At 46.8% G+C, this 71,470-nt stretch overlaps 1 protein-coding gene across 8 annotated transcripts; it reads left to right on the forward strand.

The window, feature by feature from the left end:
• The first annotated feature begins 7,203 nt into the window (after window positions 1-7,203).
• CMKLR1 (chemerin chemokine-like receptor 1) lies at window positions 7,204-57,020 on the forward strand. Of its 8 annotated transcripts, XM_039861819.1 has the most exons (5): window positions 7,204-7,479; window positions 20,461-20,584; window positions 46,040-46,249; window positions 53,380-53,455; window positions 54,094-57,020. In XM_039861819.1, the coding sequence occupies exons 4-5, from the start codon at window positions 53,453-53,455 to the stop codon at window positions 55,207-55,209; spliced, it is 1,119 nt and encodes a 372-aa protein (XP_039717753.1). In that variant the 5' UTR covers window positions 7,204-7,479; window positions 20,461-20,584; window positions 46,040-46,249; window positions 53,380-53,452; the 3' UTR covers window positions 55,210-57,020. The 8 variants fall into 8 exon arrangements, with proteins under 8 accessions (XP_039717753.1, XP_039717755.1, XP_039717758.1 ...); XM_039861821.1 differs by lacking the exons at window positions 20,461-20,584; window positions 46,040-46,249 and adding an exon at window positions 11,300-11,378; XM_039861824.1 differs by lacking the exon at window positions 46,040-46,249.
• The last annotated feature ends 14,450 nt before the right edge of the window (window positions 57,021-71,470 follow it).

Below are 71,470 nucleotides of genomic sequence, written 5' to 3' on the forward strand. Positions count from 1 at the left end.
GCTAAAAAAAAAAAAAGAGAGAGAGAGAGAGAAAAAAAAAGGCTAGAGATTGGTGGCTGTAGGGGACAAAGGCAGATCTGATCACCTGAAGAATCTGAGTCCAGTGATCTTGGAGGTCGTGGGTTTTTCCAACAGTGAAGGGAAAAGAAGCCATGTCTGTGGTTGTAGATTTGTGGGTAGAGCAGGAGGAGGAAGTGGGCAGTGGGAGGGGAAACAAGGCGGAGGAAGAAGTGGCCCAGATGGTGAATTCGAGTCTAGCTACTAGGACCTAGTCAGCAAGCATGCAGCATGTGCCAGGCGCTGCTCTAAGAACTGCAAGTACTGACTCCTTTAATTCTCACAATACTCTGCCAGGCAGGTGCTATTACTAGCCCCATGTTAGACAGGAGGAAACAGGCTCAGAGAGGTGAAGTCACTTTCTCATGGTCACACAGCCAGGGAGGATGCAAATCTGGGTACCTGGTTCTGAAATGTGGCTTTACTTCCTCTCTGTTAATAGCACAGTTAGAATAGGGGCTTTATTGAATGATGGAGGGTGGGGGAAGATGGACTTCTAAAAAAAAAAAAACCGCACAGAATTATGGCAACACCATGTTTTAAGTGCTTGCTCTGAGCTCCATGCCATACACGTTGTACGCATCATCTCAGAGAATCCTCCCAACCAGCCCTGCGAGATTGAAAGTACCACTTCCACTTTACAGAAAGGGCAAGGGAAGTGCAGAGAGGGCAAGTGACTTACTCAAGGTTACACAGCAAGAAAGTGTCAGGCCTTGGATTTAAACCCATATCTTTTTGATCTCGAAAGGCTGTGTTCTTGACCACTAGGCTGAACTGCTGTAATGTGCAGTGGCTTTGGTTCTTCTGATCTATTTCTAGAAACTCATAGTAACAGCTGGCTCTAGAGAGGGAGGTGTGGACGTTGGGGTGAGCTCAAGTCATCAAACAGTTCCAGTATAGGTCAGGTCCTGTGGCAAGAACTAGGGACAAAAGCAGTCCAGGGGTGGAGAAATACGTGTATATGGCAGAATGAAAAAGCAGTGTGATTTGAGGAAGGATGGAGGTATTGGCAAAGTACAGACCTGCCCAGCAGAGAGGATGATTAACTTTCCCAGATAGGTAAAAAGAAGGGGCAACCCTGGAAGGCTGACTGAGGGAGAGGACATCTGGGCTCAGTTTTGAAAGATGAGCAAGTTACAAGTCGGCTGGGCCCAGGGTGTTCTTTTCTGGCAGAAGGGGCAGCTCAGACAAAGTTGCTGAGATTTGAAATTGCATGATGGGGTCAGAGTAGAAGGAGGGCAAGGGGTGGGTGAGGGCAAAGGCACAAAAACCTGTGTGTGTGTGCGTGCGTGTGTGCGTGCACGTGTGCGTGCGTGTGTGCGTGCGTATGTATATGTAGCAGGGATGGAGAAGTCCTCTGAGAATTGGAAGAAAGGCTGCTCAGGACTTGCTGTGTGGCTTTAAGCCACTGCTAATCTTCTCTGGGCCTCTGTCCCATCCCCTGGAAAATGGAAGCTTTCCTAGACCCAAGCTACATGCAGCCAGGCATCACTGGAGAGCCGGGCAAGAGCTGACTCAGGCTCCAAGCTGAGTTCCTCCCATCCCCATCCTGGAAAAATGAGCCAGCATAACCATGCAGGGCATTCCCAACCCCTTCCAGGCATCTAGGGTGGTCTCCCCACCCCAAAGGCGAACTGTCTCTTCCAGTAGGAGGAGATAGGTGGGTGGGGTTCAGGGCTCACTGGGGAGCAGGGGGCCTTATCCACCTCTACCAGGAAAGCCCCTTCCCTGGCCTCAGAGTTGAGCCTTTCTCATTCTTGGTCCCACCCAGGCCCCACACAGTGCTGTTAACCCCCTTCCTAGCCTGCATGAAAGCCCAGGGACCTGGTGCTTGCAGATTTGTACAGAATGGACCGGGCTGCCAGCCTCTCACCTCTTTCTTTTCAGTTTCCAAAAGTCATCTTCTCACTTCTGTGCTCCTTTCCTCCCCAAGAGCTGTAGGGATCCTCCTCCAGCCTCCGACTCTGAGCCTGGTCTGTGCAGCAGCAGAATTAACTCTTGCTGTTACTTGAACACATACTACAGAGACACAAATCAAGTTTCCAATAAAAGTTTTGGCTGAGATGTTACAAACCTCTAATGGCGCTTGGCCCAGTGCTTCGTTCTTCTATCCTGACAACTTTTCAGTCCTCTCAGTGGTTGAGAACCAGAACTTGGCTGTCAGGAAGAGATTTTTGGGGCCTCGGCCCAGCTGAGCTGAGGAGGTTGCTGACTCTGGTCATCCATCTATTCATGCGACAAATATTTATTGAGCAGCTACTACGTGCCTAGCCCCGGACCCTGCCCCCGAGGAGGTTACTTGTGGAGGGAGAGATGAATGGAGTATTCACAACACAAGTGATCACTGCATTAAATTTGAGGTTAGTGCTGCAGCAAAGGATGAGCGAGAATGAACAATGGGGGTGCTGACCTGTCTTGGGGTCTGGAGAAAGTGACATGCAGGTCTGGCTCTCCAAGCTCTCTTTTCAGATTTACATCCTTTTAGTTTTTTCCTTCCTAGGTTGGCAGGAGCTGAGTGACGGGAGAATTTTGATCAACCAGAGTGAAGATATTGTACTGGGGAGCCATGGAATGTTGTTGAGCAGTGGAGAGACATCGAACAAAATGGAGCAGCAGGAAGGCAGCACTAGCAGTGTCCCTGGGAAGATTAGAGGGGATGTAAGACCTTAAATGCCTAATAGAAGAGGGGGAAATCCAACATTTATTGAGTTCTGTGTGCCAGATTCTGTTCTAAGCATGTCGTATGTATCAACTCATTTCATTTTCTCAACAATGGTCTGAGGTAGGTATTTTATTACTCCCATGTGCAGGGGAGAAAGCCGAGACTCAGAGAGGTTAGGAAATTGCACAAGGTCACACAGCTAGCAAGTGGAGGACCCTTGGATTACATTGGGACCACCTAGATTATCTAGGATAATCTCCGTGTCTCAAGATCTATAATTTAATCACATCTATAACTTAACCTCATGAGCATTGACTGAACCAAATGACTTGCCCATGGCCACACAGCCAGTCATTGGCTGTAATGGAGCTCTCATTCCAGCGTGGCTTGTCCAGGCCTTAAAAAAAGTCCAAAATAGGCACGTTTTGGACTTACAGAAAATCTTTGAATCACAGAAAGCATCTTTAAAGGCTTCCTATGGTTTGAGAGCTTCTCTGTTTAACCTAGTTTAGCAACTGATGGTCAGGGAAATAGAGAAAAACCTTCAGCTTTAACTAGAGTGTTAGGCGCTCATGATGAGAACTAAGATAATCTACACCAGGGCCATGTAAAACCTGGGACAGGATGGGGCAGAGCCAGAACCAGCCCCCAGCCTCCTAGGCCAATGGAAGTAACTTTTGTTGGAGGACAAAGTGAGAGGAGGATGGTAAAGCCCCTCCCCCAGGTCCAGGGCAGGCATTGCTAATCAATCATTGTGCTCTTTCCAGCCAGGCCTGGATGTAGCCTCTGAGTCCCTGTAACACAGAGCTCCAGGATTCCAGAACCAATCGAATGGAGCTGAACATCAAGATGAAGCTTGATCCACCATCTTGGAATTACACAGTGTTTCCAAAGGAATAAACAGAGGCTCCTTCACATGCCCTGAAGGACCAGTAGCCCTGTATCAGGACTCAGATATCAGAATCCTATTAAAAAACAAACAAACAACAACCCTCAACTTTTCGCTTCAAGGAAGAAAAAGCCAAACTCCTCAGCCATGTTCAGCATGATGGCCAAAGACCTGTGGCTTCTGATTATCTCCAGGGCAGTCCGACGCTGCCTGTTTCTCACTGGGGGCTAGGTGGGGCTCTGTGCTTGACTTCCCCAACCTCGGGTATTCAGAGGCCCAGTTGGCTAGGAGCCTGGTGTTCTCACTCTGCCAGATGTGACTCACTCTGCCAGATGTGGCTCCCAGCCGATAAAGCCTGAACCTCATTACAGCCTCCCATTGACTCAGGAGGTGAGAGGCCTCCAGGAGGCCTGCAAGTAGCACGGGGAAGAGGCAATTTCCATAAATCCACCCAGAGGCTAAACTCACCTGGCTCCACTTCCAGGATCTTGTAGTGTGTCTGATCTTCCTTGAAGGCTGCCTCCTCTCACTCTTTTCTCTCCTCTCTCCACCGTCTACACCACTCCTTCATTCATAGCAGATGAGACAGGCTCAGAGAGGTGAAAGGACTTGCTGCAGTCACACAGCTCACAGTGGTAGAGAGACGGGGATTCAATCAGATCAGGTCTGTTTGATCCCAAAGCCTCTCTTCTTAACCGCTATTCTGTAGATTGACAAGGTAACTTGTTCTGGGATCCAAATGTATTCCTAATAGAAATGCCTATACCAGTGATTTTCAAACTTGAGCGAGCTCCAGAAACCCCCAGCAGCTTGTTAACCTGCAGCTGGCTGGGCCCCGCCCCCAGAGGGTCCCATTCTGCAGTCTGTAGTGGAGGTCTGAAGGTTTGCGTTTCTAACAAGCTCCGGGGCAAGTCTGCTGCTGGCTGGACTCAAATCTGTGCTTTGAGACCACTGCTCTCTATTAATAAAGAAACTTTAGTTGGTAATGTACAGCAGTGGTCCCCAAACTTTTGTCACCAGGGACCGGTGCTCCTATGAGAATCTCATGCCTGATGATCTGAGGTGGAGCTGAGGCGGTGACGCTAGTGCGGGGGAGCAGCTGCAAATACAGATGAAGCTTCACTTGCTCACCTGCTGCTTACTAACTACTGTGCAGCCCAGTTCTTACAGTCCACGGACCGGTACTGGTCTGTGGCCTAAAGGTTGGAGACCCCTGATGTATAGGATCCCCATCACATTGTGGAAAAGTCCTCTCCTTGGACCAGGAGACTTTGGGGCTGCTGCTCTCCTGTTAACTTCAGGGTGACCTTCGGTGTGTTCCTTCTCTGGATCCAATGTTCCCATCTCTACAGTAAGGTGTGGATGAGATGTTCTTAGTCCCCTGGGCCAGTCTGGCAGAGGAGGGAGGAGAGGGATTTAGAGTCTGGCTGGGTCTGATTTCTGACTCTAGGGAATTGTGTGACCTTAGGCAAGTGACTTAACCTCTCTGTGCTTCCAGTTATCTTGGAAATGACAGATTAGATTAGACAATTTGAAAGTGTAAATCTCACTGAATTAAGAGTTGAGGTTGGTGGGCAGAGACAGGTGAGATGCTAAGTCTGGTCAGATGGTACAGGATATGTTCCCCGACTTGCCCAAGACTTTAAGGCCCAAAGAAATGCAGGTAAATCTCCTTCCCTTCCCCTCTCCCACTCCCTTCTTACCCATCCTCTCTCTCCTCTTTCCCATCTTTGCTCTCTCTCTCCTACCCTCTCTCTCCTCCTTGCCCCTCTTCCCTTCCTTCTTTTTTCCTTTTCATACAAGTTATTTCCTGCAGCCTTAACTTTGGAATCAGACCTGAGTTCAGTCAGATCTGTGGACGTGATCTGGATACCCTTGGCTAAATGACTTCCTCTCTGTGGCCCCAACACCTTCATCTGTAAAATAGGCATGTGACCCTCCCGATCCCTGCCTAGCATTGTTGGAGGTTCACGTAACTTATTCCATGGAAAGCACCAGGTCTGGGGGCCAAGCACATGTATGTGTGTGTGTTGGGGTCACTTCTGTTAGTTCTTTAGTGTGGAGGTGAAGGGCTAGAGTCTGGAACCAGACAGCTGAGTTGAAGTCCCAGCTCTCCCACCAACCAGCTGTGGGCCTTGGGCAAGTGACTTAATCTTTCAGTGTACCCTACTTCCTAGGGTTGCAGTGAGGGTAAATAGCAAGTGCCTAGTACACTGCCTGGCTGTTAGCTATTTTGATTATTCCACTGATGATGGTGATGATGATGTGATGATGTTAATAACCTAGGCACGGTGCTTAGTGCTGGTGTTAGTGCAGGGGACAAAATACAATCCCTTCCCCAAGGAGTTCCCAGTTCAAGAAAGAGAGACATCTTAATAGGCAGGGACAACACCACATCAGTGCCCTAATTTGGGAGGAGGACCCCAAGGAGCCAAAGGGAGCCCAGATCAACTCCCCAAGGGTCAGGAAAGTCTTTCTGGGGGACGTGGCTCTCTGAGCTGAGACTTGAAGAGGCAGCAGAACACCCTTGAATAATAAGCATGTTCATAAGATTTTGTATAAGAAAATTAATTCAACGAATGTGTTTACCATAGCTAAAAAGTTGAAAATAACCTAATCAGCCACCAAGAAAGTATTGATCAAATAAACTATGGTGCATTGAGTCATGAAATTATCAGCAGCTGTTAAAACAGTAAGATATCTATCATCTATCTATCTATCTATCTATCTATCTATCTATCTATCTATCTATCTATCTATATCTTTATCTGTATCTAAATCTATATCTATCTCCATTTTATCATTGAATGAAAAAACAGGTTACAATATGGTACAAGACTGCGTTATTTTACATTTATATATAAAATATATATGTATGTGCATGTTCATTCCAAAGGGTTAATGATATTTATGTCAGGGGAGCAGGGTCTGGGAGAAAACAGAATTTATATTTAAACAACACTGAGTCTGAACATAGTTAAAGGTTTTGATGTATTTTGTCGGACAGCGTTCCAGGATGGTATATCAATGTATATTCCAATTACGTATAAGATTTTTGCTTCCCTATAACATTTAATAACATCAAACATTATAACACATTGCAATCTTTGTTCATTTGATGCTTTAAATAACCTTATTGCTGTTTTAATTTACAAAAATAAAAAAAATAAAAAGAGGGAGCAGGAGGTCATTAGGCCATGCACAGGGGTGGGAAAGGCATCCAGGTGGAAGGAACAGCATGCACAAAGGCCTGCGGTGAGGAGGTGGCCCAGAGTGGTGGGATATCCGGCAGCCAGTCATCTGGAGCTTCTGAAGCCTTTGAGGGGAGCGCAACACCTCCCCCAGCTGCATGTGCTCCTGGTTTGTGCTCAGACAGTGGGCACGGCTCCCAGATGGGCTTGGCCGCCAGAGGGGCGGGTTGTCTCCAGCAGGCCTTGCCACCAGCTACCACCCACCAACCCAGTCCTTGGCTGGCAGGGACAGCCTCCCCTGGCAGCCCCCACTCCACGCAGCTGGCTGCCCCAGCCCTTGTTCAGCCCCGTTTCCTGCCCCTCCCTCTCTCTCTCCTCCCTCCAGCTGTTTCTCTGGCAGAGTTTGTCCCATTCAGGATAGCAGCCCCAACCAGCAAGGAGCTCAGGACAGACTGAGGTCTCCCCAGGAGGCTTTAAAGGTGGTGGTGGGGGGCCTGTGTTCTGAGGGCCTTGAGAAGGTCTTGAATGAATAGATGAACTGCTTTCTGGGCAAACAGCCCCAGCCAACGAACATGTAATTGGGAGGAAGAAGTCGGGGAACACAGGTCTCCTGCACAGCCTCGCGTGGCTTGAAGTCTTGGGGAACCCTCAGGAAGACCTGGGCAGAGACCAGCCTCAAGGTACTACTATATTTGGCTTTGACAGCATCCGGAGGGGCCAAGAAAGGGGAATACTAGTTGAGAGAGAAGTTCTTTGGTTCTTAAAATTTAATTTTTATCAAAATGGAAATAGTTCTATTATGATTTTCAGGTTTCAGTGCCAAAGTAATGCACACTAATTGTAAACAATAGCAAGGTCACCAGACTTTTAAAAGCAGCGTGCTCAGCATTTTTCTTTGTTACTCCGTTAATGCTCACAGCAGCCCCACGAGGAAGGTATTTTCATGGTCCTCTTTTTACAGGTGAGGAAACTGAGGCTCAGAGAGGGGTGGATACTGGCTCAGGGCTACAGGGATGTTAAGCCGGCGAGGGGGGCGGGGGCGGGGTTTGAGATTGGAATGAAATAAGGGTCAGTACAGCCCACCTTCTTAATCACTAGGCTGTACTACCTCTCAGGACAGAGACAAAAGCGGGAGTCCTAACCCAGAGGTGGCCTTTCAGGCTCCCCTCTCCATCACTCACTCACTCGCTCACTCACTAAATTTACCCATGATGTTTACTGGGTGCCTGCAATGTACCAGACACATATAAGTGTGTAAATGTGGAGGCACACATTCACTTTTCCAACATCTTGTCTGGTAACGTTTCTTATACCTTACCATGGATCGCGAATTTCCTTCCATATCAACTATATCCCTCCACTATACGTCTCAATGACTGCGAAGAAAACATGTCTTGGGGTTTACGTAATCATTCCTCATTGCGATTGTTTCTCCCCCAGCCCCACGACTATAAACAGTGCTGCAATGATCGCTCCAAGATGTCATCTTTGTATGTTTGTCCTACGGACACCTTTCCAGGGGTGAAATCACTGGGTCAAAGATTTTAAGGCTGTTGAAACTTTCGGTCACATTGTCCCCAGAGATTGTGCTGGCATTGTATTGGGGTGTCACCTACCCTGGTTGCTACCCATCTCCTAAAACTTCTCTGGTGAGAAAGGTAACAGTGACCTCCGGCTGTCTCACTTCACATTTCTTGATTAGCGCCGATTAGCCTTTGTAATCTCATCGTTCGCTTTTCTTTTATGATTATCCTGTTCAAGTCCGTCCCCATTTTTTTCTCTTGGTGCGTTTATCTTTTTCGTATTGATATTTAGGCATTCTTTGTAGATGAAGGATATGAACCCTTTGCTAGTGCACTCTGTTGAAAAAGAGAGAGCACTCTCACTCCCCCATCTGCTTACATACTAGAACATTTGAAATGGGTAAGCCAGAAAGACCAGCTTTTGGCGAAATTACAAACAACACATTGTAATAATCTAGTGCAATTGGCCCTTCATATCACAGGATCCGTGTCCACAGAGTCAACCAACCATGGATCAAAAATATTCACCAAAAAAAAAGTTGTGTTGTTGCCAACAAGTGCTATGTCGTTAGGCCTGTGATTGTTGCATATGTATTGAACACGTAGACATTTTTTTTCTTGCCATTATTCCCCACATAGCACAGTATAACAACTATTTACATAGCATTTACATTAATATGGTATTATAAATAATCTAGCAATGACTTAAAATATATGAGAAGATGTGCATAGGTTAAATTCAAATACTACATCCTTTTATATGAGGGACTCGAGCATCTGTGTGATTTTGGTATTTATAGGGGTCCTGGAACTAATCCCCCGCTGATACTGAGGGACGACTGTAACTGCTACTTCTCATAAGTCGGACCACTCAGACCAGTGTGGTTCAGCGAGGCCAGGCTCTGGGTCTGCCTTCTTTTTCCAATAGGGCGCTTGGGCCCCAGTTTCCCTTTTGGAATACCCTACTTCCTTTTTGAGACCAATCTCCCTGCGGTTCTTGCTGTCTCACTTGCTTCTTCCAACTTGCTCAGTTGCTGAGATGAACATTATTAGCTAATCCAGGCCCCCGCTGGTGGGAGGAGGGTGGCTTGGCATTTTCTTAGGAAAGACAATTTATTAAATCAGTGATGCTCATGCTGTGGGGTGTCAGGCACTGAGAAGACCATGGGAAGTTATTTATGTCTGGGTGCATAGGGACCTTCTCTGGACTCTCCAAAACTTCAGGGAATACCAAACTCTTCTGAGAAGCGCCCCCCTGCCCCCTGCCAAGTTGGGTCAAGGTTTGTTCCCTAGGCCATCTCAATGCCTGTATTTCCCCCATCACAGTGCTTATCACACACTGTGTCATAATTGCTGGTCCTGCTGTCTGTCTCTCCGAATGGCCTGGAGGCTCCTTGAGGCCAGAATAGAGTATTATCGTCTCTGATTTCTCAGTCCCCCGCACAAGATCTAGCATGTAGTAGGTGCTCACGAAATATTCGTTGAACAAATAAAGTAGCCAGGCCTCAGTTTCACCATCTGTAAAATGAGATGAGAAAGTTAAAGTCTCATCTCTTAGTTTACTTAGTAATTCCTGTCAGTTTGCAAACCATTTGACTGAGATGATTTTCTTGCATCTTCACAATGGCTATATGATAAAGGTACTATTAACATACCCATTTAACGGATAGGAAACAGGCCTGGAGAGCGGCTCTGATGCCAGACTCCATTAGAACCAACAGAGCACTGTGGCTGGGCAGGGGAATTGGGCTTTCTTGGGTGGGTTTAAACCTGGCTGGCTACCTGCCAGCTGGGTGACATGGATCAAGTTATTTTAATCTTTATGCCTCAGTTTCCTCATCTATAAAATAGGAATATGAGTAGTAACTACTCCCTAGGATTATTATAATGATGAAATGAGATCATACATGTGGAACACTTAGCAGCAGGCTTATTGTGTTGTGAGGGCTCTATAAACATTAGCTATTATTCTATTTCATTTCTATATCGCCATGGTGTCTCTACCAGTGATGTTGAGCATCTTTTCATATGTCTATTGGCCATCTATATGTCCTCTTTGGAGAAATGTCTATTCAGGTTCTCTGCTGTTTTATAGTTGAATTGGTTTTTATTTTTTTATTTATGTTTTATTTTTTTAGTGAGTCAAGTTATTTATAAATTTTGGATATTAACCTCTTATCACTGACGAATATCTTTTTCCATTCAGTAGGTTATCTTTTTTTGTTGTTGCTGTTGGTTTCCTTTGCTGTGCAACAACTTTTTAGTTTGATGTCATCTCATTTGTTTATTTTTTCTTTTGTTTCCCTTGCCTAAGGAGAAATATCAGAAAAAAATATTACTAAGAACAATGTCGGAGAGCTTACTGCCTATGTTTTCTCCCAGGAATTTTATGGTTTTGGTTCTTACATTTAAGGCTTTGATCCATTTTGAGTTTATTCCTATATGTGGTGTAAGAAGGGGGTCTGGTTTCATTTTTATTTTTTCGCATTGATCTGTCCAGTTTTCCCAACACAATCTATTAAATAGACTGTCTTTACCCCATTGTATATCTTTCCCTCCTTTGTCAGGTTAAATGACCATATAGGCTTGGGTTTATTTCTGGGCTCTTTATTCTGTTCAGTTGATCTATGTGTCTGTTTTCATACCAGTACCATGCTGTTTGATTACTAGAGCCTTGCAATATAGTTTGATATCAAGTAGTGTGATACCTCCAACTTTATTCTTCTTTCTCAAGATTGCTGTGGCTATTTGGGGTCTTTTGTGATTCTGTATGAATTTTAGGATTATTTATTCTAGTTCTGTGAAAAACACCATTGATATTTTGATAGGGATTGCACGGACAATATAGATTGCTTTGGGTAGTATGGACATTTTAACGATGTTAATTCTTCCTATCCACGAGCACAATATATGCTTCCATTTATCTGTATCTTCTTTAATTTTTGTTCTTCAATGTCTTATAATTTTCCAAATACAGGTCTTTCTGGGGCTGCTTGGAAGGGGCTCCTGTGCAGGCCAAACTCAGCTGCTGCCCGTTACCTGCCTGGGGCTACATGGTAGGAGCTATAAAGTGACCTGTGGTTGGTTACTGCCTGTGTTGGACTTGGAGGCATGTGGGAGAGGCCATGATGCAAACTGAGGCTGGGGCAGCTCAGCAAAAAGCCCAGAGCACTCCAAGGCCAGGCTGCCTGCTGACTACCAGTAAGGCTCAGCTGCTGAAGGAGCCTGGGGTGGTAAAAGAGTTGGTGGAGTGAGGTACCAGAGAATCACAAGGGTGAAACAATTGGTGTTCACCAGGTTAATGCAGATCCAGATTTGGCACTAGTGCTGAGCCTAGAGCAACTCCACGAAATGCCCAGAGCACAGAAGCCCAGCCACTGCTCACCTTGGACTCACAGACCCTGAAGAGTCGTTCAAGAAAGACTGCAGCATGGGCCAAGGCTGGTTGTCCACCACTAAAAGTGCCTCCAGTGGTACATGAGCTGAGACCTGCAGATTGCTGTTGAAAGAGTCTCTTGCAGTGTACAGGGTGGGGCTGGTTGACTGGCCTATGAAAGTTCTTCTGGGGGTGCATAAGTTGGGTGGAGTGGGCTCCCAGGGAGTCACCAGGGTGCAGTGAGTGGAGTTCACCAGGACAATGCAGGCTCACATTTGGCCATGTTAGGGGAGGGCTCAACACAGGAAAGATGGTGCTTGCCTGTAGCCTTCACGAGGAGGGCTCAGCACAGAGATAATGGCAGCTGTTCCTCCAGCTCTTGCCCTGACGACACACAACTCAGTCTCTTGCTTTATGTCTCTGGCATCTCCCGAGTCACCATCCCTCTGCTGGAACTCAGGGTAAGTGCGTGAGAGCAAATGAATCTGTGAACGGGCCCTTCAGGAAGATGTCTGGGTTTCCAGTAGCCTTCTTTCTCACCTTGATGATTTTCACAGCCAGATTTTGTGGGGACCTCTCTTCCTGGCATTGGAACCCTGGACTGGGGAGCCTGCTGTAGGGCTGGACCCTTCATTCCTTCAGGGCGACCTCTGTAGCCAAGATATCCCTCCTGTTGCTCAACTGCCATATGTAGGTGTGGGGCCAGCCCATTTCACATCTCTGCCGCTCTTACCAGTCTTGATGTGGCCTCTCTATATTCTTAGTTATAGGAGCTCTGTTCATCTAGCCTTCAGATAATTCTCCAGATTGATTGTTCTATAATTTAGTTGTTATTTTAATGTGGTTATGGGAGGAGGCAAGTACAGCATTTATCTACTCTGCCATCTTACAGAGAACCCCTGATTCCACTCTCTTTGAGCTATGCTGCAGGAGTGAGGTTATCACTCTGTTTTAAGGTTACAAAGTAGACTCAATGCTTTCCCTGGGATTACTGGCACTAAGATCAATTATGAGTATTTCTTAGAGCTGCATTTTGAACTAGCTCCCCAGATGCATCTGATGTACCCCAAAACTTAAGAACCACTGAGGTAGAACATTCAAATGTCTTTTCTTTTTGCCTCCTGCCCAGGTTTCTGGGTTCCTTACTGTACACTGAGGTTTCTTTTTTGCCTTTCTAAGCAAATATCTATGCACTTCTGTGAGTCTACATGTCCTGTGTCAGCAGTTGAGGCTAGGAGGCATGATGGAGAAGAAGTGAAACTTCGTTGTGTTGTACCACAGAAAGTCGGATCATGTTAGAAATCATCCACTGTGCAAACTTGGAAAGTATTTTAAGCCACAGAACTCTTTCTCCTAATGAAACTATATGGAGAAGTGCAATTTGAAAATAGATAAAGGTAGTGTTTTTCTGGTTAAAACAGAAGGGGAGGACTCCAGACCACAGCTCACTGAACTTCACTCTCATTGCTGAAGGACCTGTAAGAATAGTTATAGCTCTGTGTGACAGATTTGAAAACTGCAAATCTATTCCACATTGTTAAAAGACCGAAGTTCTTGACCTTGGCAAATTTGCTGTGTGACTTTAAGCAAGGCTCTCTCACTCTCTGATCATAATCATCTCATTTATAAGTAAGGTGGTTGATGTATTGTCAAGAGAGTAGCTGCAGTAACATAGACTCACACATGTACAACAGCTCGAACGAAAGAGATATTTATTATAAGGCAGGTATTTCTGAATAGAGGGTGGTCTTCTTCCATGTAGCATTAAAGTGACCCACCTCATGTCCCTACCACCACCTTGGACATCATCACTGATGAATGCAAGCATGGCAGTGGCATGTTTGCTTCTTAACTGCATTCCACCACACAAGAACTAGTCATGTGACCAATCTAGTTGGAAAGGAGGCTGGGAAATGGAGTTCTTGGCCAGGGTGACTTCTTTCCAGCGACAGCTGTGTACTGCACAAGGGAGAATTGATTTTTGGGGACAGCTGGCTGTTTCTGTCAGAGACATGGTAACCCCTTGGGTTTTTGCCATTCTCTGATTCTAAATCTAGATTTTCATTGGTCAATCTTAAAGTTAACATAGTGATGTTGGACCCACAAACACTTCTTCTCCTCAAGATAAACCCCATCAAATATACTTGGTAAATTCCTACATTCTAGGCCCCTAAACACAGATTTTTCTGGAATTTAGGCAATTTTCATTCTCTTTTCCTTCTGGAAAAAGGAAACAAGAATAACAATTTTATTGAGCATGGCACATTTACTGAGCCAAAGGTTTTCATAACCATTGTCTCATTGAATCCTCCTGCAATTCTACATGGAAGGGCTTCAGGATTATCATCTCCATTTTATAGTTGCAGAAAATGAGGCTCAGAGAGGTAAAGAGACTTGCCCAAGATCACACAGCTCATAAGCAAAAGAACTGGGATTTGAACTCAGAAAATCCTACTCTTACTCTCGGGGCCCACTGCACTGAGCAAACGGGTGTGTGTATATATGTGTGTGGTTAAGGTGGGTGTTTTCATTGGGCTCTATTTCCCAAGGCCTGGGCATAAGGGAAGTGGACGTGCAGAAATCATTGTCCAAGTCCCTAGAATGGGCCAAACTTGCTAATTATGAGGTAACTGGATGATTGTCCTGGCCTGAGGAAGCCCAGTGTGAGTAAGTATTATAGCCATTGGCCAGAAAAAAGGAAGAGGATGACGCGGGAGGACACAGACCTAGGGCATCAGTGGGTCCTGGATGATGCTGAGGCCTTGACTGGGCTGGGCACATTGTGAGTAATTAGGATAATTTCCTGTGTGAATAAACCTATGGAGGAGTGAAACTGTATTAATGTGAGAACTTAAGATGAATTAGGCCCAGTTATTGTTCTTAAACCTTTAAGTAAACCTGTAACATATACTTTTATTTATTCACTTAACAAACATTTATTAGCACCTACTATGTGTCTGACACTCTACGAGGCAGAATGATGAATAAGACAGGATTCTTGCCCTCATGGAACTTTGGAGGAGCTGTAGGGTTTGCAACCATTTTAGAGATGAGGAAAATAAGGCTCTGATTGGTTGTGACATTCTCGAGGTCACTTGGTTGGGCTAGAACTTGGGGCTCCTAACTCCCAGTCCAGGACTTTTTCTGTGGATGAAGGGGAGGACTAGTGGGAGGCGGAAAGAGGCCCTGTGAGTTGGAAGCTACTTTGTGTTGTTTCTGGAATCCAGGACATGTTGGTTTTAGGCAAAATTAGGAAACTTGTTTAATTTACTTCTCTTTTGAAGCCTATGTATTTTTGAAGTGATGGGCATAAACATGGTAGAGAAAGAGTAGAACGTCTTGCTCTGCTGGATGGAACTGAGAGGCGATAATTCTACACGGGGTTGCTTTAGAGTTCAGGTCCCAGCTCTGTCCCTTGACCTGTAAGGTGGGGACACTATCAGTGCCTACTTCATAGGATTGTTGGTGGGATTAAATGAGTTGATATACATAAAACACTGAGTACAGCTCATGGTCATCTCAATGAAGAAGGCGTTTCTATTTTTATCCTCAGGAACATGGACATTGAAATTCACCTTTGCATATCTGGGTTGATGTGGGCATCTGGTTCCTTTTGACCTTGGGTTCCTGGGCTAGAAGAGGTCATATTGGCCAGTCTCCTAGGGTCCTGGGGTCCAGTGGTGGGGGTGTGTGGGGTCCTCCGCCCACCATAGACATGCTCTGGCAACCTTGGAAGTACCAGAAGCTGACTCAGCAGTGCGGTCAGCTGTTACCGAGAAAGAATGTTGGAATCAGTTCTGCTTTCTTGAGGTACATGACTTGGGTCCTCTGATCCCAGCCTTGGGCTCGTGCTGAGGGTAACTCTTGTGCAAGGAGGTGGGTGAGTGGGTGATTGATGCAAGAATAAACAGCTAGCATACTCAGTTTTTCCTTCTGGGAATCAGGGGTCAGAGAGACAGGAGAACTAATGGGTATAGCCAGACAGACCTAAGTTCTAGTCTTGGCTTTGGCACCAACCACCTGGGTGAGTTTGAGCAAGTCACATAACCTCTTTGAGTCTTCATTTCTTCTTCCAGTTGTTGAGAGAATGTCTGTAGTGCTCCATAAATGTTCTGGGGGTGGTGGTTAAGGAAAGGGGATATTCAAAATATGACTATCCCTTGACATCCGAGATGAAGTAAGAGCTCAGATAGCCAGTGTATGAGTGTCCTGCTGCTGCTGCAACAAATCACCACAAATGTCATGGCTTTAAATGACACAGATTTGTTATCTTACAGTTCCGGAGGTCAGAAGTCCCAAACGAGTTTCACTGGGATAAAATCATAGTGTTGGTAGGGCTGTACTCCTTCTGGAGGCTCCAGAGAAGAATTAATTCCCTCACCGTTTTTAGCTTCTAGAGGCTGTCCACGTGAGTGGATTCTTGGACCCTTTCATCATCTTCAAAGTCAGCAGTGGTGGGTTGAGTCTTCTCACACCAAATCACTCTGATTCTCTTGCCTTCCTCTTTTGTTTATGAAAACCTGTATAATGACATTGGATCCACCTGGATAATCCAGGTTAATCTCTCATTTCAAGATCTTTAACTTAATCACATCTACAAAGTCTCTTTTTCCATGTCAGGTAGCATATTCTCAGGAGATGGAGGTTAGGACATGGATATCTTTGGGGAGGGGGGCATTATTCTGGCTGGCATATTGAAGAATATCTCAGACATTGATCTGCATTTATTCATTTCCTGAATTTGGACATTGAGAGTCTAATGGCCATCTTTGTATTTATAGTTGGCTCAGCAGGGCACTGACCAGTCAGAACAGATGTTGATATAAACAATCAATGAGGCTGTACCTGGGAGTATGGGGTGATTGTCAAGCCTGACCAAGGCCCCAGGCTTTGGCATCATTGAAGCTGGATTCAAATCCCTGCTCCACTACTTACAAACCCCGTGAGCTGTGAGCAGGAGAGTTTTCTCATCTGTGAAATGGGATGGCAATATGCACTCTATAGAGCAATGGTTAGAAGGAAATGAGAGAGCCCATGTTAAGTGCTTAGCATGGTACCTGGGACTTAATATAGGCCTCAACACTAACCAGCGATCCCAGGGTGGTTTAGTTTTCCAGGCTGGGCATCTCTGTGTTGGCACTGGTGATTTCTAGACACAAGAACCCTCTGTTTCTGTTCTGGGTTGGGGAGAAGTTCTGGCCTGGCTCAGGGACTACAAAGGAGCAGAGCAACGTTTTATCTCCTCAGAGGAAGGGGGTTTATTGTTGAGGATGTGTGTGTTCCCTGGTGGGGGTGCAGGTGCTAGTTGCCCAACCAGAGTCGTGTCCAACTAGAAGGTTCTCAGTATCTGAGGTAGCTCCAAGGAGGGGTTATTTTGGTCCCCACAGCTGTAAGACCCTGCAGCTCTCTGTTCTGCTGTTCGATGTAGCTCAGTTTTCTCCAATTCTGTGTCTTTCTACTTCTGACACCGTTACTGATTGCTCCACTCTCTCTCTCTCTGAGGTGCCTGTTTAAATATCCCAGAGGAACCACCTTATTCGTTCATTTAGTCCTGCCAGTTTTTTCTGGGTCCCTAATGGGGTTCAGGTTTCTCTCTGATGATGGTTTAATTCCCTCTCAATTTAGAATTTTCATTTCCTGTAGGCCCAAGAAAGATCTTGAGTTGACATTGAATTGAGTTGACATTGACCTTGACATTATTTAGTCCAGGGATAGAATTCTACACTCCTTACTCATGAGCCATAGCAGACATCACCAATCCAATCATGCCTCTCCTTCTAGCTGAACCCAAATGTTTCAGTAATTTCTCTCTGTGTTTCAAATTACCAAGGAGTGTAGTGGCTTGAAATGACTTCTTTGTTTGCAATTCTGTAATTGGGCAGAGTTCTTTAGGAAAGGCCTACCTCTGTTCCATGTAGTATCAGTGGAGTCAATCAGGGACTGCATTCAGTTGGGAGCTTGACCAGGGCTGGGGCATCAGGACGGCCTCGCATCCTGTGGGGATTTCTGCTGTTTCTCTCCATATCTCAGGACTGCCCAGACTTCTCTACCTGGAGGCTCGAGGCCCTGGGAGGGTGAAAACAGAAGCTGCCAGGCCTCTGGAGACATAAGAGTGGATCTGGTGCAGTCGCTTCTGCCACATTACTTTGGTCATGGCAAGTCACCCGGCCAGCTCGAATTCAAGAGGAAGAGAAATAGAATCCACCTCTCAATGTGGGAAATGCCATGTGTTTATGAGAGGAGATGATGTTAGAGTCCATCTTTATAGACAATCTAGAAGGCCAGGGCGCACTTGACATTAAAATCTAATGGATGATAATGATCATCTGAGATAATCATCTGTTATTCCCGAGTGTCTTAGTCCACTTGGGCTGATGTAACAAAATATCAGACACTGGGTGGTTTCTAGACAGCAGAAATTCATTGTTCATGGTTCTGGAGACTGGAAGTCTGAGATCAGGATGCCAGCATAGTTGGGTGAGGGCCCTCTTCTGGTTGTAAAACTTCTTAATGTGTCTTTGAATGGAGATAGGGATCTAATAAGGGCACTAATTCCATTCATAAGAGCTCCACCCTTATGACCTAATTACCTCCCAAAGACTCCACCTCCTAACACTATCATATTGGGGATTAAGACTTTAACATATGAATTTGGTGGTGGTGGGGTGGGGGGTGGGCACAAGCATTCAGACCTTAGCACTGAGCTAGTCCACATTTTTACTTTTCCGATGGGAAAACTGAAGCTCAGAAAATGAGAAGGACTTGTTTAAAGGAGTATGGGAAGGGAGGGAGGGAGCCGGGATAGATTTTCCTTGCACTCCACCAACATTTACTAAGCACCTACTGTGTGCCAGGAGTGTGGGATACAAGGAGAGAAGCCCTGTCATCGGGGGTTCCCAGTTGAGCTCAAAGACAGATGTGTAAACAGAGTGGGGTTCGTCTAACTAGAAGATTGGTTTTAATGGCAGTATGCACAGGGGTCAATTTCTCCTGGCTCAAATTGCCCATGATGATTTCATCTATTATTCATTCATTTTGACTGCAAGTTCATTGTTAATTAATGCCTGACTGGTGCATTCAGTGTGCAAGGTACTACAGGAGCAAAGGGAAGGTAGCTTTGATTGGGGAAGTCAGGAAATAAACTTGAGAAGGAAGCATGTATTTGAGTTAGTTCCAAGGATGAGTTGGCCTTGAGTGCATGGAGAAGTGGTCTAGAAATAAAAGATATTTCAGGCAGGGAGAATGAGCAGAGATTTAGAGGCTTGACGAGTAGGGGATGCCTGGTGTGGTGGGCGGAAGCAGGGAGCAGCTGGAGGGAGTCTGGATGCTCTGCAAGGCCTTGAATGTCCAGTTTTCCAGGTGGTCCAATACACCCTATTTCACCAGAACAACATCCTGTTGTTCCTCCGCCTTATAGTCTCAAAACTCAGTGCTTAAACTTGAGCATTTGGACAATGAAAGATTTCAGACAATCTCAAACTAATTGAGTTTGAAATTCCAACTTGGCAGAGGGCAGGTCAGTTTGTGGCTTTATCTCTGTGTTGTCAGGTCCATAAACCAATTCAAATAAGGGAATATTTGCACCGGTGGCTGTTTTAACTGAATGATGGGTCCCCTCTCCTACTATGCCCAGGACTTGCTGACAGAGGTAGGCACAGAGGTTGGGAGAAAATGAGGTGTTTCCTTCAAGGTTAAAGATAATTGATTTCGGGTGGCACCTGTGGTTGGCCTGTGACGTGTTTATAGCTGGGAGAGACTTTGTCCCCACCCATTGAACCAGGATGAGCATTAAAGGGTCCACTGGTCTCCCAGTGGTGGGGTATGTGGAGTGGCTGATGTCAAGAGCTGGTCTTCAGGGAGTGTGGGCAATTTTCAGGCTCTTTTATGAGAGACTGAACTCACAGGGGGCTTCTTCAACTGTCAGGGATTTGGGCCACAAAGAAAAAGAGTGTCCCTTGAATGAGAATGGAATGGCCACCCCGTGGGTAGAAGCAGAAACCCTGCTGACTCACAGACCTGTTTTAAAACATTTCTGTGGCTTGCTGGCTGTGGGGCATCAAAACGGTCACTTAACCTCTCTGAGCCTCAGTTTTCTCTACTGTAAACTTTGATCATAAAAGAGCTTTCCTCAGAGGAATGGTGGTGTTCACCTTCCATGACATCATGTGTAGCACAGAATTGGGGCTGAAAACCAAAATGTGAGGGGCCCAGCTCTGTGGTGGGGGAACGGTGGAGACCAGGAGTCCTGAGCCGTGAAAGGCTAAGAAATGCCAGTTGAGGATGGTGCCAGAGTCATAGCTTCGTCCAAGCCTTCCCTTGTTTCCTGTGTTGGCCTGAAAACATGGCAGCAACTGGGTGGAGACCTTGGATCGTCAGCTTCGCATCTCCTGGGGGAAATCAGGGCCTGTCTGGCCTAAATGGGCCTTTCTGTTTTTCTCTCTCCTCCTGTGAAAAGCCTCAGACATGAAAGAAATCAGAAACAGGGCTCTGGGGAAGGGCAGGGCCAGCTTCCCGGAGTCTGGCTGGGCAATGCCCCTCACCTTCTCACCAGCGATTCCTGGCGGGCTTGGGGACGGGTGTTCATCAGGTTGGGACCCTGGGTCTCTTCCCTGTCCTCCTGGGTTGGCCACTGATCCAGGCTTTCTACTCGCTCCATATTCTTGGCCCTCTTCCAGCTCTGGCATTTCACATTTTCCAGGGGGCTGGAAAGCCAGCAGAGCCTCACTTCATCCTTCTAAAAGTCTTTTGTGTTGTTTCCACAGCCTGAAGGGACAGGTGTCCTGGCTGGGCTTCTGCCTACTCCTGCTTCCCGCCATCAAGACAGGCCTTCTGGAGCCAGTCACTCCTCTCCGAATGATCACAGCAGACTCATCAGAAACATGGGAGGTGGGGCAAACGGTTCTGCTTTATAGCCAAGGAAACTAAGGCCCAAAGAGAGGAAATGTGCTATTTTTTTTTGTCAGCCAGCCTTCATTTCTGCCTTTGAAATGCCCCCCTTCCCAGTGGCATTAGCTATTTGCTCTTTGTTGGGCCCTGCAGCTTGATGTTTGGAGTCAGACATACCTGGGTTTGATTTCTGTGTCGATGACCAGCTGGGTGATATCCGGTCAGCTACTCTCTCTCAGCCTCAGTTTCCCCCTTTGCAAATGAGAGTGATGACAGATCTGCCCCGAGTTGTGCAATGAGGATTAAATGAAATCATCCTTGTAAAGGGCTTCAGTTAGGCCCTGAAAAGGGAGTAAGCCTTAGACTTCTGGGTCCGTAAAACAAGGTGGGGTACATGCAAGGTCCTGGGTATATATTTTTTGAAGTGAGATTGAAGTCTTTTTTTAATCTAAATTTTCAATTACAGTTGACATTCAATATTATTTTATATTAGTTTCAGGTGTTCAGCATACTGGTTAGACATTACATAATTTACAAAGTGATCCCTCGATTAGTTTTGTACCTACCTGGCACTATACATAGTTATTACAATATTATTGACTAAATTCTTTATACTGTACTGCACATCCATTTTTACTATTTCGAAGTAAAAACTACCAATTTGTACTTTTGAATCTCTTCACCTTTTTCACCCACCTCCCCAATGCCCCTCCCATTTGGCAACCATCAATTTGTTCTCTGAATCTATGTGTCTGTTTCTGTTTTGGTTGTTCATTTATTTTGTTCTTTAGATTCCACATAAAAGTGAGAGAATATGGTATCTGTCTTTCTTGGTCTGACTTACTTCACTTAGCATAATACCTTCTATGTCCACCCATGTTGTTGCAAATCGTAAGATTTCATTCCTTTTTTATGGCCAAGTAATATTTCGTTGTATATATGTATCATTTCTTTATCCATATCTTGGCTGTTGTTAATAGCACTGCAGTGAATATAGTGGTGCATGTATCTTTGTGAATTAGTGTTTTCAATTTCTTTGAATAAATACCAGAAATGGACTTATTGGATCATAAAGTAGTTCTATGTTTAATTTTTTGAGGAAATTCCATACTGTTTTCCCTAGTGGCTGCACCAATTTTCAGTCCCATCAGCAGTGCCCAAGGGTTTCCTTTTCTCTATATCTTTGCCAACACTTGCTGTTTTTTGACTTAATAATAGTTATTCTGACAGGTGTGAGGTGATATCTCATTGTGGTTTTAATTTGCATTTTTCTGATGATGAGCGATGTAGAGCATCTTTCATGTCTATTGGCTATATGTATATCTGTATGTCCTCTTTGGAGAAATGTCTAATTAAGGTTCTCTGCCCATTTTTTAGTTGGATTTTGTGTGTGTGTGTGTGTGTGTGTGTGTGTGTGTGTGTGTGTGTGTGTGTGTGAGTTGAATGAGCTATTTATAAATTTTGGATATTAACCTCTTATTAGATGTATCACTGACAAATATCTTCTCTCATGCAGTTAGTTGTTTGTCTTTTTATTTTGTTGATGGTTTCCTTTGCTGTGCAAACACTTTGTTTGATGTCATCCCATTTGTTTATTTTTTCTTTTGTTTCCCTTGCCCAAGGAGGTACATCAGACATATCACTAAGAGCAATGTCAGAGAGTTTACTGCCTAAATTTTCTTCCGGGAGTTTTGTGGTTTCGGTTCTTACATTTAAGTCTTTGATTCATTTTGAGTTTATTCCTATATGTGGTGTAAGAAGGTGGTCCAGTTTCATTTTTGTTTTTTTTTTTGCATTATCTGTCCAGTTTTCCCAACACTATTTGTTGTATGTTATCACATTGTATATCCTTGCCACCTTTGTTATAGATTAAATGACCATATAGGCTGGGGTTTATTTCTCTATTCTATTCCATTAATCTATGTGTCTGTTTTTTATGACAGTATCACGCTGTTTTGATTACTATTGCCTTGCAATATAGTTTGATATCAGATAGTGTGATACCTCCAGCTTTGTTCTTTTTTCTCAAGATTGCTGTGACTATTCTTTATATTCCATATAAATTTGAGGATTATTTGTTCTAGTTCTGTATTGGTATTGGTATTTTGATAGAGATTGCACTGACACTATAAAATGCTTTGGGTAGTATGGATGTTTTAATGATGCTGATTTTTCCTACCCATGAGCATGGTATTTACTTCCATTTATCTGTATCTTCAGTTTCTTCAATGTTTTATAATTTTCTGAGTACAGGTCTTTTACCTCCTTGGTTAAATTTATTCCTAGGTATTTTTTTTTTGATGCAATTCTGAATGAGATTCTTAATTTCTCTTTCTGATTATTATTGGTGTATAAGTGTGGAAACTATTTCTGAATATTAATTTTGTATCCTTCTACTTTACTGAATTCATTTTTCAGTTCTAATAGGTTTTGGTGGAATCTTTAGGGTTTACTATATATAGTGTCATGTCATTTGCAAATAATGACAGTTTTACTTCTATCTTTCTAATTTGGATGCCTTTTATTTCCATTTCTTGTCTGACTGCTGTAGCTAGGAATCCAGTCCAATACCATATGAATAAAAGTGGTAAAAATGGACATTCTTGTCTTGTTCCTGATCTTAAGGAAAACACTTTAAGCTTTTCATCATTGAATATGATGTTAGCTGTGGGTTTGTCATATATGGCCTTTATTATGTTCAGGTATGGTACCCTTTATTCTAACTTTGCTGAGAGGCTATTTATTTTATCATAAATGGGTTCTGGATTTTGTCAAATGCTTTTTCTGCATCTATTGATATGATCATATGATTTTTATCCTCCATTTTGTTTATGTGGTGTATCATGTTAATTGATATTAACCAACCTTGCATCCCAGGAATAAATCCCACTTGAGCATGGTGTATGATATTTTTAATGCATTGCTGAATTTGGTTTGTTAATATGTTGTTGAGGATTTTGCTTCAATGTTCATAAGGGATATTGGCCTACAATTTTCTTTTTCTGTATTATCTTTGTCTGGTTTTAGAATCTGGGTGATAAGGGCCTCATAAAATGAGGTTTAGAGCCTTTCATCTTCTTGAATTTTTTTGGAAAGCTTGAGACGGCCAGGTGTTAATTCTTTGACTGTTTGGTGAAATTCACCTGTAAAGCTGTCTGGTTCAGGACTTTTGTTCATTAGCAGTTTTTTGATTACTGATTCTATTTTGTTAGTAGTAATCAGTTGGTTCAGATTTTCTGTTTTGTTTTTTTTTTTTCAGTCTTGGAAGATTGTGTGTTTCTAAGAATTTATCCATTTCTTCCAGATTGTCCAATTTGTTGGCATATAATTGCTCATAGTATTTTCTTATAATCTTTTGTATTTCTGTGGTGTCAGTTGTTACTTCTCCTCTTTCATTTCTGACTTTATTTATTTGAGTCCTCTCTTTTTTTTCTTGATGAGTCTAGTTAAAGGTTTATCAATTTTGTTTATCATTTCAAAGAACCAGCTCTTGGTTTCATTGATCTTTTGTATTTTTTTATTCTAGTTTGTTTATTTTTGCCTTGATCTTTATTATTTCTTTCCTCTTACTCACTTTGAGCTTTGTTTGAAATTCTTTTTCTAGTTCCTTTAGGTGTTAAGTTAGGTTATTTAATTGAGATTTTTCTTGTTTGTTGAGATAGGCCTGTATTATTATGAATTTCCTTTTAGGACTGTTTTTGTTGTGTCCCATAGACTTTGGGTTATTGTGTTTTTGTTTTCATTTGTCTCACGGTATCTTTAGATTTCTTTCTTGATCTTACTTTTAACCCATTCATTGTTTAGTAGCATGTTATTTAACCTTCATGTGTTTGTGTGTTTTTCAGGTTTTTGGTTTTTTTGTAATTGATACCATTGTGGTCGGAGAGATTCTTGATATAATTTCAGTCTTCTTAAATTTATTAAGACCTGTTTTGTGGCCTAACATGTGGTCTATCTTGAAAATGTTCTGTGTGTTCCTGAAAAGAATGTATATTCTGCTGCTGTGGGGTAAAATGCTCTAAAAATATCAATTAAATTCATCTAGTCTAGTGTGTCGCTTAAGGCTGCTGTTTCCTTGTTGATGTTTTGTCCGCAAATCTGTCCATTGGTGTCAATGTGACGTTAAAGTCCTCTGCTATGACTGTATTACCGTCGATCTCTCTCTTTATGTCATTCAATACTTGCTTTATGTATTTAGGTGCTCCTATATTGGATGCATAAATGTTTACAAGGGTTATGTTCTCTTGTTGGGTTGATCCCATTCTCATTATGAAATATCCTTCGTTGTCTCTTGTGTTAGCCTTTGTTTTAAAGTCTATTTTGTCTGATATAAGTATTGCTACCCCAGCTATATTTTTCATTTCCATTTGCATGAAATATCTTTTTCCATTTCTTTACTTTCAGTCTGTGTGTGTCTTGATCTGAAGACACAAGCCTAACCCTAACACAACCTTGACCCTAACCCTAACCCTAACCCTAACCCTCTTGTAGACAGCATATGTATGGGTGTTGCTTTCTTATCCATTCACCTACTCTATCTCTTCTGATTGGAGCAGTTTATCAATTTACGTTTGGAGTGATTGATAGGTACATAGTTATTGCCATTTTATTATTCATCTTTATGCCCTATCCCCTTCTTCATAAAGAAGTCCCTTTCACATTTCTTGTAATACTGGTTTGGTGGTAATAAATCCCTTTAGTTTTTTTCTGTCTAGGAAGCTCTTTATTTCTCCTTCAATTTTAAATGATAGCTTTGCTGGGTAGAGTAGTCTTGGTTGTAGGTCCTTGCTTTTCATCACTTTGAATATTTTGCACCAATCCCTTCTGGCCTGGAAAGTTTCTATTGAGAAATCAGTTGACGGTCTTATGGGAGCTCTCTTGTAGCTAACCAATGGCTTTTCTCTTATTGCTTTTACGATTCTCTCTTTGTCTTTAATTTTTGTGATTTTAATTATGATGTGCCTTGGTGTGGGCTTCTTTGGGTTCATCTTGTTCATCTTGTTTAGGACTCTCCCTGACTCCCTGGAGTGGGATTTGCCCCATTAGGCTCTGGAGCCTGCCGAGATCATCTTTTGGGAGTGCTGCTTGTGGGGCTAATTGGGTGGTGTTCTGTTGTGGTCTGAAGCTGGCCACTGGGTGTGTTGGTTTTAGGGCCTCCTGGGAAGGGCTCCTGTGCTGGTCAAGCTCAGCTGCTGCTTGTGACTGGCTCGGGGCTACCTGGTAGAAGCTACAAAACAATTCATAGTTAGTCGCTGCCTGTGCTGGACCTGGAGGCAGATGGGAGAGGCCATGCTATGAACCGAGGCCGGCTGCCATCAGTACCAGGCCTGGGGTGGCTTGGCAAAGGGCCCAGGCACCCAAAGGTCTGCTGTTGCCTGCTGGCTTCCTGTATGTCTCAGTTACTGAAAAAGCTTCTGAGTGGTGCATGGGTTGGGAGGGGTGGAGTCTCAGGGAGTCACCAAGGCAGAGCGAGCGAAGTTTACCATGACAATGCAGGTTCCCATTTGGCTATGTTGGAAGAGGGCTCAACATAGGAAAGAAGAGGGCTCAACACAGGGATAATGAAGCAGTCTCTTTAGCCCTCACGCTAAAGCCATGCAACTCAGTCTTCCCCGTATGTCTCTGGCACCTCCTGAGACCCTGTCCCTTAACTAGAGCCCAGGGTGTGTATCTGTGCGTGGGCCCTTTAAGAGGATGTCCGGTTTTCCCACAGCCTTTTGTTTCATCTAGTGGGTGAAATCCCCACTGATTTTCATTGCCAGATATTGTCGGTGTTTCTCTTCCTGGCCCTGGTACTCCGAGTTGGGGAGCCTGGTCGGAGCTGGGACCCCTCACTCTTTAGGGAGAACCTCTGCAACTGAACTATCCCTCCTGGTTCTTACATCTCTGCCCCTCCTACCAGTCTTAAGGTGGCTTATTCTTTATATTATAAGTTATAGATCTTCTGTTCAGCTAGTCTTCAGATGGTTCTCCAGGCCGAATGTTCTATAATTTAGTTGTAATTTTAATGTGGTCATGGGAGGAGGCAAGCACAACATTTACCTTCTCTGTCATCTTGACTGAAACTCCTGGCTGCTCGAGATTGAATTCTTTAAATGCCCCCTTCCACTCAACCCCCAACCTATTAGCAGCCATATTTTCTTGTCTAGGATGGGGCTCAGAGACTGAAGCTCAGAAAAGTTAGTTGGTTGCCTAAGGCCACACAGCTCATAATGAAGGGAGACAGACTCCTGACACCTAGCGCTATGCTTTCCTGTATAGCACAAAGGCTATTCCTATTCTCTTGGCCCCCTTCTCCAGAGCCCACCTTCCTTCCTCTTCGATGATTTCCAGGCTTTTCCACTTTACCTAGGCCACAGAACCTCCCTACTCCAATTAGGGCTATCTTGTATCTTTGATAGCTCAATCAAAATTTATCAGTCTCATGCCCTATTCCCTCAGAAGCCTGTTCTCATCCAGATGTCCAGTTGAAAACCAAAGCAATCAACACTTTCACACTGAGGTGCTTGCAACTGATGATGGCTTGCAAGACTGGGCGTTTGTGAGCATGGCACCTTAAGCCAGCAGAGAGTGTTCGTGATGGTGGATGCTCAGGCACTGTAAACATAAGGAGACTTTTGGCCAGGGATCTCCTTGCATGAAAGCAAGCAGCAGCCTCCCCTGCCACTGGACCTGAGGACAGGAAGTTACTGAGTCAGTTCCATATGAGAAGTTTGTAGTGCCGACTTCCTCACAATTCCACTTAGGCCATTCTCTTCCTCCCCATGCTTGTAGATGGAGTGGCCGGAATTGGGTTGACTTCTTTTTTTTTTTTTGTTTTTAAATGTAACAAAGTTATGTATCAGCAGAGCTCAGAGAGACAGTGCAGGCTGTGGAGGCGAGTGTCGCAATCTTGGCACACCCCTTGTCTACACTGCCCGCTTGCCTGCCTGCCGCTTTCTTATAGAGCCTGGAGACAGATTTGGTAAACCTGGCTGTGTCCTGTGTCTTGGATAAGGAGCCTGGGGTCCTTGTTACCCTCTGCTGAACTGGTAAAACTATATCTTCTCACTCATGGGCACCCCTTACTTCTTTGTGCAGGGACTAGAGAGTCCACTGGAAAGGATAGGGTAGTGCTGGCCGAGTTGTTGTGGGGAGAAGCACATCTCATCAGAGTGTGCCTGGGGAGGCAGGGTGGTGGAATGCTCAGAGTTTTTAGAGTCCAACTTCTTGGCTTCATATTCCTTGACTTCCTAGCTAGGTGGGCTTAGTTTTCTCATCTATAAAATGAGAAATGATACTACTTCACAAGGTTTTTGAGGTGGGGACAGGGGAAGATAAATCTTTTTTTACTCTTTTAATCAGTTTATTTTTTTGATATTCACCACAGCCGGTTGTTTAAAGGAAAGAATCTGGAATTAGGGAAGTTGGAATTGGGAGTCCACATAAGGAACATGCTCAGCTCAGGCCAAGTGCTCAGTAAGTGTATGATGTTTGCTATTTTGTCACCAGCTGTCCCTGTCTCTAGTGATGGAGTGAATTGAGTGAGAGGTTCTGCCACTTTCTGCCTTCTTGCTGAGGCACTTTGGGCAAGTTGTTTCACCTTGTTGGCAGGTGTGTTCTTGAAAACTGGAACTGTGTTAGCACTCTCTCAGGTGGTTGTGAGGATGCAGGGGTGACATCCCAGGTGCCCCTGGCCCAGGCAGTGATAAGTTTCTGGAACCTTCTGAAAGACCTCTCTGGATGACATCTGGCTCCACTAAGAGTCTTAGTGGCCAGCTTGTTTCTTCCGTAGGGTGTTACGGAAATTCTGGGGGCATCTTCGGTAACTCAAGTTTCTTGGGAACTCCAAAGCTCATGGGGTCCTGAACTGTCCCCCCAACCTGGGGTGCAGAGCAAGGCCACTGTGAGGGGCCAGGTCAAAGGCTGGCTGGTTGGCCCCTGTCTTCTCTATGCACTGCCTGCTCCTGTGACCCCTTCTCTTCTGCCTCTTCTCTCTGCCTTCCTTTCTTCTGTAGCCAGTGCTTTGAGCCAGCTGTCACCTTCCTGAGCTTGAGTGGAACATCTTTGGGCAAAACTAAGCACTTACCCATCCCCAGTAGAAGGGTCCTCGAGGCCCCAGGTGCTGGCTGGGTTCTTGGTGGCTTCCTCCTTCTGGGAGCTGGCTATGTTCAGAGGTGATTCCTCAACTGTAAGGCGGGGGTGGTAATCAGGGCTGTTGGGTGTCTGGGGTGAAGCGAGGGACGTGAAGGACCCTGAGGGCTGACGGTGATGGTTCTCATGGCTCGGCATCTCGGTGGTTTCTAAGGTCTTTGATCTTGGCTATGCACTGCAGGGGCGGGGCCTTCGGAAACATGCACCAGCAGAGAAGCAGGGAGGAGAGAGACAAAGTCTCCTCTGTCAGCTACTTGGGGCCCGCTCTTGGGGAGGCGAGTTGGGAAGAGGTGAGTGCTGTAAAGAGGGAGATGAAGACTCCTGCTTGGTGGCACCCTGTCCCTGGCCAGGATTTGTTTCATGAGCAATGGGTGGAAAATTACTTTGGATCCTTTTCTGAGGGGCCGGGAAGGCTATGGCCAGTTCACCGAGGGGAGAGGTTTCTTCAAACTCTGGGTGTGCGATCAGTGCTTTATTTGGAAGCAGAATAAAAACAGAAAAGAACTTTGAGTTGGTGGCTGCTTGAGGCTGCTCATCACTCCCATGCTGGATCCAGAACATGGCTCCTTACCGGCTTAGGTTCCGGCCTCTGAGATCAGGGACAACACCGGAAACCTGCCAGCTGGCCTGTCATTGCCCTTTTCTCTATGGAGCCTGCCTCCTCCAGTCTGACTGGCTTCTTTTCTGGGAACGCACAGGATCCAGCTCTACCCTTTGGGGTTGATGAGGAGCTTTGGGCATAAACCTGCCTTCCTCACATTGTAGATAGTTTCATTCACCCGCAGAATTCATTCCTGATCCCTGATCCCCACAATGGTCCTGTGAACTATTGTTATCTACCTTTGATAAATGTGGAAACTGAGGACCAGGAGTTGCAACAGCTGTTGCAGCTGGATTAAGAACCAAGTTTCCATGACTTTCTGTAAAACTTTGTACCATAGCCATGGCCCTGGCTTTGTGGAGATTGATGGTCTAAGTGGCTCTGAAATATTTTCTTGATGGATTAAAAGAGAGCATAGCCAGTACAAAGGGGCGGGGCTTAAAACTTGCTTGCTCATCATAAATGATAGGGCTCGAGAGCCCCAGATACTATTAAGAATAAGTGAAAAATGATACATAGAATGATTGATTGTAACATTATAACACATACATGATGCTGAATTGTAACAGGAAGGGACTGGAAACAAGCCAAATACCCACCCCCAGGAGACTGGTTAAGTAAATGATGGCAAATCCGACATGGAATACTATGCAGATATCAAAAAGGTTAGATTCTTTTTTTATATACTGATAGGAAATCATCTCCAAGATATATCGTTAGGTAAGAAAGACAAGTTGCAAATCAGCGTGTATAGTTTATTACTTTTTATGCAAAACAGGAGTGAAATTAGGATATGCATTTGTATTTGCCTAAAGAAACTCTGGAAGGAGACATGAGAAACTAATAAGGGTTGATGGGTGCAGTGAGGAGTGGTTGGGTGGTGGCAGAGTAGATATAGAATTTGCATTGTAACTTTTTTATAATTTTCGATTGTCTAGAACATCCTAAATAGACAGAGTTGTGTTGCCTAGTCAAAATTTTAAATTAAAAAAGCCAAATTAGAATTGTGAATAGATACCCATGAGGCTAATAGTAAGTGCTATTATGAAGTATTATTGTAAACTCTAATGTTCATGTCCTTCGTCGCCATTATCTCTTTGACCATCGCATGAACACATTTGGGATTTTAAACCTAGCTTTACCCGACTCCAGCTTCTTCCATGTCACAGGAGAAGGTTCCTTTCAGTCCACTCTGAGCCAGCCTGAGAGGGTCTCGTTTGGAGTTTATGCAGGGCCCACTTCTCTCTCTAGTATCCATGTCATCCTGGTGGCTGGGATGTGTTCCTGTGGCCCCCTGTGGGTGGTCCAGTTATTGTCTCATAGTGGACTTGCCATATCATTCCAAGAGAACCCTTGAACCCTTGGAGAAGCGTTTGCAGGAAAACAATATATTTTTGTGGGCTCTCCTTGAGGCTAATATCCAACGGACAGAGAGAACCTCTAGAGAAGATAATGACTGAAAACTGATAGGGCTTTTAACCAGTCTTTTCCCTGCCAGGACCTCTCTAAGCACTGCCCCGACCCCACCACCAAATTGATTGTGTGTTAAAAAACACTTACCATTTCCTGTTAATATTAACCAAAGACACTGACAAGCTCCCATCACATATTCTGGTCAGCATGCGGTAACCAGTTACCATGTAGCTCTGTCTTTCCATCTCAAAGCAAAGGCCCCTCATATTTCCACTGGGGTCACACCTGGCCCCTCGCTCTTCGGGAGTTTTGGAAATCCCCCAGGGCCACCCTTACTGTGCTCTTAGACATGTGTGGAAATAAACAGAAAACGCCCCACACCCTCTACTCTCCAAGCTGCTTTGGGCCTCCTCAGAAGGATGACCATTCATGAGGCTGTTTCTTTGCCCACTCTGGGGAGGGGGATCCCTCAGGTCCTCCTGAACTTTCTCACGAGTCAGGCTAAAGGTCCCTCTTCCCCTTCCTCTTTGTCTCTCTGTCTCTTGAGTTTTTCGTATTTGCGCTGCCTTTGTCTTTATTTCCCGCTCTTGCAGTTTTGCTGTTTCCGTCACTCTCTCTGTCATTGTGTCTCTGTTTCTGTCATTCTCTCTCTTCTGAATTCCTACCTGTCCTTGTCCCTCTCCCCCATATTTCTCTGTCTCCTCTTCCCTCCGTTTTCTCCACTGCCCTTCTATCCTCCCATTTCGGTCTGTCTACAGCGTGGTGTCATCCTCCCTTCCTTCTGCCCTCTCTCTGTCCCCCTCTCAGCTTCCCTCCTCCCCACTGAGATCACTGCCTCCCCCTCCATCAAGCCCCTGCCCTCCTGGGGCCTAGAGTGAAGAGGACTCTTCTCTCAAATCCCCCAGCGCTGAGGGGCAGGGCCAGCTTCATGGACATGTGACCAGGGCAGCCACACGAGCCTCAGAAGGGCCAGTGCTGGGCTTAATGCTCTATAGCTGCCGTCTTGAAATTCGTAATGTTCTCTAAATAAGGAGCCCACGTGTTCACTTTGCACCAGGCCCCAAAACGTATGCAGCTGTTTCCACTGAGGGTTGTGAAGTTCCTGGGAAGAAACATACTGGGGTTGAGCTGCAGGGTCCACTTTCTAGTCTCACTTCTGCTCCCCGTCCACCCAATAGTATGTGACACCTGGACGTGCCTTGAGCCTTCCAAGGCACTCTCAGTAGGTGGTTGTCCTTCAACAACAGAAGGTAGTGGCCAGGTTCACTCCCAGGTTACAGTTGAGAGGAACCTGGGCTCACAGAGAATAAGCCACCTGCCCAAGGGCCTACGGCTCATGAGCCTGGACGGAAGAAAGCTGACTCTGAAATATGGGCGTTTGGGCTGAAACCACCAGGGCCTTGGCAGGCCCCTCTTTTATCTGTGAGCTAAGGCTCAGTCTTTACATCTATGGAATAGAGGTGAAGAGAGTAGCTGTGCCTGTGCCAACAAGTATCTAAATTCTGGAAAATTCCTGACGTAGGTGCCTAGCGTGTGGCTACCTTCTTAAATAATAGCCCTGGCTTCTGTGGCCTCAGTTTTCTCATCTGCCAATGGGGATCAACAGGGCCCTTGAGAATTTAAGGACACAGGCAAGTTCTCAGCACAGGGCCCAGCATAGGTGGGTGAGTGAGGTCAATATCAGGAGCTTCTATTCCTCCCTCTGGGGCAGAGGAGTGGGTGATCCGTGAGTAGGGAAACCATGTGGTTTCTTATCCAAATGAGGGCACTTTGAGAGTGAAAGGGACTCTCCTAATAAGTACGTTGGGACAAGAGGTGTAAACCGTCATGACATGGGTCATGAGTTCCATGTTAGCATCCTGTTTCCACAGAACATGGTAACAGACAAACAAGTGTCAGGGAGTGAGCATAATGATGCCCCGGGCCTGTGGCCAGTTGGTGGAGAACACGGCTGGGTTCTAGCATTTGCTATAGCGAATAGTGTCCTGCTTACCGCTGCTAAAAACACGAAGATGCCAGTTCAGATAAACGATGTCAAAGAGAGCGCCGTGAAGGCCACCTAGTTCAGGCCCTCTGCTAAATGTTCTAGAAATGTCTTCAGATTAAGCCAGTAATGCATAAACTTGGATGTCTAGACTGAAAGACATAGTCACTCCTTCCCCGTCACATCTAGGAAAAAATGTGGCTCTTATTAAACTGCCATTTGGGGCAGTGTCACCAGCTTATGGAGAGGCATGTTGTGTTCAGGCAGCTAGTGTTTGGATGCCTCTTGAAACCTCAAGACTGTGTCTGTGGTCAGGATGTCACTGAGGATGCTGATCACCACATCACACTGTGTGCTCCCTACAGGGACCTCTAGAGAATGTCTTTCTGCTGCTGGCCCTCGGAGGGCTTGTCATTCCCTAGAGGGTTTGTTTTTAGCCAGGGTAAATGGCTTCCCTTTTCCAGACTGGGCGTCTGGGAGTCCGCTGTGTGGCCCACCCTTGTTAAGTATTTAGGACATTACTTATCGTCTGCATTTTTCCCCTCGGCCTTGGCTCCGTTTTCTATCCCCACCCACGTTTCCCTTCCTTCTTTCACTCTCCCTCTTAATTTATGTTCCCCTGGGTTTGTGAGCCTCTTTTGAGATTTTTTCCGCCTCCTTCCTGGACCAAGCCAATATATAGACAAATCTGCAAGAACAAAACATCCTGTGGCACCCCTGCCCTTCCCAGGGAGAGCGGTCCCACCTGGTAGGGGGCCAGCAGGCAAGGGGTTAAGAATAATACAGAGGAAGTGCTGGCGGGAGGTTCAAGTGAGGAAGTGGCCAGCCGCTGCCAGGGGAAGGGGGTGGTCACTTATTTCGTGTGACTACAGGCAACTGAAGCAGGCTGGAGGTGAAAGCGGCAGGTTGCTCTAGTTCAGTTTCACCAAAAAAGGAAGAGCTTTCTAATGACTTGATGGTTTTTTCTAGAAGTTCTGCAGTGGGGGTGTGGGAGAAGAAAGAGGGACGACCTGTTCCGGAAAATGGCCGAACCCAGAGAGAGGTTGTTTCTGTTTATTTTATTTCTGAGCACTGACTCCAGTGCTCAGGGGAGGCCCGTGGGGAGGTCCCAGGTAGAGGGCCCCCACCTCCGTTTTGAGGTGACACTAGGGCTCTGAAAGGCAAAGGGCAGCCCTTCCCTGTGTCTGAGTGATGATGACTTATGCTTGTCTCCCCCCACCACGAAGTAAGCCCCACCCGGCTCCGTTTTTTGCCCACTTTGCTTTTTATAGCGTTCCCATGCTTAGCGCAGTGCCTGGCACACCATAAAGATTTGTCAAATTAATTGAATTATAAAAAAAACAACAACAAAGTTTATGATGGCAGAGTTAAGATTCAAACTCGGCATTATCTGACTGACTCCAGCAGTAGATGGCACTTTTGCTGGGCTCCGTACAGGAAGGGTGACCAACCTGTCTCGATTTGCCTAGAACATTCTGATTTGAGCATTGAAAGTCCAGCATCTCAGGACTCCCCTAAACTAGGATGACTGGTCATCTCGTACACCCTTCAGATGTGATCTCATGCAATCTTTCCACTGACTCACTTTGCAGGTGGGGAGACAATTATGCGACCCAAGTTTACTCAGTAAGCGAGAGGCTGGGCTGGCATCTGCGCCTGGCTTTGCCGCAGCTTCGTGGGGCTTGGTTCCCGGCGGCACTGAGCCGCTTTTCTTTTTCTATGACTTGTGGCAGACTCTTCGATCCTAAAGCCTCTCCAGCAACAGCTTTCAGGATTCTGGAATTTCCTCTGGGCTTCAACCAACTGTTTTTTCATTGAGGGTGGGGAGCAGTTTTCCCAGCAAGACCCTTCCTGGGGCAAGGCTTGAGCTTTTCTTTGGGAAAGGTGACAGTGCAGTGGTAGGGTTGAGGAGGAGGGCAGCCTGTCTCTCTTCCCCCGGTGCCTGGGAACAGGATGGGATCTCACATTCCCTCTGACCTGGTTGCTGGCAGTAGCACCAGGCCTTTCATCAGCTGCCTGGGCTGGAGCCAGAGAATTCCAAGGCGCCAGACTTGCCTGAATGCCCCAGGGCGCCTATGCCTGGGGCTGCTGCCTGGGTGGGGTGCAGGTAGGGCGGCTCAGGGCTCCAGGATCTCTCACGGGTCCACCTGGCCGGGCAGGCCTCTGCAGCCTCCTGCCTGCCCTAGAGGCTGGTGTGTGCCATCTGCCATCCAGAGGTGGGTGAGTTGGGTCTCTGAGGGCTCTTCGAGGTGGGATTGCCCTGCAATCCTGCCAACCCTCTACACTGATGGGGTCAGTGGGTGCATGAATGCAGGGTTCTACTCCTAGTGAGGTCCTTCGTGGGCAAGTCACAGAACACTGAGGGCAGTCACAGTGACTGAGCATGTGGGCTGTGGTGTCAGAACAGCCCAGGTTCAAATGTCATCTCTGCCCCTTCCTAGCTATGAGATCTTGAGGTAGTGGGCTTGCTTCTTTGTGCCTCCGTTTCCCCATCTGCCAAATGAAAATGAAAATACCCACTTCGAAGGTTTGCTCTGAGTAGAGGCACTGAGTGTGCTGTTGGCGCCTGATAAGTGGAGGTCAATGTCATCATTTCCAGTTTCTCAGTTTCGGTTCCCCTCACCCCAAGGCTGTACCCGGGGACACCATGACCAGCTAAAGGCTTCTGAGTCCCCACGGAAAAGTCTTGCTGGTGAGACATAAGGGAAGTCAGAGGGACAGGAAGGGACATTGCTTAAATACTTGTCGCATCCTTGTAGTGAAAGGAGCTGTCAGCCCATTGGGATGCTTGGAAACCCTGTGATAAGGACAGAAGATGTTTATCTATCTATCTATCTATCTATCTATCTATCTATCTATCTATCTATCTATCTATCTATCTATCTATCTATCTATCTATCTATCTATCTATCTATCTATCTATCTATCTATCTATCTATCTATCNGCAAGAGCAGTGTTCACATGGTGGGGAGCCATCAGGTCCCTGGGAGCAGTGAAGGAAAGGGATGTGGTGTGCAGAAACCCAAAAACGGAAATTAGGATCTGGGCTCCTACTCATGTTTCCATCTTGGCTGGCTGTTAAAAAAAAAAAAAAAAAAAAAAAGCCATGTTGACTTTATGAAACCAGCCTGACCTCCTCTTGGAGAGCAATTCTGTGTTAAACCTCCCCTCAGGGTTCTCAGTGGAAGCCTCCCTGACTCCAGCTGGGGCTTCCCTGCAGAGTCCCCCCCCCTCCCTGCAGGTCCCTGTTCCTCCTGGGGTCATGGTCTCAGGTTGGGCTGCCAGACCCCTCACCAGAGTTTGGCCAAAGTGGGATGGAGAATCAGTGTCTACAACCTTAGGGGCCTCCCTTCCTCCTCCTCCTGGGCAGCTTATCTTCGCCAATAACCCTTGTTCTGGTTCCAGGCCAAGGCTTTTTCCTCTATAGGCACACTCTCCCTGAGCTCCTGAGCGCTTTCAGTATTGCACACATGGCCACATGCAATTTCACCCCCACCCCCCCACTCCCCACCCCCACCTCCTATCGCGGTACATGCATTTAGCCTTTTGTTTTTCACCAATAGTGAGATAACAAGAGCCAGGATCTAGTCTAAGCGCCTTATTTAATCCCAGAACAGTTCTATGTAAGAGGCACTGTTTCCCACACTTTACAGATAGGGAAACAGAGGCATAGGGCAGATAAATGATTCTCTTTAGACCCCACAGCTAGCCAAGGTTAAACACAGGCAGCCGTGCTCCAGAGTTGAGTGCTCAGCTCTATTTAGTAAAGGCTTTGCACCCACCAAGGCTCAGCTCAAATATCACCTTCTCTAAGAAGCTTCCCTGATTCACCCAGCCACCATCTCTGCTTTGTACAGAACCAGGGCCACAAATTCAGCAACTTATAAGGCCAGGCAGGAGACATGAATGACTAATGTAGTGACATTATTCACTTTCCCCAAAGACATTCATGCTCTCTCATTAAAGCTGAAAATGAGAATGACTTGGTTCATCTTTCTGTCACCAGGATGCTCTTATTTCTATAATAGCAATGACACAAGGCAAGCTCTGTGGTGGACTGCAGCTGACTCGTTGGCCCAGCATCAAGGAGATAATATGGAGGGATGGGGACTGAGGAGAACCTCAACCAGTCTGTAATGCAGGCCCAGTATGGCCAGTTTGCTGGAAGTCTGGACTTTAGGGGACATCTCCAAGCACTGACCATGCCATGATCTTTTCCTGTACCCGCCTCCCTCATGTGGGGATAGAGACTGGGCCATCGGACTCCCACAGCATCTAGTGAGAAGTGTGGCACTTAGAAGATGCCCATGAGCTGCTTTTTCAATTGATGTTTGAACACAGGGATCCATGCTGTTTCCTCAACCCGTTAAACCTGTGCCTGCCTCAGGGCCTTTGCACTTGCAGTCCCCACTGCCTGGAGCTCTCTCCTATCAGATAGTCAGGCCTTTCTCTCCCTTTTTTCAGGTTTCTACTCAAAGGTTACCTTCTCAGCGAGGCCTTCTCTGAGCACTCTACCCAAAATAGCCCTCCTATCTCTACGTCCCATTCCTCTTCATATTTTATTTGTAGCACATGTCCTCACCTGCCATTACATTCATTTTATTTTTCAGCATTTACATAGTGCTTCTAGTGAACCACGTATACTTAGAAACATGACCGATGGAAACTCATTTAGTCCTCGTAACAACCCTGTGAGGGAAGAGCTATTATCACCCTTATTTTTCAGTTAGGAATACTGTTACAGAGATGAATGGTGACTTGTCCAAGGTCACACAGCTGGTGCGTGGCAGAGCAGGGATTCAAACCCAGGCAGTCTGGCTCCAGAGGCGTTTCCCTTCTTTATGATGCATTTTAAAAATCTGTTTGTTACCCTTTCCGCCCCCTTGAGAATGCCAGCCCCCTCCAAGGATGTGTCCTTGTGTTCCCTGCTGTATCCCCAGGACCCAGATCTGTGCCTGGTACATAATAGATGTTTAATAAATATTTCTTGTAAGGATGGAGGAAGGAAGACAGGAGGATCAGGGCACCAGAGGGAATCCTTCTGAGTTTTCCATTAGCCGAATGTCAAGGCCACCTTGTTGGAAGTTTCTCAGCTTCCCGGAGAGTTGGAGTCAGCCTGTCTAAGAGAGGCCTCATCCTGCCCTCTCTCACCCTCCCTTGTCCTCCAGTAGGGCCTCTGTTTTCTGACCTCTCCCAGGCAAAGGTGCCAAACCGCACTCCTGGAACCCCAGGCCCATGCTGAGCACATTTCCTCCCACGACAGGGCCATGGAGGAGAATGTTCCAGGCTGCAGCCAAGAAGTCTCCGGAACGAGATGGCCTGGAATGAATGGGGCTGTTGGGCAGCCAGCGAGGGGCCTGAGTGGGGCTGTCCTAGGCCAGATGTGCTCAGGGCCTAAGTGCTGCTCAGGGGACGAGCAGATGGGACATGAGAGGAAAGCTGGGAAGGGGACCTGATGCTGCAGCCTCTTGGTGTCTCCAATTTATCCAACATTCCCTGACGTCAGACCCTGTTTTGAGCAGTTCCAGAGAAGGTTGGTGCTCTGCCTAGTCCTCCTTGGACCTTAAAATAGGGGACCCCTCTGAGGGAGCAGTGGGAACATGTTTTCCAGTTTCTCCTTTCCTATAATAGTAATAAGAATTGTGATTGTGACAGGCATGATGTCAAGCACTTCACCAGCCTCATTTCATTGAATCCTCATGTTACTGCATTAAAGAAGGTTTGTTGGCCTGCACGCATCAAACCCAAATGAGACACAAACAGGAATTTGCAGCAAAGAAATTACAGATTTACTGTTTAAGGAAAGGGCTCCAAGCCCAGAGACACAGTGAGCTAGTGCTCAAAGACCTGGCTCCTCAATGGCCTCTAGGAAATGAGTTATCTAGGGGAAAAGTTATTAGTTACAGTAGCTAAGGGAGTTGGGGTCATGGGCTCTCCTGATTGGTTGGGACTAGGGAGGGAAGCAGTTGATCATTGCATCAGGTCATGGGGTCAATCATGGTGTCACATTCTGCCTTCACGGGTCTGGAGCTGAAACACAACCGAGGTCAAGATTTTATCTTTAGTTTGATGGAAACTCTGTTTCTGTGGTCTACAGGCCTGCGGCTTTGTTCCTAAGACTGATGCTGACCAGATTCTGATGTCCTAAGGGCTTCGTGATTAAGGAGTGGTCATGCAGTACGTGCACAGGTGGGAGGATAAGGAAAGAAAAGAAGCAAGTGAGTCACGGTGCTATCAGGTGCTATCAGACGAGACGAGGCCAGTTCGAATCAAGAAGAAAGAAAAGAGAAAAAGTCATTGTAAAGAAGTGAAACTTTTGCACAGTTACATTCACAACTCCCAGAGATAGATGCCACAGTTGTGGAGTCCGAGGCTCAGAGAGGCGAGGTAACCTGGACAAGGTCACACAGCTTGCATGCGATGGAGCTAGATTAAAACCTAGTGCTAACATGATTTCAGGGAAAACCAGGAGAGGAGGAGCCAGAAGCCCAGCCTGGAGCTCCTTATTTTACACAGTGCTCACTTGCTGAGAAAGATTATGAAACTTGTCTGAACCTCAGTTCTCTCATCTGTGAAAGGGGAATAAGTGGGGCATGGCCTCGTTTAAGACCCTATAAGGGGTTGGCCGTTTTGCTAAGTGCATCACATCGTCACTTCCCTTCATCTCTACAGTATGTTGGGCCAGCTCTGTGTCCCAGAAGGGGCCATTTCCTTGTTATGCTTTAATGCCCCAGAGGTGGGACAACAGAGGGGCTTTAATCAAGTTGAAAAGTGGCCTGCTGAGGCTCTCGCAGGGGAAGTAGAGATGCTGGGAAGGGAGATGGGGCCGACCTGAGGGTGGAGGAGCAGTAGCCATGGCTTCCTCATCCGGCCGGACCAGCATCTGGTCTGGGAGGAGGAGACTGAGAGGAACTGCTGGCTGCAGCCTGGTTCCCATCCCTCCTCTGCTTCCAAACAACCCTCATGCCCCCAGGCTCATCTTTGAGCTCTGTTGGTTTCTGGAAACAGCCCTTTGCTTTGATTCAAAATCTGCAAACTGTATTCACCCTGGCTTGCTTCTCACTGTGGGACAGGAATGCTGCTGTTTCTTGCAAATACATCATCATCCGATTTTTCTATACGGACATTTGCTGGGCACTTTCTGTGCACCAGACACTGTGTCACATCATCTTTTCATGACTTGCTCAGACAGATGCTAATCGACTAATTCTAGTAGGGGGCTAATAATATCAGCCCTAATTTACAGACGAGCACACTGAAGCTTGGAGAAGAGAGGGAATTTGTCCATAGTCACTGAACTAGGAAGGGCCTCTGAAACTAGACTCCCAAATGTGGGCTCCTTTAGTCACTGAGTACCTTGGAGCAGGACACAAGTCTGAGGCAAACTTGTCACATCAATGACCCCAGACTTGCTCATGGGGTGGTGGTGGGGAGGCTTATAAATTAATCTTGAATCTCTGGCCCAGAGAGCTTAGATCCGTAAGGGGTCCCAAAAGATCACTTCATCTAGACCTCCTGATTTTTTGAGAGAAAGATTTTATTATTGCCATTTCATGGGTAGCTCAACTACATCTCAGAGAGATAAAGCAACTTTTTCAAGGTCACACTGCATGGCACTGAACCATGCTGTATTTTTATTGGCAAGGGCCTGGGAATAGACAGACACTTGGCCCATACCAACTTTGGTATTTTTAAAGCTGGAAGGGGGCCTTTAAAACCATCAACTCCGACCTCTTTGTTTTACAGATGAGGAAACCAAGGCCCCAAAGGGTCAGGGATTTATCTAAGAACATTTGCCAAGTAGAGCCTGCCAGGTATAAAAGAGCACTAGATTCTTAATCTGGATTCAAATCCCACCTCTACCTCTCAGTGCCATGTGATCTTGGGTAAGATGCTTAACTTCCCTGGGCCTCAGCTTCCTTAACTCTAAAATGGGCATAATAATGGCCACCATCCCCTGGGGTTTATGTGAGGTGATGAACATAGAGTGCTTCTCAGCGTCCTGGCACACATAGTAGGTGCTCGATAAAATATTGCCATTTTGGTGGTTATTGTTAATATTAGTTAGCCCTGACATTCTAGAATTTGAAGCTCCTTACCAGACTGGCTGGCTGGGTCTCATATTCCGGCCTGGGCTCTGGCGTGAATTTCAGGGCCCTGGAGAAGTTCTCGTTAATCTGACTGAGCAACAGAGAGGGAGGGAGGGAGGGAACAAAGCCTAGGGGTGGAAAAACAAGGGCTCCAGAAGCAGACAACCCTGGTCCTCAGCCTCCTTGCTCTTCAGGTCAGGGCCTTGTTGATGGGGATAGTTGCTTTGGCTGCCACCTCCCAAGTGTCTCGAGATGCCAGGAAGAGAAGCCATGCTTTGAGACAGTATCAGGTGTAGCCTGGCCTTCAGGGCTGAAGGTAGGCTGTGCTGGCCTGGATTTAGGAGGGCAGGGGCTGAGACAATAACTTCTCAGGGGGACTTAGGAGCCCCTGAGTTCAGGCTCCAAGCCCGCACTGTGAGTAGGACATCCAGCTCATTCCATGGGCTGGTTCCTGGCTTAGGGAGATGGTGACCACCACAGGCAGCCGTCTCAGACCACATCCTGAGTGGCTCAAATGAATCCTGCCTGTCGCATTCCAGACACGCTGTGTACACAGCTCAGGATTATTTGTCTGAGTGTACTCAAGGCTGACTTCAGGGGATTAAGCAAATGGGGTGCTGGACTGCCCAGTCCGGTGGGATATAAGCAAGGGAGAAAATTTGTTTACAGGCCACCTCCAGGGACTTGGGGCAGTGTTTATAGGGAGAGGTACAGGCTATCTGCCTGATGGCTTTGGATGCAAGCTGAGTGGCTGGGAGGACACATAGTGTTTGTATGTTGGACCCATTGTTGTGGGGCCTGAGTGGCTTTCTGGCCTAGAAAGAGAAATGTCCATCCAAACACTCTTGCTGGGGGCCTTTTGTGGCTGAGAATGGCTGCTGGGTCTGCAACAAAGTGGTGGGATTGGGTTTGCAAGGAGGAATTTGCACGCTTCCTGGGCCCTGGGTCGGGGCTATAGCTGGGGTCAAGCCTTGACTCAGTTTTAGGGTAGGCAGGGACCATATCTCTTGGGCCTTAAGGGACTTTGGTAAGGAGTTGGTGTTATTCTAAGGACAAGAGGAACAGCTGGGAACTTTTAAGCAGGAAGAAATGCAATATGGTCTGAATTTTAAAAAGATCTTTCCAGCTACTAGGTGGAAAATGTAATCATAGTTGAAGCAAGAGATTGGTTAGGGGACTATTGCAGTCATCCAGGTGAGCAGAAATGATGGAAAAGATTTGCGAGCTGTTTAGGAGACAAAAGAGGTAGGATTTGATAGACATGGGGTGAGAAAGGAGGAGGCCGGGAGAGTCTGGGTTCTCCGTCAGAGTCTCAGCAGGAGACGAACTTCCTGCTCAGATGGGGGTGACTGATGAGAGCTTAGGCAAGAGAGGACTTAGAAAGGGGTGGATGGTATCAGGGATGATGCAGCAAGGTGTAGGATGGAAGGAGACCTTTCCGCCCCAGGCTGAGGGCCAGAGGAGGGAGTGGTCACTGCCTCGAAGGTTGCTGTGGCCAGTTCGTGGAGACCCTGCAGGAAGGGAGCTGGGAGGATAAACACCCGACCTTGCTCTTCTGCTACCCTGCAATCCCCACCCTTGGGCTCCTCATTGATCAAACCCAACTAGAGGTCAGATGGCAAGGAGCCTATTGATGTCATTCCTGCGGATCAGCCAGTAGGGCGCAGAGCAGCAAGGAGAGGATTTTGGACAGAGCCCACTGGGAGGAAGGAGTGTCATTCTAATGAGGAAAAGCCAAGCAGAGGAGTAGATATTCGGGCTCTTTCTGTGTCCTCATCAGCTACTGGAGGTTTCTGAGGCCTCTGCCTCTGAAAAGGTCGGCTGTGCTGGGCCAGGGGCTTCGCGCACCCCTGCAGAGCCCTAAGCTTACATGCGGCCCCATCCCAACCAAAAGAAAATGGGACAGCCCATTAGGCAGCCAGCACCTTATAGTCCCACTGCAGTGACTCTGTGAGCTCCGAGTGTGGGCGTGGGACCAGGGAGGAAATTCTCTCCCAACACAGAGCTAATTCTGTCCCGGGGCTGGCAGCCAGGCCTGCTGTTGGAACATCTGCTGGCGCTATGTGGTTTCGAGGTTTCTGAGTTTCTCAGAGCTGGGAATCCAGAAATTGTAACCCCTGAGGTGTCTTCTGGAGCCATCTGTGGGGGCTGGGAGACCCCTTCTGTCCGTCCTGAAGGGACAGGAACTGGTAGATGGGACCACCCGGGGAACTCAGGCAGGAGCTGAAGACATCAGGACCTACAGTCAGCAGCCGGGCCTGGGGGCAGTGGGGAGGCTGCTTGAGGGGGAGAGTGGTGCCTGGAAGGCCCCATTACATTTCAGCTACTGACTGAAGCTGTGATCTTGGGTGAGTAGAAATAGCAAATGTTTGGGGGTCAGAGACTCCTTGGTTCGAATCCTAGGCTGATGCTTAAAGGCTGTGTGAGCCAGGGTTAGTCACCTCACCTTTCTGAGTGAGCTTCCATTTGCAAACCTATGCAGTGAGGATACAGTGTGAGGCGTAAGGTGTCGGAAGTGCCATGTAGAGTTGTAGGCTCTGGGGATACACCACACATGACAGCCCAGGGCTCTCTTCTCCTTGGCTTGGGGTAGGGGTGGGGGGCTTACTCGCTCTCTCTGGACCTCAGTTTCCTCAGCTACAAAATGAGATGTCCTCCAAGGCACCTCCCAGCCCCTTAAAGCCTTTCGGCAGCCAAGAGCTTTGGAGGAGAGGCATGGGGGCCACCCAACTGGGCTGTCATGGTGGGTTGTGGGGGAGGTGGGAGATGGGGACAGGAGCCAGGCCAAACACTAGGGAAGAGCTCCCAGTTTCCTTGATGGGCTCCCACACCCACAGGACAAATAAGGCTCCTGCATTGGGCCTACGGCCTGCGGCCGGGAGGAGGTTAGTGGCAGTCTGCGACAGGAGAGCAGAGGGTTGGGAGAGCCAGTGAGCGGCTGCTGGTGGCTTGGCTGGGCTAGGCATGCAGGTGAGTGATGTGAGCAGGTGAGGGGCTGCTGAGCTTCTCAGAGGGGAGGGGAGGTGGAGAGGGAGACAGAGACAGAGACTCCTCTGTGGAGAAGAGAGAGGCAGAAAGAGTCAGACACACAGAGAGGCATGCAGGGTGGGGGTTGGGGAGAGAGAGCGAGAGCTAAGAGAAAGGGAGGAACATGAACAAATAGACACAGACAGACAGACAGACATGGCCAGAAAGGGAGTGAGTCCTTTGCTGACTCGGGGTGTGCTTTTGGCCGAGAGGCCTGAGCAGTAACATGGAGAGAAAGTAGAAAGCATACCTCTGCTGCCCAGCCACCTCTCAGTTCTGCTTTCCTCTGAGACCATGGGGACACAGGCCGACAGTCAGCAGCTGGAGGAGGTAGGGCCCTGGATTCGTAAGGACCCAGATTCAAATGCCTACGTTGCCACTAACCAGGCGTGTGACTTAGGCAAGCAGCTCTCCTCCCATTGGGCCCCAGACCTCCCTTGTTATATCGGGACTGATGACATTGACCTTGCAGGATTAGGGAAAGGTCCAGGGGAGAAAAGGTGCATCCAATGTACTTCAGCCTCCTCTCCTGGGCCAGAGAGCAGCAGATTCCACACATCCTTGAAGGACGAATGAATGAATGAGCCCTGCCTCCAAAGGGCTTTTCCCGAAGCACCTGGCATCATGACACATTCCCACCTGAGCCACTAACTAGAGGCAGAGGAACTTTAAGGGAAAATCCCAAGGCACTTGGAGCCTCATCTTGCCCCTTCTGTAAAATGCATACACAGAACCCTGTTAGATTGATCTCATGGAGGCTGCTGGGAGGTTCCGCTGGGGGGCAAAGCCAGAGAATTCTGGAATGTTCTGAGAAGGTGAGGCAGTGGACAAGGAAAGAGAGTGAGTTTGGCATTTCAGCAGGCTCTGAGCTTCCTTCTCTGTCCAGGTTGACTAATTTGATCTACCTTGCTTATCTGAGCTACCTGTGTGACCTTAGGCACCTCACTGACCCTCTCTGGGCTTGTTTCCGCATCTGTAACAGTGTTTAGAACCGTGCCTGAAATGCAGTCAGGGTTATTAACATTTTTTTTTTTAAATAAATTAAGCGAAGAACATCTGCCTGAGGTTTTCGCTCTCTGTGGCAGGAGGAACCAGATGTGACCTTGAGCCCCAGGCCCTTTCCCAGCAAGGGTCTGCGGTGGCGAGGGCCATCTGCAGTGGGATCTTCTGCCTGGTGACCATCTGGCGCCTGATAGGTTCTGGGCTTGCCAAGGAGGTACCAGCACCTTGTCACTGCGTAGCCACCTTGAACTGGGCTGATGCTGTTACCTCCATTGCCTCCTCTAAGTTCATTCATTCCCTGCCGGACAGAGGAGGCTGGCAGGGTGGGACTCTCAAGGCCCCTGGGGCAAGGACAAGGCTGCTTGTTTGGCCCTTGGCCTGTCCAGTGTGGCTTCCTCAGGGATTTCAGTGACCCACGCACCACTGGAGCATAAACCCCAGGCAGGGGTTTGGTGTGTCTGCTTGTTTGCTTTGGGTTTTTCTGGACCTCAGGAGAGGAGAGAGGGCTGACATAATGACACCCGTCTGTCCACCCTCATCTGCATCATCACTGGCCTCTGGGAGCCCCCGCACTTGTCTTGTTTTTTTTCTTCACTATATTCATTTCCTTTTAGCCCCATTTTCTACTCCTCTCCCTCCCATTTCCGCTCCCAGGGAACTATTCTAATTTGTTCAATGTGTATCTTGTGATTTGGCCGTGGTCTTGCAAAATGTGCATTACCGTTTTACGCATGATGCTGTTTTTAAGTGCATGTTTTCAATGCACTTAAGTGCTGTGAGGGTGGGTGGTTTCAAGGTGCTTCGTGTTCTGTGGCCATGTGTGCAGTTGATAATCTGCTGCTTCTAACAGCTGCATAGCATTCACCCATCTCTCTCTTCCAGCCATTGGCAGATGCATCTGTACGCTGCCTGAATCCCTTGGATCCTTGACTTTTTCGTGTAGACAGTCTCCCTGTGGGCTCTTGCTCCTGACAGCTCGCACCTGTAGCTCTTTGTGGAAGAAACGCACACCCCAGGACAGGGGGCAGTGATATAAATTCTCAGCCTCCTGGCATGTGACCTCCATTGTTCTCCGAGCCCCCAGAGTGAGCCAAGGCCACCTTCTGCACCCTTGCCCAGCCTCCTCCCCTTCCCAATCCTACTTTTCCACTCCCTTACAGATATTTCCTGGAATATTTTCTTAATAAATAAATCACTTTTGCAGGAATCCTCATTTGAGGCTAGTTTCTGGAGGACTGAAGCTAAGGGATACCTCTGCAAACACTGCCCACGAGCATCCTGGCGTGTGGTTTCTTGGGGGACTGTGAGGCGCACAGGGGTTCATGGGTCTCCACAGCATGGCATGAGAACCCGTGCCTCACCCCATCAAACCGGGGGGTATCCATGCCAGCTTTCTAGTCCTTGCCACAGTCTGGTAGGTACAAAGTCTCATTTAGTTGTGATTCTCATTTGCATGTCTTTGAGTATCAATTTGTCATCTGCTTGGGTTTGGGGTTTCCTCCTGTAAATTACCTGTTCATATAATTTGTTCATTTTTCTGTTGGGATTGCTGTCTTTTTGGATTTGCAGGAAGGAGTTACTTATACATTCTAGATGGCAATTCCTTGTTGGGTTTAGAGATTGTAAATCTCCCACTGGGGGCACGATGTGTGTGTGTGTGTGTGTGTGTGTGTGTGGCCTATTATAAGGATACCGCCTAGGGTGGAGGGTGGAGCATGGGCCAGGCCTTGGGGCAGAGAGCTGGGGGTAAGACTCCCGAGCACGGAGTGATCTGGAGAAACCACAGAGAGTAATGCTAAGTTATAACAGTAATAACAGATGAAGGTGTTACGGGTTGAATTGTATCCATCCCCCTGCAAATCCACATGTTGACATCCTAACTTACAGGATTTCAGAATGTGACTATATTTGGAGATAGGGCCTTTAAAGTGGTGGTTAGGGTAAAATGAGGTCACTAAGGTGGACCCTAATCCAACCTGACTGGTGTCCTTATAAGAGATTAAGACGCAGACGTACATAGAGGGGTGACCATGTGAGGATACGGGGAGAATGTGGCCATCCACAAGCCAAGGAGAAGGGGCTCAGGAGAAATCAACCTTGCTGACACCTTGATCTTGGACTTCCAGCCTTTAGAACTGTGAGAAAAAGTCTGCTGGTCAAGTTGCAGTGCTTTGTTATAGCAGCCTGAGCTGCCTGATAACAGCAGGCATCAAGCTTTAGGTTTCCAAAGCCTCGGAGCGAAGGCTGCTGAACCTCCTCCAGGGCTACTTGGAAGAGTCTGTGGCAACATTTCTAACGGGCTTGGCACCTGCCCTGAGCTGTGGGCTGGTGAAGGACAAGCGTCTGTTACCTAGAAGGCCTTTTGTGGAGATGGTGGCCTGGGGGGGTTTTCGCAGGTAGGATTTAGCATTGAGGGAGAGGCCTGGGGACAGAGTGGAGATGAAGGAGGCAAGAAGGGTCAGAACCAGGTGCTAATAAAAACTCTGGTGGGCACGCAATATAGATGGAGCCACCACTAGCAACAACGACAACAAAAACAAAAATAATAGTGGCCTTAAGCTTAACAACAGTGCAAAATGCTTCACAGAGCTTACTTTACCTCCCCAGTGTCCTCATCTGAAAATGGATATAATCATGTTCTAATCCGGAAGGGCTGTCCTGAGAACTGGGTGAGACACGTGCACAGCAAGTGGCTTAATTAATTATCTACGGTGAGCCTTCCACGTGCCAGGCAGTCAGTGCCTGAGTACTTAACAACACCCTTTATTCAACCCTCACAACAGCCCCAGGAGTTTGGTCCTTGGATTAGCCCCATTGCTTTAGACTGTTGTAATGAAATCGAGTTTCAGCAATGGACCTTAGTCAGTTCTGGCTGCTATAACAGAATGCAAGAGACTGGGTGGCTTAAACAACAAATATTTATTTCTCACAGTCCTGGAGACTGGAAAGTCCAAGATCAAGGTGCTGGCAGATTTGGTGTTTGGCGAGAACCTGCTTCCTAGTTCATAGACTGTGTCCTCACGTGGGGGAAGGGGTAAGAGCTTTCTGGAGTTCCTTTTGTAAGGGTACTAACCCCATTCATGAGGGCTCCACCCTTATGACCTAATCATCCCCCAAAGGCACCACTTTCGAATACCGTTGTACTGGAGATTAGTTTTCAACATGAAAATATAGGATGGACACAAAGTGACCAAGATTACACAATTTGTAGGTTGTAGAGACAAGAGTCCACACTGGTGGTTATGAGGCTGTGTTCTGGGCTCTTAATCCCTTTGTTCTACTGTGCTTTGTTCCATGGCATCATCGTTGTCATTATTATTATTTCTAATTTCCAGATCAACCCAGTGAGCTAGAAAGAGTATGAATTCATCCATCTATTTGCTTACTTTATCCATTTGTTCATTCATTCATTTGTCCAGCAATATTTCAGGAAATGTGCCAGAGTTATGTAAGATGCCACTGTCAGAGACAATTGGGTGATGGGTACATGGGACTTCTCTGTACTGTTTTTGTAACTTTTTGTGAGTCTGTAATTATTTCAAAATAAAGTTATAAAAAGTTATAAAAAGGAAGGGATTTAGAAACCACCTACCTTCTCGTCTGACCTCCAGAAGCTCATATTTACTTCCTTAGCTCATCCTCCTAGCAGCCCTGAGAGGCAGGCAGGGCATGTACTATTATTCCCATTTTGCAGATTGCACAACCGAGGCTCAGACTGGATAAGCAACTTGCTCAGATGTCACAGCAGATTTTCTGCCTCCTGAACCAGATCCCTCCTGGTATTATCTCCTGGAGACCTATAGGAACTGTCTCAAGGAAAGGACAGCCACGACGGGCCTGGGGAGTCTGTCCTGGGAGTCTCAGAGCAGACTAGCTCTAGGCCCTGGTTTCAAATGAGTTGTGAGTTCAGGGTCGCAGGAAGAATCTTGTCCTGCCAAGCCAGGACAACTCATCTGACCTCTGGGTTCTCTGGGGAGCTAAGGGCAGTAAAGCGGACAGGCTGGCCACAGGCTCACATGCCTGTCTGGGCTGTGATGGGCAATGTCATCTTTGGCACATTATCCCCATGTTTGCCCCAGACCTCAGCCAGATTGTCCAGAAAACTGGGGAAGGTAAATTCCTTGAGAGACTAGGAAAAGGAGTTCAATGAGGAGGTGTCCCTGGAGGATGGAGCTGGGGGACCATGAGGCATCATGAAGGGTGTGAACAGACATGGAAAACAAGGTGGTTAAGAGCAGGGCTCAGAGTCAGAGCAAACTGGATGTGCATTGGTCACTAGCTGACTGTGTGACACTAGCTTCACTTCCTTACCTTTAGATTGAGAGTAATAGCAGTACCACTCCTGGGCATTGAGGTGTGCGAGCTAATGCAATTAAAGCATTTAGTGTAGTGTTCGAGCTATTGCGTGCACCAATCATTATTTATTACAAGGAACTGAAACCAGTATAAAGTATAATTAGTTGTAGACATAAGGACCAACCAAAACCAATGCAGAAAACTGCAGACCAGCAGGGTTAATGAGGTTGCTGCCTTTGACCTGCAAATGTGACTGAGCTTCCTTGTGGCCATATCAAAACGGGAAATGTGATCAGTTGTAGAACTTGAATTATCAAAAATAAGAAAGCAGCCCAGTTTTTCAGGAAAAGCCATGTTATCTATGACCTCGAATTCTCTGGGGGCACTTCTCACTGAGCAGGGGGCTTCATAAAGGGCAGCCCAAGAGAGGCAGGGGCTGACGTCATTGACCAGAACTTACACAGCTTTGCGGGTGTGATTTTCATGTAGCCTTGAAGGAAAGATGAAGGGAAACTTGGGAAGGTGGCTCAGGGAAAGCAGCCCTGTGGAGGATCAAGAACATGATGAAGGTCTGGGTCCTCAGGGTTAAAAGCTGAGGCTTAGGGGGCTCAGAGAGGTGGAACAGTTAATCCCTTGAGGAAGCAGGGGAGCCAAAGAGACTTTTCACTTGGGAACCTTGGAAGTCAGACTCTGGAGTCAGAATTCCCAGCTGTGTGGCCTCAGCCAAGTTGCTTCACCTCTCTGAACCTCATTTTCTTACCTGCAAACTAACATTATCCTTGCAGGACGGTTGGAAGCATTGCCTGGAGTCCTGCATAGCAGTGCTTGGCATATAATGGAGCATTCAAATAAATGTTACCTATGTGCATACACGTATTATGTATATGTAGTTACATATACTTTTTTCCTGGTTGTGGATGGTTTAAGAAATACAAACAACTAGAATTTTATAGCTCTTTACAATTTACAATTGGCAAAGGATTCCCTGTTATCTCATATGACCCTCCTGACAGCATAGGGAGGGGTTCTTATCTCCATTGGAGAGATGAGGAGACTGGAGCTTAGAGAAGCAAACTCCTTGTCTGTGTCGTCCTTGACCTGCCCTTGAATCCAGAGCTGGGAGACAAGTGGGCAGGATGAACTGGTCCTCTGGCCTTCCTGGCCCCTCCCATGTTCCCAGGCTAAGGCCATTTTACAAGGGAGTTAAGAGTGGAAGCCTGAGAAATAATAATAAAATAATAATAATAATAATAATAATAACAACAAGAACAGTAATAATAACAATAACAACATAGTGCCTACCCCATAACAGGCCCTGTTCTAAGTGCTTTACATGTGACATTTAGTCCTATCATGTCTACTTTATAGATAAGACCATTGAGGTGCAGAGAAGGTAACTAGCTTGTTCAAGGTCACAGGAAGTTCATGTAGACTGAGGATTTGGACACTGGCAGCCTGGCTGGGCCATGGTATCTTTGTGCTTGATCACTCAGCCCAGTACTGTCTGGTCTGGGGACAGAAACAGGCTCAGGACAGGAGGGCTGCATGTGGGGACAGAGTGGAGGCTGAATACAAACCTGTGAGTAGGGTTCCCCTCCAGGGAGAGAGCCAAGGGGCTAGAAGGTGGAGAAGACACTGACTCACTCAGTTCTCAGGATGAAATGCCCAGAGGATGTCAGCACCACCCTTTGCTGGCTCAGCCTGGCCCCTATTCAAAGATGAAAAGATGTGGCCTCTGACCTGAGCTGCTCCCAGCCCAGCAGGAGAGCTAGACATGACGTTATCTGTGTCCCTGGCATATCTGCAGAAGCTGCAATGCAAAGTGCTGGGGCTTGAGTCTCTGCTCCTTTTCATCCTCCTCCTGGGGCTCAGACCTTTCCCCATGCCAAAAACGGGGGATTGCTGGGGGGTGGGGAGATGGTCTCCCTCCTCCCTTCTTCCATTGTCTTAACTCACAGTTGTCCTTTAAAACTCATATGTGGTATATAAAACTGAAAGCAACAGATGAACAAGACAAACAGACAACAACTCATAGACACAGGCAACAGTTTAGTGGTTACCAGAGGGAAAGTGGGAGGTAGATTAGGGTAAAGGGGATTAAATATATGGTGGTGGAAGGAGATTTGACTTTGGGTGGCGAACACTCAATGCAATATACAATTTTATTAACCAATGTCACACCAATACATTTAATAAAAAAATAAAATGCTCTACAGAATGCAAATAAAATAAAAGTACCTCAGATCTCATTGAAAACAAAAACAAAAACATAAACTCAGCTAACGAGTTAAAACTTTAGCCTCACGGGGCCCTAGGAAGACCCTGCCTGCCCGAGGAAGCCTTAGACTCTCAGGCTGGCGGTCGGAGGAACCTCAGGGCTCCTGAGCATCCTGGCCTTCCCCCCATCAGCACTTTCTCTGCCTTGTTGCCTTGTGACTGTGAGCTCCTGTGGAGTACCCTTCCTTTATCTTTTCCCTTCTTTCCGCCTGGAACTTAAATGTGATGCCTGGAGCTCAGGCAGCTTTACTGTTAAGAAAGCCATTTCTTTGTCCCTGGGGCCTGCACAGTCTGGCACAGATAATGTGGATATGGTCATTTCCTCCTCAAGGATACACTCAGTGGCTGTCATCAGATCATGATTTCAGGGCAGCATGGAGGATGGTAAGAGCCCAGGTTCTGCAGACCTGGTTCAAATCTCAGCTCTGCCACTTCCTTCCTGGATACCTTCCTGGATGCAAGGGTCTTCAGCTTCCTCAGGCTTGTTGGTGCTAAAGTGAGACCACCTGTTTTACATGTTCAGCATAGTCCCTAGCATTCATTATTATCATGAACACTGGTTACATTTTCCCCAATTAAGGAGGGTCAGCTGCAGTGCTGCCATCTACCCTCCAAATTCTAGTGCTCTGGGAAGCCCTGGGGACCCCTCATTGGTCACCTCTGGAATGTCCTCCCAGCAGAGTGGGATGATACCGAAGCTCAAATTCTGAGTCCGTGGAGCCCAGAGTCCTCAATAGAATTTCCCAAGTAGCTCTTATTTAATAAAAGCAAGAGATGGTTTTTATGCAATAAAATATAACCCCAAACCCGTGAAGGACCAGCAATGAATTTAGATGGAGAAAGGTTGGAATTTTCTTGATAATGAAGCATCGATCAATAGTCTCACCAGGCTAAGACATCCGGTTCGGAGCACATTTGTCAAGATGGAGAGAGTTTGGGTGGTGGAAAGTGCATAGAGTCTGGGGTGTCAGAGCCCTGAGTTCAAATTCCAGCTTGGCTGCTCATCAGCTGTTACTTTTGGGCCAAAATGTAATCAGTAACATTTATTGAAGTTTTACTGTGTGCCAGCACCAAGTCAAATGATCCACGTTCCTGATGCCTGTGGTTCTTATATACACTCTGTGAAGTGACTATTCTCATCTTACTGATGAGGAAATTGAGGTTCAGAGGGGAGAAATCATATGTTCAAAGCCACCCAGCTGGTAAGTGGCCGAGGTTGGATTTGAAGCACGCATATGACCACTGCTTCCAGACCTCCCAAACTGGCAAACTCCCAGTGTCTCAGTTTGTTCTCCCATCAACTGGAAAAATACCCAACAATGGTGTTACAGGAACTATTTGAAGGACCAGTTACGTTCTCAGTAGGTCCTCAGTGAGTGTATTTGTGTCTGCCTCCTCATGAGACTGATGTTACAGCAGAGTCTGTCTCTAATTCATGGTCCCCACAGGGACCAGAGAATGCTCAGTGAGAACAATACTTCTTTCTCTGGGCCTCAGTTTCTGCAGCTCCAAAATGAGTAATAACAGCATTTGGAAGAGCCCTGGGAAGACAAAATGAGATGAGGGCATTATAGTTCTTGGCACATCGTGGGTGCTCCGAACAGTTCTTCTGTCTTCTGGATGCCCAACATTGCCTGGAATGGTGTTTTCTGGGTCCTGCCTTGATGGTGTTTGCATTGAGCCATCCATGCTCTCCCCTGCACCCACCCCTGACTCAGGTTCTCATTTATGGATGCGCTATGGTGGGGAAATGAGGTTTGGAATGAAGAGTCCAGTAGCCGATCTAGATTTAAGAGGCTTCGCCACTTCATAGCTGAGTAACCTCGGGCATGTTGCTTAGCCTCTCCAAGCCTCTGCTTCCTCTTCTGTAAATTGAGAGTAACAACAGGTCCTATTTCTGGCTCTGAGTCCACCCGGCACTCTGGCCCTTAGACTGGGATCCAACTGCTGCCTCCTTGTTCTTCCCCACAGGTGTTTCCAGCTGTGCAGAGGGACTGATTGGCTGAGGACCCACACTGGAGAGCTTTGGACCCCATAACAGTGAATGGTGAGGGACTCTTCCTGTCTGAACTTATATCTCCAAAAAGCACCAGTGGGAGTCCACTAACAAGGTGGGAGCACTGGAGAATGCCAGCATGGCTATCCCTTGGGTTTTGGAAACATGAATGGAACCAAGTTCACGGCATTATGCACATCTTCATTGCAATTAACATCATTGAGGTTTTTTCATAATTAAAGAAATTTCTGATGAATCTTCATCTCTCCCGCTGTACTGTAACAGGGAGGGGAGGATCCCAGAGAGGCAGCAAAACATGGCTGTCCAGAGACTAGACTCTGAAGCTGGGTTTTGATTCCTGGCTGTGTGACCTCGGGCAAGTGACTTAAACTTTCTGTGCCTCAGTGTCCTCATCTGTAAAATGGAGTTTGTAACCTACCTATCTCACTGAGTCGTGGTGAGGATAAGAGAGTTTATATATGTGAAGCCTTTAGAACAGTACGTGTATGTAGGAGGTGCTGGAGAGGAATTCGTTAAATAAATAAAATAGCAAAGCAGAAAGTAGTTAAACAACCAAACTTGCCTTGCTCAGAGCCAGGGAGAACAAAGTTGGTCCTGCTGATATTGGTGGACCTCTTAAAGCCAGTTCCATTAAAGTTTCCGGTAATGACCCATGTTTCCCCTTACAGAGAATGGGGGACGAGGATTACAACGCCTCCTACGCCTCCTACGACGAGTACCTCGAAGATGAGACCATCATGGTTTTGGAGGACATTTCCCCCCCGGGAAGCAGGGTATTCAGGATCTTCCTGGTTGTGGTCTACAGCATTGTCTGTTTCCTTGGGGTCCTGGGCAATGGCTTGGTGATCTTCATCGCCACCTTCAAGATGAAGAAGACGGTGAACACCATCTGGTTCCTCAACCTGGCTGTGGCAGATTTCCTGTTCAATGTCTTCCTCCCGATCCACATTGCTTATGCTGCCATGGACTACCATTGGATTTTTGGGACGGCCATGTGCAAGATCAGCAACTTCCTGCTTATCTACAACATGTTCACCAGCGTCTTCCTGTTGACCGTCATCAGCTTCGACCGCTGCATCTCTGTGCTCCTCCCTGTCTGGTCCCAGAACCATCGCAGTGTGCGGCTAGCCTACATAGCCTGCGTGGTTATCTGGGTCCTGGCTTTCTTCTTGAGTTCCCCATCCCTCGTGTTCCGGGACACAGCCCATCTGCATGGGAAGATATCCTGCTTCAACAACTTTAGCCTGTCAGCGGCCAGCTCTTCCCCATGGCCTGCTTACCCCCGAATGGACTCTGTGGGGTTCAGCCGGCACATGATGGTGACCATCACCCGCTTCCTCTGTGGCTTCCTGGTCCCGGTCCTCATCATCACAGCCTGCTACTTCATCATCGTCTGCAAGCTGCGGCGCAACCGCCTGGCCAAGACCAAGAAGCCCTTCAAGATCATCATGACCATCATCATCACCTTCTTCCTCTGCTGGTGCCCCTACCACACGCTCTATCTCCTGGAACTCCACCACGCCACCATGCCTGGCTCCATCTTCAGCTTGGGTTTGCCCCTAGCCACTGTCATTGCCATTGCCAACAGCTGCATGAACCCCATTCTGTATGTCTTCATGGGTCAGGACTTCAAGAAGTTCAGGGTGGCCCTCTTCTCTCGCCTGGTCAATGCTCTGAGTGAAGACACAGGCCACTCCTCCTACGCCAGCCACAGGACCTTTACCAAGATGTCATCGATAAACGAGAGGTCCTCGATGAATGAGAGGGAGACCAGCATGCTCTGAGCCTCGGCTGGGAGACCCCAATGGACATTCCCAACCACGGAGCCCAAAGCTATGCCTTCTCAAGGCCATGGCAGGAACTTCTTCAGTACCCACCAATGCCCACTATATTTTATACAGGGCTGAACAATGTTTTGAGCTGGGCATCCAGGGCTTGGAACCCTTTTCTTCCAGTGGCCTGGTGAATAGGGCATGACATGTGGCTCACAGCCTTGGACCAGCATCCCATGCTATTTGGCCTTGACTGACAAAGCAAAAAAGGGAGAATTCTCGAAAGCACTGCCATGAACTGGGATCAGCATAAGCTACCTATTGTGTGCTTCCCAGGAATGACGCAAGCCCTCAGAGGGTTTATTTTTGGTGTGAACAGAAGAGGTTAGGAGAAAACCCACTGCGTGCAGATCACACCCAGCCCTACATACCTATTCAATAGTGGGCCAGAAATCTTGCTACTCAAGCCCTCCTTCTGGGTTAAGGCCTGTGTAAACGCACAGGTTACCTGGGAGAAGGAGGTGACCTGTGAGCCAGTGAACTTTCAAGACCATTCATTTGACTTTCAGATCAGCTGGGAAGACAGGAAACAGGCCCTACAGAGCCATGTGGGCTCTTTCTGAGGGCAAGACAAGCAAGGTGCAATGAGGAGTTGGGGCCTGGGGGAAGGAATGCCGCAACAAGTGGGGAGACCCTTCAAAGGGTGTGGCATGGAGCAGTTCACCCTAGAACTTCCCAGGATGATGGTGCTTTGGGCTATAGCTATTTTAGGGGTGGAGGTGGTGCCAGTCCTTTCCCCCAAGCCTTATTCTCACTTTGCATTTGTTTCCCGGGGGCTGGGTTGAGGGGGCAGCTTCACCAGAAGCCCCAACCTCATTCCAGTGTTTCCTCCCGCCTTCCCTAATCCACTGACTCTGGCTGGAGCTGCTCAGAGTAAAACACTCCAAGGCAAGAGGTGAGTAAGAAAGGCCTCTCCTCCTCCTCAACTTCCTAAAGACTCGCTGGAGACTAGTCCAAAATCTGCTGCCAGGAGCAACCTGGGGGTACCTCGAGGGCTGACGACTAGAAGCATCTCGAGGGCTGACGACTGCGTCCAAGGGCTCAGTCACTGAACTGGAAGCAGAGTCTGGAGCCTGACTCCTTGAACTGTGCTCCTGAGATGCTGGTCATGGGGTGCCAGAGGCACAGAGCTCCTCCTGTATGCAGCCCTGTTGCCTTTCCTTATCTAGCAGGACACCGTTAGTTATCTCATTTACAAATGACAAAGAGGAGGCAAGCAACTTGCCCAAGGGCACGCAGCTAGCCAGAGGTGGCCCGGCCCTATGGAGCATATGTCTATTGAGAATATTCTAGACTATAATAATAGCCTACATTTATTAAGCACTTCTTATAATAAGCACTTTACACATATTTCATTATTCCTCACATTTATTGCTCTGAGTTAGGTACAATTACATATTACTTCTCTTTCACATATAAGGTATCTGAGGCTCAGAGAGATTGCCAGAGGGTGCCCAGCTGATCTTTGCCAGAGTTTGGATATGAACCTAGGTCTGTCCGGCTCAAATAAAGCTGCAGAGTCTTATGGTTTTGAGAGGGGCTTGGGTTTTTGACCATAAATATATATTCCTCAGCAGTCTAATGTAAACATCTTAATGGCCTTTAAGCCAGCTTAGCAAATAGTTTTCAAAAATGACCCGACATGGCAAGGAAAATGCAGTTTGCTTCCAGCTCCCTTGACATGCCCACCACGGCTCCCCACTCCTGCACCTCTGAGATCTTAGGGAAGGTAGTGGGGAGAGAGGCCTGGCAGGAGGCCAACTCTTTGGCCTCTGAGGATCTGCATTCTGTTCTCTTACAACTCCCTTCTTTGTGAAGCCAATTCTCTGGCAAGATGCAATGAACAGATGTAATGTCTATACAGCACGGGGCAAGCTCCCGAGGCCACGGGCTGTTTGGAATCACACCTCATTAAGAGATAAACTATTCCTTCCCTCACTGGGTGCTTGTGTTTATGGCAAGCCAGTACTGAATTAGATCCTAAGCTAGGGCCTCCAATCGATCACTTTCAGCAATCTGCACTTGGACAGTTTGAGAGCAACAAAGGAGCTTTAAATATTGCGCAGTGTACCCTGTCACCCCCTCCCCAACTTCATGGGCGAAGCAACTGAGGCACGAGGCATGAGACGAGATGTATTTTAGGTCCCAGAGACAGTCATCAGCCACTTGGGCCTCTGACCCCCAGGGCGGTGCTGTTTCCTGGGCTCTGGTCCTCGTTCCTGCTGGGCTACATGGAGGCTGGGCCAGGCTGGAAATCATTTTTATCTTTGGAAAAGCTGATGAACAGGAGCAAAATTCAAACCAGCTGTTTTCCTCCTTTGGGTCAGGCCTCCTTTTTCTGGCTGCCTCACCAGTCTTTCTGTTCTGACTATAGTTTCCCTTTAAATGCTTAAAATTAACCATGGCATCCCCTTCAGTGTTGTCCCTACACCTTCTTCGGAAAATCTCCACCAGCCACACACACCAAGTCCCCGTGGTTCACGAAATGTGTTCACCTGAATTACTCCACGGGCAGCAAGTTTGCTTTATGCCCAAGAGCACTCCCTCGATGGCTGGCACTCAGACAATAGGGCCTCAATGCTGCCTTCTGAGTGTGATGGGTGGGCTGAGGTGGTGCTGGGAAGCAGGCAGAGGGACAAGAAGAGAATATGGTATTTGTGGATGGGGGAGGAAAGAGAGAGGGAAGCACAAAAGAAACAGTGACGATGAAGAAAAAAGAATATGGCGTTTATAAAGCCCCTACTATGTGTCGGTACAAAAATCTCATCGAACCCTCAAAACGATCCTATGAGAAGAGAGCCATCTGACCCATGTAGGGGATGCAGAAAGGGAGGCTCAGATTGCAGACCTCACTTGTTTAGTGTCACACAGCTAGTAAATAATGGAGCTGGGCTTTGAACCAGATCTGCTGCCTGAGCTCCCAGCTTCTTCAGCCCTTGAAAGGATGGGGAGAGATAAGGAGACTAAGGAGAAAGAGGGGAAAAAGGGGGATGGAGAGCAGGACAAGGGGTAGAGGATTAGAAGGGGAGATAGACCTGGCACTGGCCAAAGGAGGAGTTTGGCTTAAACCTGACCTCTGGAGAGCTTAGGGGCCAGGATGGCTGGGAGAAGATAGATTCCAATAGTGAGAGCCATGAGTGCCCTTTAAACTCATTTTGCCCAGGCCTTTCCCATTTTACAGATGAGGGAGCTGAGGTTTTGAGAACTACCCTTTGAGAAATCCGCAAAAGGAGGTGGCATTTGACTTGAATGAAAGTCGTCAGTGATTCAGTCCCCTCCTCCTGCCACTGCCCCCCCACCCCGCTCCTACCCAACATGCTATGCTTTGCCCGGAGCCAGGACACTCTGGGCCTGTGGTTGCCAAACCCCAGATTTGGAAAATTGCTGCTGGGAGTAGTATCCAGGACCAGGAGGAACCAGGAAGCTACTTGCCCTGCCATTAAATAATTCAATAGGGTGCTTGCTTACTTCCTCCCTTTGAGGACAAATCTCTCTGGAAGAAAGATACTGAAACAAGACTGGGACTCAGTGCCGGAGATTCCTGCCACAAACTCCCCCTTGCCTCCCCTGTCCACCCACAGAATAGCAGCTGAGGATTAGAGAGACCAAATGACTTATCCAAAGTCACACAACTTCTGTTGTGAGACAGCAGAAGAAGCCCTGAAGTTCTCTTTACCATTCCCCGAATTTCGGTCTCCAAGGAGTATGCGTCTAGAAAAATTTCCCTCCACTTATTTCATTTTCCTAGCAACCAAGGCTAAGAGACAGGTAGTGACTTACCCAAGATAACAAAGCAAGCTATGGTAGATAGGAGGGCTCCAGGGTGTCTTACTCCTACGTCCATGCTCTTTGACACCACATCAGACCACCCAAGGACAGATGCTCCCATCTACATAGTCATCCATCCAGCCTTTCACCTATCTACCCACCTACCTACTCATCCACCCACTCACCCACCCACTCACCCCAATACCCATCCACCCACCCTCATCCATCCACTCATCTATTCACACATCCATCTATCCACCCAGCCACCATTTACATTCATCTGTCTGTCTATCTATCTATCTATCTATCTATCTATCTATCTATCTATCTATCTATCTATCTATCTAAGGTTTGAAAGGGGCTTGGGTTTTTGACCATAAATATACGTCTACCCATTCATCTATTTTATTTATTTCATCAGTAAAAATCTATTGAATACCTACTCTTTGCCAGGCCCTGTGGTAGGCCCTGGGAATACAGGGATGATCAGGACATATGCAATCTCTGTCCTCATCAACTCGTTCGTTGTCTAGTGGGAGAGACAACCAGTAACTTAAAAAAAAAAAAGACCCCAAATGGAAAACAACAACAGTAAGTGTGACACACATATTCTAGAGGACTCTGACCCTGTCCAAAGGCCAAGGACACTGCTTTGGGGAAGAGACACTTGAGATGTGAAGGATAGGTAGACACTGATTTGGTAGATGCAGGAGAGGGTGCTCCAGGTGGAGGGAACAGCATGGAAAATGGTGTTGATGTGGGAGGGAGCAGAGTGAGTTTGAGGGACCAGAAGGGGATGGGGGCTACAGCCGAGCAAGTAGACTGGGCATGGAGCATGTAGGATGGAGAGGAGGCGGGCCCAACCGTGGGGCCCTGAGCTGAAGGGGAAGCCCCTGCAGGATAGTGGCATGCACAGACCTGTGTATTGAAATGATGCCTGATGCCTGACGGCTGGACCATTCTGGGGAGGACAGGTTGGAGAGGGATTAGACAGGGATCCTGGGGTGGGGGCTGCTGCAGCCTCCAAATAAGTGTGATGGTGCCTGGACTGTGGGAGCAAAGGTAGAGTTTGAGAGAAGTGGACTACTGGAGAGATACTTAAAAGCTCCCCAAGCTTTCTCAAGGGAGTGAGTGGTTAATGGGAAACCAATCCAGGGACCATTTCAGCTGTATAGAGGGCTCAGTGCATTGCTTTATTGACGGAAATTAATTGTAAATATTATTCAAATTTACCTCACGGTGCACAATTGTATTTCTCAGGGGAGCACTCTGAGCACATAATAAAGCACTATAAATAATACATATATGAACTTACGAGAAATGGAGGCATATTAATGCCATAGTTGTGGGTGATGGCTGCGAGGACTTTATGCAGACAAGGCTCCCAGTGCTTGGACTTGGGGTATAACCTTGGAGGCCACTGAGTTTTGTCCTGGGGGACCTTGCAGAAGTCTCACCCCTTGGAAGATAGGATACTCCTAGGCATATAGCAAGGGATTGCTGTAGAGATCTGGTCAATGGGCATGGGGGGTGAGGAGAGCGTTGGTGAAGGAAAGAGGAAGCACCTGTCTCTCGGACACTTACCTTGTGCTCAAAGCTTCAACAGCAGTGATGGCAATAATTATAGATAATCTTGATCAAGCATGTCTCAGGTTTGGGCAGCCACCAAGCACTTTACTTTCATTATCTCATTGAAGCCACACAGCAGGCTTTGTGACAGGGACCCTTACCATCTCCGTGTACAGATGAAGAAAAGGGGGTTCAGAGGGTAAAGCGACTTGCTTAATGTCACATAGCTTGTAAATGACAGAGCTGGGATTTAAGCCTCAGTCTCTGACTCTAAAGCAACTTGCAAACATAAACTGTCTTCTGAGGAGTCCCCCTCCCTGGAAAGGGGAGGGTACAAATATGTCATATACTCCCTTTCCAGGGTCAGAATTTGAGGAGGTGGGAGGGGAGAATCTCGGGGATTGCTCTTTCCTTTGGAGGGAGGAGGAAGGAGGGAAGTGGTGTCTGGATGGGCTAGTCACTTCCTCACAGTCCTGGGAATCTTAGGAGTTTTGAATTTAGAAGAGACTCTACTTCATCAAATTCATCCCTTCTCATCTCCCATTTTACAGATGGTGAAACTGAGGCTTGTCAATAAGATTGGGACCTCCCACCTCATTGATTGTTGTGAGATAAGATATGTGTGAAAATGCTCATGGGAATCACTTGTAAAGCACCATCACTTCTTAGTTTGTTGACCAAGGCTTTGGTGTTGCTCTGCCCTGAAGGACCCCTGCTGAAGATCTGAAAGTCAGCGGGGGCGTTCCCGGCAGAACCCTGGCTGAAGGGAAAGCAGGAGATCTTGGGGAATCCTCATACAGGGCAGAGACATATGTTTGGGTTGCAAATCTTACCCGTCAAAATCGTCTCGAATGCAGGTGAGGGTTGCTCTCTATCTTATCTAGGTGGGGTTCTGTGGCTGTCTTTAGATGTAAAAACTCATTTGTCTGCATATAAAAGATGGATACAGTTATTATAGCAAGTTATGCCTTGAAAAAAGTATTTTTAAGAGTAAAATAATTCATGGTGTCTGCAGGAATGACTTCCCACTTCCACTGGCCCTCTGAAAGGAATCATTTCTGGGGCTTCTTCTCTCTGATTCAAAAGAGCATCTCAGAGGGAGGGAGACCCTGAAGAGTTCACCCAAAGTGGCAGCATCTCAGGAAGGCCTGAGCTCTCCCAGGAGTCACTCCAGTCCTGTCCCCTGACTCAGAGGACCTTTTTGATGCTTATCACACAGTATCACGTGGGCTCGAATTCCAGCTGCGCCATTTGCATCAGCTAGGGTTAGGGCTAGGATTAAGCTCTATGATCTTGGGTAAGCTACTCAACCTCTCGAAAGCCTCAGTTTTAACATCTGTAAAATGGGTACAAGAATTTGCCACTCACAAGGCTGCCGTGAGGATTAAATGAGAGGCCGCATGTAAACATTTAGCAGGTGCCAGGCTCGCATGCACCACCCTCTTTTATCAGGACGGAGATCAATCAGCCTCCTCATTAATCCCATTATCAGGCTTTGCCCCCGCAACTCATACTCCATGAAGCAGGCAGAGTGAGCTTCTATCACAGAGTACAATCATCCAAGCCCCTTACTGTGGCCAATAAAGCCCTAGAGGATCGGCAGTACCAATTCCCCCATCTTCACCTCATGTTGCTCTCCAGCCAGCTGAGGCTTTCTGCCTGTAGGTAACAAGAAACAGATCCACACGAACAGCAACAACACTAACACACCCAAGGCTGTCCCCACAGAAGGCCTTTGCATCTGTCGTTTCTTCTGTTCTCAGACCGCTGTCTGCATGACTGCTTCCTCCTCTTCCTGCAGGTCTCAGCTCAAGTATCACCTCCTCAGGGAGGTCCTTCCTGACACCTTCCCACTTCAAGTAGCCTCCATCTCCATTCACTGTCTGTCAGATCCGTTGTCTTATTTTCATTAGAGTAATTCCTGCTGTCTGGAATAATTTTATTTATTTATGTGTCTAGCTGCCTTGAGTCTGTCCCCCTGCTGGGTGGTGAGCTCCATCAGGGAGGGGACCGTGTGTCTTGCCCTCCTCTATAACTCCAGAACCCAGAGCAGTGCTTAGCACAGAAAAAGTGCTCATAATTATTTTTTGTTGGTGAACAAATAAAGAAATAACTATAAGCTGACATTATTTTCACCATCATCATTATCATCATCATATCGAATTTCCTGATAATTAGTATTATAATATGCCATTTGTAAAGTATTTTCACATTTTTTTCCATATTTATGAAACTTGGGAAGGGTAGAAGTATCCCTATTTCACAGACATGAAAACTGAGGCCCCACGTTACATCGTTGGAAGTGGAGAAGCCAAGTTCTCTCCCTGTACCATTAGGAGCAGTCACATGTGACGGAGGTTTCCATTAAGTGCTTCTCCTCCCTCTCGGCCTTTTCCTTTTCCCTTTGTCTGATTAATTGCAGCCTGAAAATAAAAGAACCAGATGCCTCCCTCCTCGTCCTCCCCCTGCTCCTATTGTTTTGCAGTCCTTTTCCGGCCCAAAACTCTGTTAAGGATTTGGCTGGTACATCCGTGACCACAAACTTCCTGTGTTTATTCTTCCACTTTGAAATCACAGATGGAACAAACAACTGGGCACCAGGTCTGTATTGGGCACTGGGTAATGCTATGGCAGAAAGCACAGCCAGATATCTGACACCCAAGTGTCCCTAGAGTCCAGATGCCTACTTCTGGGGAAGGTGGAACTCAGGATTATCTTTTCCCTGGTTTCCATCTGCAGATGTTTGGCATTTGAAGAGCAAACATTTGGATGATTGAATGAGTATCTGGCATCCAGTGGTGTCTCCCAGATGCTGGTGCTGTGGAGGAGGGACACATACAGGAAGGTGGAGAAGGGGGCTCTCATCCTTGGCTGGGAGCCCCTGGTCAATGGCAGGCAGTTTACGATGCCCGGGCCACCACCTAGGTTCCAGTGCTTTATTGGGAAGGAGTGACTTGTGATGAGCCAGAAGCAATATTTATCACCCCATTTCCTCTTCATTAAAAGCCTGAAGTGTAAACTCACCTTAACTTTAGAGATAAAGAAGAGAAACTTGAAGGGGTCAAGTAAGTTTCCCAGAACCACATATATATCCATCCACTGATTTATTGAGCACCTACTGCATACCAGTCACTCACTGTGCTAGACTCTGAGGTTATGGCAGCCATTGCCTTCCTTACTTTTATAAATCTTACAATGTATGAATCTTCTAATAGATGAGCTGGGATTTGAAACCATGTCTCTATAGTTTTGTGGCTTATACTCTTTCACTAGATATGCTGCTAATTGAGTTAAATTAATTAGGTACATAGAAATTAGTAAAGAACAGAGAAAAGCTTTCTGTTGTAATGCCTTGGATTTCTTGAGAGTTAGAGAGTGAAGACTCACATCATGGCTGGAGTTGCTTATTGAGATTGATTCTGGGGGACAGGTGGTACAGCTGTCAGCAACTGCTCCTCCTTCCCTGATTCCTCGAATTAGGAGAGTGACCTGATCTAATAGCTCTTTCCCCCCTTTGAAAGAGCATCAGGGAGATGGCAATTCTTTACCCAAAAGCATGGCATGCCAAAGGTGGAATTGCAGGAACTGAGGCAGGTTGAAGGAACAAGAAGTTGGGAATGAAGTGGTGGGGGTTCCCTGGTCTCCTTCCAAGTTCATCAGAGGGACAATTTCAACTTGTTAGAATCTGAAATGTCACCCCTTTCTGGTTCCTGGATTGTAAATCTTGTCCTGGTCCCCTGACCACAGCATCTGCAAGGATGCAGATAGATCTAAGGAAATAGCTTGTTCAGTCTTAACATGTCAGATAACAAGGTCCTTATGGTCAGCTGAGTTGAGGATCCCAGATGGGAACCTAGTCTCACAATCCATCACAGGGGAGCCAGGGCAAGAACCCAGATGTCCCCACACCCAGTTCCTTTGTTCCTTGCTCTACAATGTGATAGTCCTTTCAAGTCTTTTTCTCACATCTTGATTTAGACACATCAAACCATGTAAACTTGAGAAGCCGAGAAACAGAAAATTGTGTATTTTCAAAGGCTGGGAATGTAAATGACATGAATAAAGCCCTTATTATCCCCTTCTAGTTGACATTGCTCTTTGGATTCACGGTTTGAAACAAACCAAGCGAAAGTCGAAAGAAATAAGGTTATATTAATTAGGATGCATCTGGCTGCAAGTAACAGAAACTTTAACTCAAGACGCTTGAAGCAATGAGGAAAATGTATCCTTCGTGTAATAAGAACACCTGCAGGTTCAGAATTTAGTAGCTAAATGATGATATCGAGGACCCATAGTCTTTTCTTCTCTCTTCTCTGTCATCGTCAGAGGTTAGGCTTTGTCCCCAACATGGCATCTCTCCTGGTCATGAGATAGTTTCCATCTTATGCAGCATCAAACAGAAGAGGAGAGAATGGTTCAGCGTGTTGCTAAGGAACCTCTCCCAGAGCCCCTCTGCAGAGCTCCCTTCACACCTCTTTGGCTGGAACTGGGTCACATGGCTTTTGCTAAACCAATCAGTGACAAGGAAAGGAGATGACTTGGACCAATCAGGATCTACTCTGAAGACACGTGGGAGAGGAGTGGACATTCAAATACAATCAAGGTTCTATGCCAAGAAGAAAGGGTGTAGATTAGGGACAGGCATCCACTGGTATCTCCCAGAGAAGACAGGAAATGCTCTAAAAACTAATGAGCAAGCTGGCCAGGCTTCAGATTCACTTTTTGATACCAGGAAACATTCTCAGACATCTGGAGCAAAATGCAGAGGGCAGGGTTAGTGGGGGTGGGGGTGGGTGGGATGCTGAGAAGAGAGACAGCTCTTAGAAATTAAGAACTTATTTCTTAGAAAATCAAAATGCTTTATCCCCCGAAAGTAATAATTTTCTCCTTTTCTTTATACTAAGTCTTGCACAATCTTTAGCAAAAAATTAAAATATATGAGCAAGCAATAAGGAAAGGAAAATCACCTAAAATCTCAGGGACTATGCAGGGATAAGCATATTATCATTTTAGTTTATGATCTACAGTCTAGTTTGTATAGCTGTATCTTTCGATATCTATGTAGCAAAAAGATTTGTATATATAGTCTGTTCTATCACATTTTTATCCACTTTTTAATCAGGTCACCAAATGTTCCCCTATATAGCATTGATTATTCGAATGATTGCCCAGGAGACCTAGTAGAAGTATCATAATTTATTTAGCCAACTCCTGTTAATGGACATTTAAGTTGTTTTCTTTTTAGAAGTATTTTTATTGTTGTTGTTATAATTCCCTGATGGGTTTTCCCTGGAGAAGCTAAGATAGAGCTGAGCTTCTGAAGCCTAACACATAAGTCCTGGGAAGCCAGAAGATCTGATTAATCTGAACTTTCTGCTCAGCAGCCCAGCCTCTGGGTCCCCGTGTCCTCCTCTCCCCTTGAACAGAGGGAAGCATTGTTTGGAGTTTTCAGAAGCAGTCAGTCAGCTCGAGAAAGGGGCTGGTGGGGTGGGCAGTGAATACACACACAGGCTGTGGAATCAGGCCAGCTTGATCGAGCAAATAATTTTTCCTCTCTGAGCCTCAGTTTCCCCATCTGTAAGAATGGGGTTGCATGAGGATTCAGTAAAATAATACATGTAAAGAGCTGATTACAGCACCTGTAATATGCACTTTAAAAGTTGCTAGCTCTCACTGTGATAATGTTTTATTCCATTTTTTTTTCTTTTACTGGAGCGACAAGACTACATTTGCTTTATTATCTCCGGGGGCCTAATCCAGGCCATTGATTCAGGAGGCTGCACAAATTTGCCTAAATTATGTATTGGGGTTGCACATTGAATGCTTGCTATGATTTGGGTGCGTGAAGAAAATGTAATTTCTTTGTCTGTACTGATCTGGTCTTTCTTATAACATCTGTCTCAAATCCCTCCCACCTCCTATCGTGCATTGGCAGAAAACAAAACCAAACCAAACAAAAAAAATTGAGCTTTATCTGTGTTATGGGTTGAATTGCGTCCCCCTAAAATTTATATTTTGACATCCTAATCCCCAGTACCTAAGAAAGTGACCTGCTTTATAGAGGTAATCAAATTAAAATCAGGTCATCAGGGTGGGTCCTAATCCAATATGACTGGGGTCCTTATAAAACGGGGAAATTTTATAAGGACACAATCAGAGGGAAGATGACATAACGGGGCACAGGGAGAAGACGGCCATCTGAAAGTCTGGAGCACAGATCCTTCCCTTGGAAGGAACAAACTCGCTGGCGCCCTGGTCTTGGACTTCCAGCCTCCAGATGAGACTATACATTTCTGTAGTTGAGGACCCCCTCCCACCCCACCCCTAAATCTGTAGTACTTTGTTACAGCAGCCCTAGCAAACTCATCTAACCAGTTTTACCATTTTAGTCCAAATGTTTGTTTCACTGGTTCCGCAGCTAAGTCTCCCCTGCATAAACATACTCATTCTTTCTGAGTTGTGCTCACCCCTGCTATTTTTTCTAGGGCGGTTTGGAGCATGTGGGGGGTAGGATTGGTCCAAAGGTCTCAGGGGAGGGTGGAGGAATCTGCCCTTCCGCGTGTGGAAATATGTCGCCATTCTCCCTGGTCTCGTGTGAGAGAATGGAAAACTGTGCAAAGAGGTTCTGGATCCAAACTTGGCTGACTTGTTTTCCCTTGATGCCCCCCGAATATAACCCCTTTGCCCACACCCTTGCCCTGCTCTCTTCCAAGCTAGAATTGAGATGAGGCGTCCCAGCTTGTGTGAAGGTCACCTGTTCCTCTCCTGTGGCTTCCCTGCTGGCTTTCATCACCTATCCACACAACATGAGAACTGAGGGTGCTTGGGAAAGCCAGTGAGATGGGACTGTGATCTAGAGACCACCCGTCCTCGGGGTACCCAGAGCAAAGCTGTGTGAGGGAAGACCGAGTAAACACCTGCCCAGTCCACTCTCCAGAACCCCTCTCCCCTTCTCCTTTTGGAAAAGAAGCAGCTTTTTTTTCCCTCTCCCCATGTTATATTCTCCTATCTTCTGGTGGTGAGCCTTGGCGATATAGATGGAAGAGGGTCTGCTCCTCACCCTGGCAGGATACAGGAGCTGGGCTTCCAGCATGGTTTTTGTGTGTGAAAGGAAGAGAGTAAAAGAAGTTGAAAAATTCTCCCTCAAGACAAGCGCCTGACTTTAGTCCAGAGTCTTGCTGCACAACCCCATTTCTCTAGTCAGAGAAGAATATCACATCATTCTTCCTCTTACATAACAGATCCGATTCTCCTCCCATGCACACAGACTCATGGGGCCAACTGGACAAAGATCTCGTATTTGGAACACTAGCGATAACAGCTCCCTCATCATTTCCACAAGAGCCACCCATCACTGCTAGTTCCTGACTGTTCATGCTGCTCCCAACAGGCTTTGGGTCTTAAAAATTGGAAGGAAAGAGTCATAATGATCACTTTTAAGATCAGCATTGTTGACAATTATTCTCCATTTCACAGAGGAGGAATGTAGGCTCAGAGAGGTGAAGTCGCTTGACGGAGGGGACCAGGCTGGGGAGATTATATGGTGATGGGAGTTGAACCCACCTTCATCAGACTTCAAGCTGATGATCGTTGCACCGTGAAGATCATTGCGTCACTGCAGCCCAGGAGGGTTTGGCGTTGCTGTAATCAGGCTGCTGTGCCCAGTAACACGTGAGTTTTCTGCTCACTTAAGTGGAGCCGCTTCCCAGATTTCTGAGAACACAGGGATCAGCTCGTGATGGGGGTGGAAAAGCTCCATGGAGCAAATGGTGCTTCATGTGATCCCTTAATGTTGTTAATGCATCTATAAGAGGATTAGTGTTGCCCATTGCCCAGAATCCTGGGTGTCTGCTCTCCCTTCCTGAGCTGTGTCCCCTGGGTCTGAGGGTTGCCAGGAATTAGAAACCCATCCTGGGTCTTGAGAAATGACAAGAACAGATGCTGAAGCTGTTCCCCAAATGTTCCTTGAGGAGTGCTGTTTACAGGCAGTCCTTCTGGCTTACAGGAAACTTTCACCTGCTTGACCTCACTCCACCCCAAATGTTCACTTGGATAGGAATAATGAGCCTTATTTTTAAGGAGGAGGAACCAGGTGCTCAGGGAGGTCAAGATATATGCTCAAGCAACACAGCTAAAGAACAGCAGTGCCAAGACCTGAGTCCAGGATGTGGTAGCTGCCGAGCCGGGTAACCCTGGCCATTGAATTTGTCTTATTTACACTTTGCGCCTCAGTTTCTTCATCTGCAAAATGGAGAGGCAGTGCAGGGTCTGACATGGGATGATAGACCAGGAAGCAGGAGGCGTATGTTTGAGTCCTAGCTCTGTACAGGGTCTCTGTAACTTTGAGGTGGTTACGTTTTCTTTCTGGGTCTTCCTTTCTTTCTCAGTCTTCCTTCTGAAAAGTAGGAAGGGGAAGGAGATGTGTTCTGACTAGTGTGCAGTTTTCAGAAGTTAGCCCATAACAAGTACCTACTTACTGTGTGCCAGGTACTTAAGAGGCATATACTTTTGTTGACTCCTCCCCAAATCCTGGGAGGCTGGCAGGGTTGTTTTAAGGATGTGAAGACACAGTTTTGTGTGTTTCCAGAGCCTTCCTCTTGGCCAGATGACCTCTAATGACCCTTTAAGCTCTGACAATCCAAGGTTCCAGGCAGAGAATTTAGAAAGATCAGGCCTCAAATCCTGTCTCTGCCACTTCTCAGTCATGTGACCTTCTGGGCAAGTTGCTTCACCTCTCCGAGCCTCAGTTCCTTCAACTGCAAAATGGGTCCAATCATCCCCACCTTGCAGAGTTACTGAGATACTTTAATGATACACTACAGATCCGGCATATGGTACATGATGTCATTTTTTGCCCTTTTTCTACCCACACTTGGAATGATTTGAGAGGAGCCGGCTAAGTGAGGAGACCAGATCTCTTCTCTCCTCAGCAAAATCCTGCCCTCCCCTCCCTGGCTTCTGTTTTGCTCTACCACACTCACGTTCCAGCAGCTGCGTTTAATTGGATTTAACGTAACAGTTTTATTGATGCCTTTGGTTCAGGGGACGAAGAGGCCTCTGGGTAATTTGCACGTTTTTAACAAACCAAATAAAGAGCTGATAAGCATAAACAAGTCTGTTTTAATTGCATTAAGGGGAGTCTTGGCTTGGGGACTGCAAATTGCAGAGCAGCTGGAGAAAAAAGGGCTCTTAGGATTTCAGATTTTCTGCTTCCTTGGACCCCCAGAGTGCTTGGCACAGGCGCTGGCTTCCTTCTAATAAATTGTGTGCGGGTATATTTGTGTTCGCATCTTATTTCATACATGAGATGGCAGCATCTTTCCCTCCCCCTCCTTCTCCACCTGCTATATGCCATGTGACAAGTGGTTCAGTTCTCTGGTTTTGGTCTTGGACTCACTGAAGTTCAGGTCCTGGCCTTGCCCCTTCCATGCTTGTCTTGAGCAAGTCATTTTAATCCTTTCAGCCTCAGTTTCACTGGCTATAAGAAGGGATCATAGTGGTTTCTATTCTGTAGCGTTAGTGTGAGAATTACATGCTGATAAGTCACCTGCTTAATGAAGTCACCAAAATGGGAGCCACTAATAACATGAGTCACTGTCCCTGCTCCCATGGTGGCTGCCATCCTGTGGGGTTCCAGCCAGATAAAGAAGCAGCTGCCAGAAGATGTGATATTTGTTAAGTAGAGGATCACCTAACCCAGCCTAGGGATCCGGGGACAGCTTCCCAGAGAAGCAAGGGCTTCAAGAATGAATAGGAGCTGGCTAGAGCTGTGCTTCCCAAACTTTACTGTGTGTGCAAAGCCCTTGGATCTTGTTAGAATGGAGATTCTGATTCCATGCTTGTCTTGAGCAAGTTATGGAGCACGATATTGTGTGTTTCTACTTCCTTGGACCCCCAGAGCCCTTGGCACAGGCGCTTACTCACAGGGGTCATGGGGGTTAGAGGGAGGAAATTGACTGCAAAGGACATGAAAAAACTTTTTGGGGACATGGTCATATTCTATAGCATGATAGTGATGGTGGTCACATGATCATCTCATGTTTTAAAATTCGTCAAACCTGAATTTGGCAAATTTCACTGTAAAATATACTTCAATAAAACTGATTAAAAAAATAAACAAAAAACCCACTAAGCTCATGGTGGAGGAAATACTAATAATGACAATAATAATAATTAAATCCCTTCAGTGAGTCTGACACTCCATGCACATTTGTCTCCTTTTCTAGACTAGGAAACTGATGCTTAAAGACATGAAACAGCACTCCTAAGGCCAGACATCTGGGAAGCTGAAGGCTCAGTCCCTATACTTTCCATAGGACCCCTCATCCAGGCTCCAAGGCCAACCAGCCTGCCATCCTGTGCTTGGACCAATTGCTGAGAAAAAACGTGGCCCTAACACTTAAGGCACCCCTGGTTTCTCTTTGGGAATTAGGTAACGATTATGAAATCCATGCATTTAATGAGGTGGAAAGCGGCCTGTGATAACAGTAATTAGCACTTAAACATGATCTTTAACATTCGTTTGCTTTAAAGGCATTTATTAATCAAACATTTTCCACAGCCCTGGTGGGAGGAGGGCGGCGGGGAGTGAGAGCTAGGGATGGTACGCCTGGCTTTCCAGGACGGCTGGCAGAGGGGAGGAAGTGTGTGTGGTTTTCCCTAGGTCTGGTTCTTACCAGCCTTTCCTCAGTGCTCAGAGACCTCAGTCCATTTAGTCAACAGGCAGAGAAAGGACACGAGGTGAATGACTGTTCTCTGAGCCATAGTTTTGACGACCGGGAAAGTAGGTGTGAAATATGAAGTGCCTTTGGGCAGGGTCCTTCCGCTCTCTGGGTCGGTTCCCTGAGAGGTTGGTTTGTGTGATTCCGAGTCCTGC

This window comes from Pteropus medius, unplaced genomic scaffold, assembly GCF_902729225.1.
Source record: "Pteropus medius unplaced genomic scaffold, Ma_sr-lr_union100, whole genome shotgun sequence".
NCBI classification, from domain to species: Eukaryota; Metazoa; Chordata; class Mammalia; order Chiroptera; family Pteropodidae; genus Pteropus; species Pteropus medius.